The sequence below is a fragment of the Ranitomeya imitator genome, chromosome 5 (genome assembly GCF_032444005.1).
Source record: "Ranitomeya imitator isolate aRanImi1 chromosome 5, aRanImi1.pri, whole genome shotgun sequence".
Lineage (NCBI taxonomy): Eukaryota > Metazoa > Chordata > Amphibia > Anura > Dendrobatidae > Ranitomeya > Ranitomeya imitator.
Window position 1 is genome coordinate 652,891,286 of NC_091286.1, and position 72,089 is coordinate 652,963,374.

A 72,089-nucleotide genomic window follows, 5' to 3' on the forward strand; every position below is an offset into this window, starting at 1 on the left:
CCCCAACATATGCAGTATCAGCGTACTCGGGACAAATAGGACAAGAACTTTTGCGGTCCAATTTCTCCTTTTACCCTTGGGAAAATACAAAACTGGGGGCTAAAGAATAATTTTTGTGGGAAAAAAAGATTTTTTTATTTTCACGGCTCCGCGTTATAAACTGTAGTGAAACACTTGGGGGTTCAAAGTTCTCACAACACAACTAGATAAGTTCCCTGGGGGTCTAGTTTTTAATATGGGGTCACTTGGGGGGGTTTCAATGTTTAGGCACATCAGTGGCTCTCCAAACGCAACATGGCGTCCCATCTCAATTCCTATCAATTTTGCATTGAAAAGTCAAACGGCGCTCCTTCCTTTCTGAGCTCTCCCATGCGCCCAAACAGTGGTATACCCCCACATATGGGGTATCGGCGTACTCAGGACAAATTGTACAACAACTTTTGGGGTCCAATTTCTTCTCTTACCCTTAGGAAAATAAAAAATTGGGGGCAAAAATTATTTTTTGTGAAAAAATATGATTTTTTATTTTTACGGTTCTGCATTACAAACTTCTGTGAAGCACTTGGTGGGTCAAAGTGCTCACATGAAAACATGAATATTTGGTGATCGCCCTTTGCCAGTTCTTCTAGGTTCTTGTCCATTGTACACAGTTTCTGAAGGAGCTCAGCAGGGAGGTTTTTACAAACATCTTGTAGAACTAACCACAGATCTTGTGTGGATGTCACTTGTGGAAATACTTGTCTCCTCGTGTAATCCCACACAGACACAATGATGTGAGATCAGGACACTGCGGGGACCATAACTTCACTCCCAGGACTCCTTGCTCTTAGGGTACCGTCACACAGTGCAATTTTCATCGCTACAACGGTACGATCCGTGACGCTCCAGCATCGTAACAATATCGCTCCAGCGTCGTAGACTGCTGTCACACTTTGCAATCTACGACGCTGGAGCGATAATTTCATGACGTATGTGCGATGTAGAAGCCGTTGGTTACTATGCGCACATCGTATACGATATATGTTACACCATGCGATCATGCCGCCACAGCGGGACACTAGACGACGAAAGAAAGTTTCAAACGATCTGCTATGACGTACGATTCTCAGCGGGGTCCCTGATCGCAGGAGCGTGTCAGACACTGCGATATCGTAACTATATCGCTCGAACGTCACGAATCGTGCCGTCGTAGCGATGAAAATTGCACTGTGTGACGGTACCCAAGATGGTCCTTAATGACATTGATTGGATGTTTGGGATCATTTTTCAGCTTCAGAATAAATTATATAGTTACATTTACCACATGTAATTTAACATTTAGATAGTGAAAATAAATTATTACATTTTTACTTTCTATTTTATACCTTTTTGTGGATTTCTATTGGTTGTAATGAGGTATTGGTTGATATGTTACTCAAAATAATCAAGCAAGGGAAGAACACTTGAATATTTTAAGAAAAATACCGTAAGCTCGCAACCCACGTCAAGGGTCCTCATTGTCTTGCGAGACCCTAACTATCTGACAAATGGTCTAACTACCTAGTATAAACTGAAGAGGCCGCTGAGGTCTACACAATGAGTCAGATGTTCAAGCTGTTTGTGAATCTGAGAAGTCTTCATGGTTTTTCCTTGTAGACCAGAATGCTGTATCTCTGGGATGATCTGAAAAGGAACAGAGACTGGAGAAGAAGTGTTGTCTGCAGCTGGGATGAGCTAAAAATGCAGATCTGAGTATTCTAGGTGACCAGATGTCTGTGTCCCTTTGTGTTGCTCAGTGGTCCCATTCAGATCATTCAAGAGAAAGAGCAGAGTCTGAGAAATGAGTCTGTTAAGCAACTGGAATGGATTGAATTGGGTCACTTGGGTATATAGAAATTCTGGCTCCACTCATGGATCTGATGATCTTTTTCAGATAATCCCAGAGACAGCAGAGTCTGGTTTGCAACTGGGATGAACAGAAGAGGCCGACTTGAGTCTGATAGATGAACCAAGTGCTCCAGCTGTGGTTCTGTACAGATCATCCCTAGGACAAACCAAAATCCAGAAAAGGACTGTGGTCTGAGAGTGGACAGGCTGGTGATGAGACCGTATTATAGTGCTACATCAAACTATCTGAACTGGCAATGGACATCGGCATATATGTGCAATACTTCCCTGGGTGCAGATGAAGTTTCTGGAACAGGGTGGTGTACACTCCACGGGTCGTCCCGGAAGCTCTGATGGATCCATGTCTTTTGCTGTCAGTGACTCCCTGGTCTCTTTTCTCCACTTCTCCTTCAGGAGTGTCACGAGGAAGCTGTACATGATATAAGCAGACAGCATTTTCACAATAATCCAATTCACAAAAATATAAATATAAGGCAGTGTTATCCTCCCCAAATGAAGTTCCACACATTCCAGTAAGGATCTCTTGTTACTTCCTGCTTTATATATAATAACGAATCCATTACAAAAAAAATCCCAAAATAAAAAGGTTAAAAAATTGTAGATAAAACAGTAAATTAAGAAGAAGGAAAAACAGGAATAATGCAGATATAAAAAGTGTGTTCTAAAACTGGATTAAAAAAAAAACAATCCTTTTTAAAAATTTCCTTTACTATTCATTTTTTTTCTTGCATTTGAAATAGATGCATGAATATAATACTGATATGTTTCAAATGGATGATACTGGACAAGTAAACTCAGCCTAAAATGTAGGATGTGAAGAGTTAAGTGAAATAGTCATTAAACTTTACTGACTGGTTTCCATTAAATTACGAACAATAAAAATCAAGTCGTAATCCATAGCCATCTTGCATTCTACAACATTCTATAAAAATCACCCATTATATTAAAAATTACAAGTGTTCATGGAATACTCACTTTACAAAGCTTCTTTTGCTTCTCATAATTGTGGTCCCATCTGGAATTTCGGCCACCAGTATCAGGTTAGAATGATCGCCCGGCGATGTCATACCATGAGGACTTTTGAAATTTCCACTTTGGATCTAGGAGTCAGTGTGATGCTTTCTGCATGGATCAATATGATTGGACTGTAAACTTCTGCTCCAAGACTGAATGTGCTGCATTCCCAGATCTGTTTCATCAAAGATTGAAGCTATGGGCTGTCCTCCACAACTTCAATTACCAAATCTTCCTCCTGAACATCAATGTCGGTGCCACACTCCAAGACGTTTATTTTCCAGGGAAAATTGAGGTAATCGAAGACAGACAGAATTGGATGACGAGAAGCCGGACATAGTCCAAGAAGATTGCCAAACATTTTTATGGCTTCTCTTGAAAACATCTCCCAATGAGCGGGTGGAGGAGCCCGGTCTGGACTTTTCTTCCAGTTGATGTACACTTGGTACATTGTGTCGGTCTCTATTGCTTCCAGCCAGGGGAAATATCCAGTTGATATAACAAAAAGAAGAACCCCAAGTATCTATAGCAGGGCTCAAGGTTAAATATTCTCCTTCTTTCAATTCACATAACTCTGGAGCCATGTATGGAATAATGTGACATGGATGACACATTGGCTTGACCCAACCAGTGGGAACCTAAGTCACTCAGCTTGATTTGATAACAGTCCTTGTCCATCAGCAACACATTGTCCGGCTTCAGGTCCCTGTGCACCGAACCTTTAGCATGCAAATAGTCAAGGGCCCAGGATACCTGCAATGCGCATCTCTTGACTGCCTCCTCGGGAATTCCAACCTGCAGAAAACAAATCCGTATCATGAGATTTGCTTACGTAGTTCCTTAACTAAAGCAAAAATACTAAAATTTTTAACATTTTGCAGTTGTTCTGACTGCATGCTGCAGTAGGTAAAACTGATTCTGTGATGGTCATGTTGCATCAAAAAGTGTATAAAGCCTATTCCACCCTTTCAAAGGCTTAATGTATTCCCAAAGACCCCCATGCACATTAGTTAGCTAACTGGCTATTATTTATGGGGGTATATAGAAAGTATGGATGTATTGTAAGAGACCGACTCCAGATGTTCTATCTTACCTGACTTTGGATAATATCATCCAAGGTTCCCGCTGTTGCCAACTCCTGAGTCAGCACATAATGGTCCATCGTGCCAATAAAGATGGGATATGTGGTAATAATGTTCGGGTGGTCAGAGAGGGTGATTGACAATGACAGCTCCATTAGAAAAGTTTGCAGTTGAGTTCTGTCCTTCCTCACTAATTTCATGGCCAGTGGTTGTCCTAGAAAAATACACAAATAAATAAGAAAATTTATAATAACACGAGTTTAAGCCCAAGTTTATCACTATAAAAATTATGCCACGTGTGTTTGACTTATCCCCTTTTTACTTCAAATTTACATACAAATTTGATTAAACAAAACAATTACTTTAGATGAAAGTCCAGGAATCACAGACGGAGGTTGCCATGAACATTACAACAAAGTTAACCAAACCAGATAATTTTGGCAGGTCAGGCTGAATATCTAATGTGCTTCGCGTCCTTCCAACTCTCGGACAGATATCAGGGAACAGAAAGATAGAAATTAAATACAGGTTTTTTTTTAACCTAAATGTCACTATCTTGTTGAATACACACAAGATCTATCATTTTGCTGGCAGTCACCTCTGCAAACTCACCAGCACATGGAAACATTTGGCTCAGCTGTGGGGATAAAGATTGAGCGGTTGGAGTTAAATCTCACGATATTTTTTCCTCCTTGGAGATAGTTTTGACAGCCAACATCTAACATTAAACACAGGACCTCTCAAAATAATTTTGTGTTCTCTATGGAAGAGCCACTGTCTGATGGCTGCAAGATAATTCAATCTACAGTGAGAAAAAAAGGACTGAGAAATTGAACTCCAACTTCTTAAGGCCCCTTCACATTTAGCGACGCTGCAGCGATACCGACAACGATCCGAATCGCTGCAGCGTCGCTGTTTGGTCGCTGGAGAGCTGTCACACAGACCGCTCTCCAGCGACCAACGATGCCGGTAACCAGGGTAAACATCGGGTAACTAAGCGCAGGGCCGCGCTTAGTAACCCGATGTTTACCCTGGTTACCATGCTAAAAGTAAAAAACAAACAAACAGTACATACTTACCTACAGCCGTCTGTCCTCCAGCGCTGCGCTCTGCTTCTCTGCTCTCCTCCTGTACTGTCTGGGAGCCGGAAAGCAGAGCGGTGACGTCACCGCTCTGATTTCCGGCTCACAGCCAGTACAGGAGGAGTGCAGAGCGCAGCGCTGGAGGACAGACGGCTGTAGGTAAGTATCTAGTGTTTGTTTTTTTTTTACTTTTAGCATGGTAACCAGGGTAAACATCGGGTTACTAAGCGCAGCCCTGCGCTTAGTTACCCGATGTTTACCCTGGTTACCAGTGAAGACATCGCTGGATCGGTGTCACACACGCCGATCCAGCGATGTCAGCAGGGAGTCCAGCGACGAAATAAAGTTCTGGACTTTATTCAGCGACCAACGATCTCCCAGCAGGGGCCTGATCGTTGGTCGCTGTCACACATAACAATTTCATTAACTATATCGTTCTTACGTCACAAAAAGCAACGATATCGTTAACAATATCGTTATGTGTGAAGGTACCTTTAGTCCTTTTGTCTCTCAATGTCTTTTGTCAGATACACAATGGATGGTGCAGCCTATTGACTGGACAGTTTTATGACATAAGAGAGTAAAGTTGGCCATACACATGGATCTGTCTCCACCACTGGTAGATGGAGCTGAATTTGATGAAAGCTGATGACAATCAGATACTGATACAGAGAAGAAACAAAGCCCCACATACTAACAGCTATCCAGGTCACATTTGGCCAACACTTATTTCTCCTGAACTCTATTATCATTTGATCCCTATTTAACCCAACTATACACATTAGATATTGATTAAAATTTGGCAGGTTTGGATGATTTTGCTCCTATGTGTATGGGGAGTTTCCCAGCTGATGTTACTAAAATAATGTGGACCTACCAATGACCTACATATAAATATCTCATCTCCATTGCCAATTAGTCATTATTAAATTACTATACATGTATATAAATTACCACTTTTATGCCACTAATGTTCATAAGTGACCATCTTTGTTTTTGCCTTGTTCGCATACCTGTCAGTTTGGTCTGTGCCAGCAGAACTTTTCCATACGACCCTTGGCCCAGCTCCTTGATGACATTGTAGCATTCAGAAATCTCCTGAAGTTCCAAGATTTGGAAGGCGGCCATTGCTGCTTGGAAGTTGGTGATTCTTTGTGCTATCCAATAGAAGCTCAGTACGACTCTACAGGAAAATATAAGGAATACGATTAATATTACATCATGTGGTGATCACAATCCTCAGTTCTTTGGTCAGCTATAATAATTTAGAAACCAATCCTAAAACAGAAAGATGTGCCAGTCAGGGAAAGGATGCTTGACAACGCTTGTAAAAAAAATCTTAACTAGCACATTGGTTGTCAGCAACTTTTCCATGAAGCCATTATGATTACAGAAAAGGTCAAAATTAGGGTAAAGCGAAATAGTTCTATGATAATACAGAAGTGTTTGTATCTAGAGATTACTTTTTTATATTTTTGAGGATTAGGAAAAGCCAGAAAAATAGAAAATGTAACCAATATAATGTTACTACAAATGGGAACAATTGTATGATTATTTGGAAAGAAGACCCCCCAAACTCACAATAAGTAAGACCAATGGATATACTACTGAAGAGGGATCTTACCTGGGTCGGGTTTTTGGTGAAGTTGATAATTTGGGTTCTGCTCCAAAAAGTTGAGTGATGTCGCTTTCTTGTGGTTCAGAGAGGTCCTATCTCCACATAGAAGTTCTCAGGAATAAGTCCACAAGACTCATGAACTTCTGGCTTTTATAGGTAGGCAGCTACCTGGCATTAATGTCCATCCTCCTCATTTGCCAATTGGCTGTCAAAACCCTCCATTAAATTACAGATGAATGTGTCACCTAGAACAGGGACATTCAGGAGACTCAACTGTCATTGAATTAGCTGTGGATAGACTCACTTAAAAGTTGGTTGTGCCACAATGGTGTCAGGGTGGTGCCCACCTTAGTAGTGTTTGTGTTTCTATTAAATTGCTAATCTACTCAGTAATTAATTTATTTTGCCCACTATAGTCACATCTACCCTTCCCGACCTCCTGCTGCTTTCTCTAAAAGAGAAACTGGACCCTTGTTTTTATATAAATATTCATTTGTCATGTCAGAGGGGCATCTGTTTTTTTTATTCTTGGGCAAAAAATATTCAAGCTTACCCTACCCATTAAATAGTAAAAATGTACAAAACCTGGACAAAAAACATGGAGGACATCCGAGCACGGTTTAACTTTTCGGACCTTTTATCTTGCAAAACAGATCAAAAATTGAGATGTCACAACCATTTATTGTCCTGTTCCAGAGGAAAAAGGACACATGGACAGCCCCATAGCCTGAAATGGGCACTATCCATGAAAAAGACATATAATCGATGCTTAAAGGGAAGGTGCCGCAATTTTTTTTTTTAAATGATTGTTTATATAAACAATTATTTTTAATACAAAATAAAACCTTTTTAACTGTAATATTTTTATTTTTAATTGTTTTGCATTTTCAGGGAGAACGAAGCAGCACGGGCAGCGGATTGGTGAAGTAAGTATTCGGGGGTGGGGAATCTAATCCTATCCTGTGTGATACTGACTCTGAGGTGTGTATCTAATCCTTTTCTGTAATTAAGGAAAGAGAGTGCACATAGGGCGATAAAAGTGATAATTTGGATGACAATATGAGGTAGGTGCACTCACCTTTAAAGGTTGTGAAAGGTCACAACCCCCTGCAGGATATGAGAGGAAACAGTGGTCGCTGCAGACTCCCGTGGATACCAATGTCACAAAGAAGGAAGAAGCCGACCGGGTTTTTCAATGTATCCGCGCTGACCACACAATGATGGAAATGTTTTTAAAAGCTTTATTGTGCCGACACGTTTCGTGGCAATCTGCCACTTCCTCAGGGCCAAAAATTTACAGGATCTGTTTACAGCAGTGGTTTTATACAAAACCTTCATGGCATCACAATTACAAACCGACATCACTTCCTGTGGAAACACCCCCTCCAATGTCAGAATGTCATACCACAGTTACAATGACTTTATTACAAAATCTAAACTCTAATGAAACTCATTATCCACCTAAACAATCAGTCTTTAATTCAAAAGAAATATATATATACATATATAACCAATGATCACTTCGTAGTAAACATTTTTTTGAAAAAATACAGTTAGCTAGAATCAAACTCACAAGTTTTGGGTGAGCCACAACACTTAGTGTTTCCCATTACCATTATGCCATCTCTCCACTTGTTGGGAGTAGTTGAGATTTTATACAAAACCTTCATGACATCACAAGCAAACAAACATCAATTCCTGCGAAAACGCCCCCTCCAATGTCAAGAGGTCACACGACAGTCACAATATCTTTATATCAAGATATAACCTCTGATAAAACACATTAAACCTCTAAAGAGTCAATCTTTAATTTTAAACCGTGTGTAAAACCTATAATCAATATATATTAAGATTTTAGAAAAATAAAATGTCTGGACTCAAACCCATAGCTTTTAGGCAATAAAGAACACCAAAGACTTCCCATTACCAATATACTAAATCTCTATTTCTGGGAATGCACATGTGATTAGGAAATACGTGGGGCCACAAACCATAAAGAATGGGTTATCAAAAAAGATCTAGCAACTCATTAAGACCATATGGATGAATAGTATCTAATTTGTATATCCAATACACTTCTCTCTTATTTAGACACTGTATTCTATTTGGGGTATCCGCTGGTACATGATCTATCGGTGTAACTCGTATTGGGGCTTTATTCCCGTGTTTGTCAAAGCAATGTAAAGACAAGCCATGTTTCAGATACCCCTTAGAAATATTGTGTCTACGTGAGTTCATCTTTAAATGTAGAGGTTGTGTAGTGCGTCCCACATATTGTTTCCCACAGCAACAATCAATTAGATAAATCACAAAACTGGATTGGCATGTTAACTTAAAATTAATGTCATCTACTCTATCACTATCCTTATTTGAGTGAAAAGTATTCATGTTATCACTGATCCAAAGGCAACACAAGCATTTTTTATTTTTCCATTTGAAGGAACCTCTTAGAGGCTTCTGTGAGGTGCTGATTCCTGCATAAGGGGATTTTTTTTTATCTCCCCCATCCCTAATTCTACTGGTGGATAAAATATTTTTAAGGGATGGTGCCCTCTTTACGGTAACCACTGGTCTAGTTTCTGACAGACCGGGTCATTTAGTAGAATCTTCCAATGCTTCTGCATTGTCTGGATATACAAATTAGATACTATTCATCCAAATGGTCTTAATGAGTTGGTAGATCTTTTTTGATAAGCCATCCTTTATGGTTTCTTGCCCCTAGTGACCCAACGGATTTCCTAATCACACATCCATTCCCCAGTAATGGAGATTTAGTATATTGGTAATGGGAAGTCTTTGGTGTTCTGCCTTGCCTAAAACCTATGGGTTCGAATCCAGCCATTATGTTTTTATAAAATCTTAATATATATTGATTATAGGTTTTATACACGGTTTTAAATTTAAGATTGACTGTTTATGGGTTTAATGTGTTTTATCAGAGGTTATATCTCGATATCAAGATATTGTGACTGTCGCGTGACATCTTGACATTTGGAGGGGGCGTTTCCGCAGGAAGTGATGTTTGTTTGCTTGTGATGTCATGAAGGTTTTGTATAAAACCTCAATTATTCCCAAGAAGTGGCGAGATGATATGATGGTAATGGGAAACCCTAAGAGTTCTGACTCACCCAAAACTTCTGAGTTTGATTCCAGCTAACTCTACTTTTCCAAAAAATGTTTAATATGTAGTGACCTTTTTTTATACAGTATATATTTCTTTTGAATTAAAGACTGATTGTTTAGGTGGATAATGAGTTTCATTAGAGTTTAGATTTTGAAATAAAGTCATTGTAACTGTGGTATGACATTCTGACATTGGAGGGGGTGTTTCCACAGGAAGTGATGTCGGTTTGTTTGTAATTGTGATGCCATGACGGTTTTGTATAAAACCTCTGCTGTAAACAGATACTGTAAATTTTTGGCAATGAAGTGGCAGATTGCCACGAATCCCGTCGGCACAATAAAAGCTTTATAGAACATTTCCATCGTTGTGTGGTCAGCGCAGATACATTGAAAAACCTGGTCGTCTTCTTCCTTCTTTGAGATAGTATCACACAGGAAAGGATTAATGTCACAGAGCCGTGTATCTAATCCTATCCTGTGTGATACTGTCTCAGAGCCTTGTATCTAATCTTATCCTGTGTGATACTGTCTGCTGAGCTGTGTATCTAATCCTATCCTGTGTGATACTGACTCTGAGCCTTGTATCTAATCTTATCCTGTGTGATACTGTGTGCTGAGCCTTGTATCTAATCCTATCCTGTGTGATACTGTCTGCTGAGCCTTGTATCTAATCCTATCCTGTGTGATACTGTCTGCTGAGCCATATATCTAATCCTATCCTGTGTGATTCTTTATACTGAGCCATGTATCTAATCCTATCCTGTGTGATACTGTCTGCTGAGCCATATATCTAATCCTATCCTGTGTGATACTGTCTGCTGAGCCATATATCTAATCCTATCCTGTGATTCTTTATACTGAGCCATGTATCTAATCCTATCCTGTGTGATACTGTCTGCTGAGCAGTGTATCTAATCCTATCCTGTGTGATACTGTCTGTTGAGCAGTGTATCTAATCCTATCCTGTTTAATACTGACTGCTGAGCCTTGTATCTAATCCTCTCCTCCCTGAATTTTTCTCTCCCCATGGGTCCCTCTCCCTCCTATGCACTCCTATCCCCCCTGCACACACCGTTCAGTGCATGCGATAACAGGAGCTGCGGGGGTCATTCTGTCACGTCAGTCACCCCACACCTGTGACAGTCATCCGCTGTTACGCTGTTGCCGGTACTGTTTTTCACAGTGCTGCGGGATCATGTTGTCAACATGATTTCGTAGCTTAATGTGACCTGCGGTAAAAAAGCAGGCGCGGACCGATGAGATTACTGCTCCCATCAGACTATATCTGATGGTAGAGTAGCATCATTTGCCGGCCCCTGTGCTCAGTTTAAAAAAAATAAATAAATAAAAATTACATTACATACACATTCCCATAAAAAATTCTCACGGTGGCTTCAAACTCTGCAAGGACTTTGAAGAGTTGGGGAAGAAAGTAAAGGAACTGGATGCACAGGTAGTTTTTTCTTCTATCCTTCCAGTAGATGGGCATGGCTTCCTGGATTCCTGGACCACGGTGTGAATTACTGGTATGATGGACTCCTCGCCAGAGACGGACTACACCTCAACAAACCTGGGAAACACACATTCGCCAGAAGACTCGCTACACTCATCAGGAGGGCGTTAAACTAGAAGAAGAGGGGACGGGAAGAAAAACATTAGACTCGTACAAAGACGACCCAGGAAAACATACTCAGAAGGGAGGTAAGAACATTTCTAAAACAATCCACAGTGAGGAGATTGGAACAAAACAAAATCCTCTAAACTGCATGCTCGCAAACGCCAGAAGCCTGACAAACAAGATGGAAGAACTAGAAGCAGAAATATCTACAGGTAACTTTGACATAGTGGGAATAACCGAGACATGGTTAGATGAAAGCTATGACTGGGCAGTTAACTTACAGGGTTACAGTCTGTTTAGAAAGGATCGTAAAAATCGGAGAGGAGGAGGGGTTTGTCTCTATGTAAAGTCTTGTCTAAAGTCCACTTTAAGGGAGGATATTAGCGAAGGGAATGAAGATGTCGAGTCCATATGGGTTGAAATTCATGGAGGGAAAAATGGTAACAAAATTCTCATTGGGGTCTGTTACAAACCCCCAAATATAACAGAAAGCATGGAAAGTCTACTTCTAAAGCAGATAGATGAAGCTGCAACCCATAATGAGGTCCTGGTTATGGGGGACTTTAACTACCCGGATATTAACTGGGAAACAGAAACCTGTGAAACCCATAAAGGCAACAGGTTTCTGCTAATAACCAAGAAAAATTATCTTTCACAATTGGTGCAGAATCCAACCAGAGGAGCAGCACTTTTAGACCTAATACTATCTAATAGACCTGACAGAATAACAAATCTGCAGGTGGTTGGGCATCTAGGAAATAGCGACCACAATATTGTACAGTTTCACCTGTCTTTCACTAGGGGGACTTGTCAGGGAGTCACAAAAACACTGAACTTTAGGAAGGCAAAGTTTGACCAGCTTAGAGATGCCCTTAATCTGGTAGACTGGGACAATATCCTCAGAAATGAGAATACAGATAATAAATGGGAAATGTTTAAGAACATCCTAAATAGGCAGTGTAAGCGGTTTATACCTTGTGGGAATAAAAGGACTAGAAATAGGAAAAACCCAATGTGGCTAAACAAAGAAGACAGGCAATTAACAGTAAAAAGAAAGCATTTGCACTACTAAAGCAGGATGGCACCATTGAAGCTCTAAAAAACTATAGGGAGAAAAATACTTTATCTAAAAAACTAATTAAAGCTGCCAAAAAGGAAACAGAGAAGCACATTGCTAAGGAGAGTAAAACTAATCCCAAACTGTTCTTCAACTATATCAATAGTAAAAGAATAAAAACTGAAAATGTAGGCCCCTTAAAAAATAGTGAGGAAAGAATGGTTGTAGATGACGAGGAAAAAGCTAACATATTAAACACTTTCTTCTCCACGGTATTCACGGTGGAAAATGAAATGCTAGGTGAAATCCCAAGAAACAATGAAAACCCTATATTAAGGGTCACCAATCTAACCCAAGAAGAGGTGCGAAACCGGCTAAATAAGATTAAAATAGATAAATCTCCGGGTCCGGATGGCATACACCCACGAGTACTAAGGGAACTAAGTAATGTAATAGATAAACCATTATTTCTTATTTTTAGGGACTCTATAGCGACAGGGTCTGTTCCGCAGGACTGGCGCATAGCAAATGTGGTGCCAATATTCAAAAAGGGCTCTAAAAGTGAACCTGGAAATTATAGGCCAGTAAGTCTAACCTCTATTGTTGGTAAAATATTTGAAGGGTTTCTGAGGGATGTTATTCTGGATTATCTCAATGAGAATAACTGTTTAACTCCATATCAGCATGGGTTTATGAGAAATCGCTCCTGTCAAACCAATCTAATCAATTTTTATGAAGAGGTAAGCTATAGGCTGGACCACGGTGAGTCATTGGACGTGGTATATCTCGATTTTTCCAAAGCGTTTGATACCGTGCCGCACAAGAGGTTGGTACACAAAATGAGAATGCTTGGTCTGGGGGAAAATGTGTGTAAATGGGTTAGTAACTGGCTTAGTGATAGAAAGCAGAGGGTGGTTATAAATGGTATAGTCTCTAACTGGGTCGCTGTGACCAGTGGGGTACCGCAGGGGTCGGTATTGGGACCTGTTCTCTTCAACATATTCATTAATGATCTGGTAGAAGGTTTACACAGTAAAATATCGATATTTGCAGATGATACAAAACTATGTAAAGCAGTTAATACAAGAGAAGATAGTATTCTGCTACAGATGGATCTGGATAAGTTGGAAACTTGGGCTGAAAGGTGGCAGATGAGGTTTAACAATGATAAATGTAAGGTTATACACATGGGAAGAAGGAATCAATATCACCATTACACACTGAACGGGAAACCACTGGGTAAATCTGACAGGGAGAAGGACTTGGGGATCCTAGTTAATGATAAACTTACCTGGAGCAGCCAGTGCCAGGCAGCAGCTGCCAAGGCAAACAGGATCATGGGGTGCATTAAAAGAGGTCTGGATACACATGATGAGAGCATTATACTGCCTCTGTACAAATCCCTAGTTAGACCGCACATGGAGTACTGTGTCCAGTTTTGGGCACCGGTGCTCAGGAAGGATATAATGGAACTAGAGAGAGTACAAAGGAGGGCAACAAAATTAATAAAGGGGATGGGAGAACTACAATACCCAGATAGATTAGCGAAATTAGGATTATTTAGTCTAGAAAAAAGACGACTGAGGGGCGATCTAATAACCATGTATAAGTATATAAGGGGACAATACAAATATCTCGCTGAGGATCTGTTTATACCAAGGAAGGTGACGGGCACAAGGGGGCATTCTTTGCGTCTGGAGGAGAGAAGGTTTTTCCACCAACATAGAAGAGGATTCTTTACTGTTAGGGCAGTGAGAATCTGGAATTGCTTGCCTGAGGAGGTGGTGATGGCGAACTCAGTCGAGGGGTTCAAGAGAGGCCTGGATGTCTTCCTGGAGCAGAACAATATTGTATCATACAATTATTAGGTTCTGTAAAAGGACGTAGATCTGGGGATTTATTATGACGGAATATAGGCTGAACTGGATGGACAAATGTCTTTTTTCGGCCTTACTAACTATGTTACTATGTTACTATGTTACAGTGATACACTGCAGGGGGCAATCACCTCCTGTCAGTATATCGCCGGCTGTCTTTGAGACCAGTCATATCACTGATGTGACTGCTCTCAAAGTGATCAGGATTATCATGGGACGTTATGGATTTTCTTTTCGGCGGGCAGGTGAGGAATATTTGTGGTTTATTATTTTATTTTTGTTGCAGGACACGAGGGAGTTGGGGATGATGGTTTTATTAAGATTAATAAAGGACTTTATTCTGGCTGTGACTTTACTAATCCTATAGTTGAATTGTAAATGATGGATAGGTGTCTTATAGATCTCTTACTAAGTCGTGGGCTTGATGTCACCGGACAATACAAAGGTGACATCAACCCCACAAATATGAACCTTACTTGCCAGTTGCCACCACTACAGGGTAAGTGGGAGTCACCGGGCAAAATACCAGAAAAGGCAATGTGCAATTTCTGGGATGGTTGAGAGCTGATGTTTTTAGCCTGGGGGGGCAATATCCATGGCCCCTTCCTAGGCTACTAATATCAGCCTGCAGCTGTCTGCATAGCCTTTGCTGGTTATTAAGTATAGAGGGACCCCACATTTTTTTGGGGGGTGTCCCATTTTAATAGCCAGTAAAGGCTAAGTATACAGTTGTGTCAGCGTGTGAGTGTCAGCGTGTGAGCGTCAGCACACTCTCCCCATAGACTAGCACACTGCTTTCCTGAAATACTTTCCCCATGGTTGCTCTCCCTCCTATGCACTCCTCTCCCCTGCATGTCTCTCTCCCCATGGGTTGCTCTCCCTCCTATTCAGTCCTCTCTCCCCTGCATGTCTCTCTCCCCATGGGTTGCTCTCCCTCCTATTCACTCCTCTCTCCCCTGCATGTCTCTCCCCATGGGTTGCTCTCCCTCCTATGCACTCCTCTCCCCCCTGCATGTCTCTCTCCCCAAGGGTTGCTCTGCCTCCTATTCAGTCCTCTCTCCCCTGCATGTCTCTCTCCCCATGGTTGCTCTCCCTCCTATTCAGTCCTCTCCCCCCTGCATGTCTATCTCTGGACCAGCAGCCTTCTCTCTCCCAACCACCTGACTAACCTCCATTTTACATGAATCTGCTGTTGGGGAACAGTGAAGAGTCCGGACAATATTAATATCTACTATATAAAGCTGAATGTGTGTGTATGTCCGGGATTGGCATCTGCACCGTCGCAGCTACAGCCACAAAATTTTGCACAGTCACACGTCTGGACCCCGAGAGCGTCATAGGCTATATTGTGAGGCGAAATTTTAACCCCGCGTGTTCCAATTCACCAAACAATTTTGCCCCTATCTACATAATGGGGAAAAAAGTGAAAGGAAAAGTGTTGGAGGCGTCGCAGCTACAGAAACAAAATTTTGCATAGTCACACGTCTGGACCCTGAGAGCGTCATAGGCTATGTTGTGAAATTTTAACCCCGCGCTTTCGAATTCACCAAAAAATTTTGCCCCTATCTACATAATGGGAAAAAATGAAAGGAAAAGTGTAGGAGGCAAATTGACAGCTACCAGATGTGAACAAGGGGGACTTAAAGAATGAGAGCGATGGCGCCAAAGAGTATATACCGTACAGTTGCTAAGGTGGGGCCTTGACATGGGATATTCACCACACACGGGGATATGAACACACACAAAATGCGCCACACACTACCACGTGCTTGAACACATATTACCCTCAGCACACATTTCACCACAAATACACCAACCTCGCCACATAAAAGTCAAAACACAAAAGTCGCCACTCAAAACTCGCCACGCGCAGAACTCGCCACATGCAAAAACTAGGCTCTTGCAAAACTCGCCACAAGTGCAAAATTCTCCACATGAAAAACTCGCCACACGCAAAACTTGCACACGCGGAAAAATTGCAACACATGCAAAAGTTGCCTCACACAAAACTTGCACATACTCAAAAGGCACCACACAATACTCGCAACGCGCAAAACTCGCCATGCGCAAAACTTGCTGCACACAACTTGCTACACTAACCTGTCACATGTAACTCGACACACAAAAAGTTGCTACACGCATGTTGCTACACAAAACTCATCTCACAAAAGTTGCTACATGCATGTCGCCACACGCAACTCAACACACACAACTTGACAAACGAAACTCGCCCTAAAACACACACAAGTCTGGTATTATCCTTCAAAAGTAAAAATCTGATCAATAAGCAGACAAACTACAACAATTGCACCATATAGGAAATACGGCAGCTGTCAGTCACATGACCTGTCTATTATGTGTATGTGTGAGCTAATATATACTGTATACAGGGGAGATGACACACAGATATATACTATATACAGGAGAGATGACACACAGGTATATACTATATAGAGGAGGAGATGACATATAGGTACATATATATACAGGAGGAGATGACATACAGGTATATACTATATACAGGAGGAGATGACATACAGGTATATGCTATATATAGAAGATGACATGCAGGTATATACTATATGCAGGAGGAGATGACACTCAGATATATACTGTATACAGGGGAGATGACACACAGGTATATACTATATACAGGAGGAGATGACATACAGGTATATGCTATATATAGAAGATGACATGCAGGTATATACTATATGCAGGAGGAGATGACACTCAGATATATACTATATACAGGGGAGATGACACACAGGTATATACTATATACAGGAGGAGATGACATACAGGTATATACTATATATAGAAGGAGATGACATTCGGGTATATACTATATATAGGGGAGATGACACACAGCAGGTATATACTATATACAGGGGAGATGACATACAGGTATATACTATATACAGGAGATGACATACAGATGTATACTATATATAAGGGAGATTACAAACATGTATATACTGAGGTGATGAGGTGAAAATGAGAGGTGTGAGGTGAAAATGAAAAGGTGTGAGTGCAAAATGAGAGAAGTGAGGAAAAATAGTGGAGTGATCAGAAAATGGCAGATGTGAGGTTGAAATGACAAGTGTTAGGGGGTATGAGAGGAGTGAGGGAGAAAATGAGAGATATGAGAGGCGTGATGGGAAAATAAGAGAAGTGAGGTGCTATAACTAACCACAGATATTTACTATGCCCAGGCAACGCCGGGCTCTTCAGCTAGTAATTGTTATAAATAAGGCAGTAACTCCGGGGGTTCGTCAATTAATGTATAGAGGGAAACTCCTCTCATATCTCCGCTGCCAGCTCTGAATTTTCAGCAATATGGAGATGAGGTTTATGAAATCTTTATGTATTTTCATCTGTAAATTGTTGCAGATTTTCAACATAAAATCCACACAAGCTCCATCCACAGCTGTAATGTTCAGACATTTTCTTAAGATGCTCATGTCGGCTTTACCCCGATACTACAAGACATTTGATTTTCGGATTGCTGGCAGAATAAAGCCACACACAGATACATTTCCCTTTTCTCCTCTTTATCTCTGTGTTATGTCACATGGATCTCTGATTGTTCAGCTGACTACAATCTAACGTGTGGGGGCTTCACGGTATTTGACCTCGCCTCTACTACAGATGTCCCCTCATTTTGGTGTAATATATATATATTACGTGAACAATGCTTTCATGTTTGGTGTTTAATCACACTTTTTTTGCACATTTTTTTTCTATCAATCAGAAACTTGCCACATATGTAATCAATATTGAGTGATAGTCTCACCCTATGCACAGATACATCTGAGATCTCGTCCAAACAATTTGAGATCGAACCTAATACGATACATTTTTAAAGAAATTCACATGGACACAATTTTCACTTTCTTTATGAATAATTATTTTTTACCGACTTTATTTAACCCCTTAATCCCATATGACATACTATCCCGTCAAGGTGACCTGGGACTTAATTCCCAGTGATGGGATAGTACGTCATACGCGATCGGCCGCGTTCATGGGGGAGCGCGGCCGGGTGTCCGCTGACTATCGCAGCTGACATCCGACACTATGTGCCAGGAGCGGTCACGGACCGCTCCCGGCACATTAACCCCCGGCACATGATCGCAGTGTACCAGGGGCATAGGGAAGCATCACGCAGGGAGGGGGCTCCCTGCGAGCTTCCCTGAGACGATCGGTCACCTTGTACTGAGCGTCTCCTCCCTGAGGCCCCGGACCCAAAATGGCCGTGGGGCTACTTCTGGGTCCTGCAGGGAGTACTTCCGGGTCCAGAGCAGACTCTGGTAATCAAGCAGCAGGGCACGCTTTATTATACCGCCAAACAAAAAGTGGAATAACACGCGATCAAAAAGACGGATATAAATAACCATGATACCGCTGAAAGCGTCATCTTGTCCTGCAAAAAACAAGCCACCATACAGCGTCATCAGCAAAAAAAAATAAGTTACAGTCCTCAGAATAAAGGGATGCAATAATAATTTTCTCTATAAAATAGTTTTTATCGTATAAAAATCCCCAAAAGATTAAAAAAGATATATAAATGAGGTATCGCTGTAAATGTACTGACCTGAAGAATAAAATTGCTTTATCCATTTTACCAAACGTGGAACGGTATAAACGCCCCCCCCCCCCCCACCAAAGAAATTCATGAATAGCTGGTTTTTGGTCATTCTGCCTCACAAAAATCGGAATAAAAAGCGATCAAAAAATGTTACATGCCTGAAAATGTTACCAATAAAAACGTCAACTCGTCCCGCAAAAACAAGACCTCAGATGACTCTGTGGACCAAAAAATTAAAAAAAATTATAGGTCTCAAAATGTGGTAACGCAAAAAATATTTTTTGCAATAAAAAGCGTCTTTTAGTGTGTGACGGCTGCCAATCATAAAAATCTGCTAGAAAACCCGCTATAAATAGTAAATCAAACCCCCCCTTCATCACCCCCTTAGTTAGGGAAACATGAAAAAAAATTAAAAACCTGTATTTATTTCCATTTTCCCGTTAGGGTTAGGGTTGGGGTTAGGGCTGGGGCTAAAGTTAGGGTTACATTTACGGTTGGGATTAGGGTTTAGGTGTGTGTCAGGGTTAGGGGTGTGGTTAGGGGTGTGGTTAGGGTTATGGTTGGGATTAGGGTTAGGGGTGTGCTGGAGTTAGGGTTTTAGTTAGAATTGGGGGTTTCCACTGTTTAGGCACATCAGGGCTCTCCAAACGCGTCCAATCTCAATTCCAGCCAATTCTGCATTGAAAAAATAAGTGATCCTTCCCTTCCGAGCTCTCCCGTGCGCCCAAACAGGGGTTTACCCCAACATATGGGGTATCAGCGTACTCAGGACAAATTGGACAACAAGGTTTGGGGTCCAATTTCTCTTGTTACCCTTGGGAAAATAACAATTTGGGGGGCTAAAAAAACATTTTTTTGGGGAAAAAAAATTAATTTTTATTTTCACGACTCTGCGTTATACACTGTATTGAAAAACTTGGGGGTTCAAAGCTGTCAAAACACATCTAGATAAGTTTCTTAGGGGGTCTAGTTTCCAAAATGGTGTCACTTGTTGGGGGTTTCTACTGTTTAGATGCATCAGGGGCTCTGCAAATGCATCGTGACGCCTGCAGACCAATCCATCTAAGTTTGCATTCCAAATGGTGCTCCTTCCTTTCTGAGCTCTGCCATGCGCACAAATGGTGGTCCCCCCCACATATGGGGTATCAGTGTACTCAGGACAAATTGCCCAACAACTTTTGGAGTCCAATGTCTCCAGTTACCCTTGCAAAAATACAAAACTGGGGGCTAATAAATAATTTTTGTGGAAAAAAAATGATTTTTTATTTTCATGACTCTGCGTTAAAAACTGTAGTGAAACACTTGGGGGTTCAAAGTTCTCACAACACATCTAGATAAGTTCCTTGGGGGTCTGGTTTCCAAAATGGTGTCACTTCTGGGGGTTATCTACTGTTTAGATGCATCAGGGGTTTTGCAAATGCAATATGACGCCTGCAGACCAATCCAACTAAGTCTGCATTCCAAATGGCGCTCCTTCCCTTCCAAGCTCTGCCATGCGCACAAATGGTGGTTCCCCCCACATATGGGGTATCGGCAAACTCAGGACAAATTGGATAACTTTTGGGGTCGAATTTCTCCTGTTACCCTTGGGAAAATACAAAACTGGGGGCTAAAAAATTTGTGAAAAAAAATAAATTTTTATTTTCACGGCTCTGCATTATAAACTGTAGTGAAACACTTGGGGGTTCAAAGCTGTCAAAACACAGCTAGATAAGTTCCTTAGGGGGTCTCCTTTCCAAAATGGTGTCATTTGTGGGGGGTTTCAATGTTTAGGCACATCAGGGGCTCTCCAAATGCAACATGGCGTCCCATCTCAATTCTTGTCAATTTTGCATTGAAAAGTCAAATGGCGCTCCTTCCCTTCCGAGCTCTCCCATGCGCCCAAACAGTGGTTTACACCCACATATGGGGTATCAGCATACTCAGGACAAATTGTACAACAACTTTTGGGGTCCAATTTCTTCTCTTACCCTTTGGAAAATAAAACAAATTGGAGCTGATGTAAATTTTTTGTGAAAAAAAGTTAATGTTAATTTTTTTTAAAACATTCCAAAAATTCCTGTAAAACACTTAAATGGTTAATAAAGTTATTGAATGTGGTATTGAACACCTTGAAGTGTGCAGTTTTTAGAATGGTGTCACACTTGGCTATTTTTTTTATCATATAGACCCCTCAAAATTACTTCAAATGTGATGTGGTCCCTAAAAAAATATTGGTGTTGTAACAATGAGAAATTGCTGGTCAACTTTTAACCCTTATAACTCCCTAACAAAAAAAATTTTTGGTTCCAAAATTCTTCTGATGTAAAGTAGACATGTGGGAAATGTTACTTATTAAATAACAGAGATATGTCATGTAAAATAATTAAGGGCATAAAAATTCAAATTTGGAAAATTGCTAAATCTTCTAAATTTCTGCCAAATTTCAGTTTTTTTCACAAATAAATGCAAGTTTGATTGAAGAAATTTTACCACTATCATGAAACACAATATGTCTCGAGAAAAAAATGTCAGAATCGCCAAGATCCGTTGAAGCGTTCCAGAGTTATAACCTCATAAAGGAACAGTGGTCAGAATTGTAAAAATTGGCCGGGTCATTAACGTGCAAACCACCCTTGGGGCCTAAGGGATTAATGATAAAATGCGACGTGTTTTTTGTTGTTCATTTTTGATGGATGAACTTCATCCTCTACAGGCAGCACGGTGGCTCAGTGGTTAGCATTGCAGCGCTGGAGTCCTGGGTTCTAATCCCACCTTGGACAACATCTGCAAGGAGTTTGTATGTTCTCCCCGTGTTTGCGTGGGTTTCCTTCAGATTCTCCGGTTTCTTCCCACATTCCAAAGACATACTGATAGGGAATTTAGATTGTGAGCCCCAATTGGGACAGCGATAATGTGTGCAACCTGTAAAGCGCTGCGGAATATGTTAGCGCTTTATGAAAATAAAGATTATTATTACCACATATTTCCATTTTTCCTTGGCGCCCTTTTTGAATTTTTCATCTTTTCATCCGCATGCTATATGTTGTTTTGTATTTGTTTTTGTCCTGAAAGAGTCGAATGACTATGAAACACATGAACATTAACCAGCATTCCTTCCTTCCATCTTGGCTTGTCATTTATTCAGCAGCGCAGGATACTTCCATCTTCCTTGACATATTCCGCATAGGTGTCGCTTGGAAGCTGTGGCAGCTGGGATTTATGCATCATTTACCCTTTGATTCCTCTTTACTACTCAGGTAAGACCCTATTTTGCATTAGATTTTTTTCATTAAAAAAATGCAATTGATTTACTGACTAAGGGTACCGTCACACTATAACATTTCGATCGCTACGACGGTACGATTCGTGACGTTCCAGCGATATCCTTACGATATCGCTGTGTCTGACACGCAGCAGCGATCAGGGATCCTGCTGAGACTTGTACGTCGTAGCAGATCGTTTAGAACTTTCTTTCATCGCTGGATCTCCCGCTGTCATCGCTAGATCGGTGTGTGTGACACCGATCTAGCGATGCGATCCAGCGATGCGTTCGCTTGTAACCAGGGTAAACATCGGGTAACTAAGCGCAGGACCGCGCTTAGTTACCCGATGTTTACCCTGGTTACAAGCGTTAAACTAAAAAACAAAAAACAGCACATACTTACATTCTGGTGTCCGTCAGGTCCCTTGCAGTCTGCTTCCAGCACTGTGACTGCCGGCCGTAAAGTGAAAGCAGAGCACAGCGGCTGTGCTTTCACTTTCACTTTACGGCCGGCAGTCACTGAGTGCGGGAAGCAGACTGCAAGGGACCTGACGCACACCAGAATGTAAGTATGTGCTGTTTGTTTTTTTTTTAGTTTAACGCTTGTAACCAGGGTAAACATCAGGTAACTAAGCGCGGTCCTGCGCTTAGTTACCCGATGTTTACCCTGGTTACCCAGGGACCTTGGCATCTTGGTCGCTGGAGAGCGGTCTGTGTGACAGCTCCCAGCGACCACACTACGATTTACCTACGATCACGGCCAGGTCATATCGCTGGTCGTGATCGTAGGTAAATCGTATAGTGTGACGGTACCCTAAGGCGTCTCCTAGAAGATGGACATTCAAGTAGATCTTATTGATATTTAAGTAGTTAATAGACAAAGGAGCTGGTTGTGCCACATTGGTACCAGGGAGGCCCCACCTTGTTTGTGGTGTTGGTAAATTGCCAATGTAATCAGTTCTGAATTTATTCTGCCCCCTACAGTCACATCTCACCTTCCTGACCTCCTGCTGCTTTCACCAAAAGAGAAACTGGGCCCATGTTATTATATAAATATAAATTAGTCATTTGACCCAACATATCTTGTAGGATTGTCTTGTCCAAACTGACATTATTATTACATGAAAATAACAAAATTGTCTATTTATCCTATTGTGAAGGTGCTGGTACAACTAAGGGGAAAGGCCCCACACACATTAGATGAAAATGGGGCAGCGAACGATCGTTCAGTGATTGTCCAAAACACAACACAGAATATATCGGTCAATGTATTTTTTTTTCAGGACATTAGATCTAATTATCTGCCTAAAAAATCCAACTCGCTGGACCTGAGTTTTGAATAATTCTAAACGTTCATTGGTCGATATGAACAATTGCTCGTTTCGACCACTGACATTGGTCGCTCATTTTGGCTGAGGTCTGACATTTCATTCTAGACACATCTAATGTGTAGGGGCTTCAGAAGTCCACACAGATCAGAATTGGCAGATTTATACATTTTTCTGCAAATCTTAAAAAAATTCTGCTGGACAATTAGTAAATTAAATATGTGCCAAATTGTGCTGATAATGAAGGAGGCAAAGTAATATTTCACTTAAAATCTATACAAAATTTAGCAAGTAAAATATATATTTTAATTTGATTTGAGATTATTTCTTCCTCTTTTAAACTAATTAATTTGTTAGAATTGATCTAAAAATCCAGATTCTATCTCGGATTCTGCACAGAGGATATAGGGGGGCATCTGGTTGAGATTTATAAAATGTCTCCTTCTTATCTGCTGCAGTAATACACTGCGGACATTACCTGCAGAAACAAAATATTTCCAGGAAAGTCTCCTTCAGATAGGCAAGGTTTTTAACCCCTTAATCCCATATGATGTACTATCCCGTCGAGGTGACTTGGGACTTAATTCCCAGGAACGGGATAGTACATCATAGGCGATCGGCACTGCTCACGGGGGGAGTGCGGCCAATCACCGCCGGGTGTCAGCTGATTATTACAGCTGACATCCAGCACTATCTACCAGCAGAAGTCATGGACCGCTCCTGGCACATTAACCCCCCAGAACACTGCGATCAAACATCGTTCCAGCGGCATAGGGAAGCATCGTGCAGGGAGGGGGCTCCCTGTGCTTCCCTGAGACCCTCGGAACAATGCAATGTGATTGCGTTGTTCAGAGGATCTCCTATGTCCTCCTCCCTTCAGGTTCCGGATCCAAAATGGCTGTGGGGTGCCTTCCGGGTCCTGCAGGGAGGTGGCTTGCAAGCGCCTGCTCAGAGCAGACTCCGGCAAGCCTGGAGCACTGCCTGTCAGATTGCTGATCTGACACAGTGCTTTTCAAAGAGTCAGATCAGCTATCTGACTCTATACGGTGATGTAAAGTAAAAAAGTTTTTAAAAAATCCAATAAATAAATTTCTTAAAATAAAAGTACACACATTTAGTATCGCCACGTCCGAAACGAACCGACCGATAAAACTGTCCCATTAGTTAACCCCTTCAGTGAACACTGTAAAAAAAAAAAAAAATCACGAAGCAATAAACAGCGCTTTATTATCATACCGCCGAACAAAAAGTAGAATAACATGCGATCAAAAAGACGGATATATATTACCATGGGACCGTTGAAAACGTCATCTTGTTCCGCAAAAATTGATCTGCCACACAGTATCTTCAGCAAAAAAAGTTAGTCCTCAGAATAAAGCAATGCAAAAATAGTTTTTTATATAAAAGTTTATCATATAAAAGCGCCAAAACATAAAAAATGATATTTTGCTGTAACCGCACTGACCCGAAGAATAAAACTGCTTTATCAATTTTATCAAACGTGCAATAGTATAAACGCCCCCTCCAAACCCCCCCCCCAAAAAAAAGAAATTCATGAATAGCTGGTTTTTGGTCATTCTGCCTCACAAAAATCGAAATAAAAAGCGATCAAAAAAGTCACGTGCCCAAAAATGGTAGCAATAAAAACAAGACCTCACATGACCGTGGACCAAAATATGGAAAAATTATAGCTCTCAAAATGTTGAGACGCAAAAACTATTTTTTGCTATAAAAAGCGTCTTTTAGTGTGTGACCGCTGCCAATCCTAAAAATCCGTGAAAAACCTGCTATAAAAGTAAATCAAACCCCCTTTCATCACCCCCTTAGTTAGGGAAAAATAATAAAATAAAAAAATGTAGTTGTGGTTGGGGTTGGGGCTAAAGTTAGTGTTAGGGTTGGGGCTAAAGTTAGTGTTTGGGTTTGGATTACATTTACATTTGGGATTAGGGTTGGGATTAAGGTTAGGGGTGTGGTTAGTGTTATGGTTGGCATTAGGGTTAAGGGTGTGCTGGGTTTAGGGGTGTGGTTGGGATTAGGGTTAGGGGCATGTTCGGGTTAGGGGTGTGGTTAAGGTTAAGGTTGGTGTTGGGATTAGGAGTAGGGGTGTCTTTGTGCAAGGTTTTCAGTTAATTGGGGAGTTTTCACTGTTTAGGCACATCAGGTGCTCTCCATGGTGTCCAATCTCAATTCCAGCCAATTCTGTGTTGAAAAAGTAACAGTGCTCCTTCCCTTCCGAGCTCTCCCATGCGCCAAAACAGGGAGCGCCTAACAGTGCGCAAAAACATATGGGGTATCAGCGTACTCAGGACAAATTGCACAACAATTATTGGGATCCATTTTCTTCCGTTCACCTTGGGAAATAAAAAAAAATTGGTGTCAAAAAGATCATTTTTGTGAAAAAATGATTTTTTATTTTCACAGCTCTACATTATAACCTTCTGTAAAGCACTTGGTGGGTCAAAATGCTCACCACTAATCTAGATAGGTTCCTTAGGGGGGTCTACTTTCCAAAATGGTGTCACTTGTGGGGATTTTAATGTTTAGGCACATCAGGAGCTCTCCAAACGCGACATGGCATCCTATCTCAATTCCAGTCAATTTTGCACTGAAAAGTCAAACTGCGCTCCTTCCCTTCCGAGCTCTCCTGTGTGCCCAAACAGTGGTTTACCCCCACATATGGGGTATCAGCATACTCAGGAGAAACTGAACCCCAAATGTTGTTGTACAATTTGTTCTGTTACCCTTTGTAAAATAAAACAAATTGGAGCTGAAGTAATTTTTTTCTGAAAAAAAGTTAATGTCCATTTTTTTTAAACATTCCAAAAATTCCTGTGAAATAACTGAAGGGTTAATAAACTTCTTGAAAATGGTTTTGAGCACCTTGAGGGGTGCAGTTTTTAGAATGATGTCACACTTGGGTATTTTCTATTATATCGACCCCTCAAAGTGACTTCAAATGTGATGTAGTCCCTAAAAAGTAATAGTGTTGTAAAAATGAGAAATTGCTGGTCAAATTGTAACCCTTAACTCCCTAACAAAAAAAAAAATTTTGGTTCCAAAATTGTGCTGATGTAAAGTAGACATGTGGGAACAGTTACTTATTAAGTGTTTTGTGTGACATATCTGTTATTTAAGGTCATAAAAATTCAAAGTTGAAAAATTGAGAAAATTTCAAAATTGACCAAATTTCCATTTTGTTTCACAAATAAACGCAGGTAATATCAAATAAATTTTACCACTATCATGAAGTACAATATGTCACAAGAAAATCTCAGAATCATCAGGATCCTTTGAAGCGTTCCAGAGTTATAACCTCATAAAGTGACTGGTCAGAATTGTAAAAATTGGCCCGGTCATTAACGTGCAAACCACCCTTGGGGATTAAGGGGTTAATGTTTTTTTAATAAAAAATCTGGTAGGGTGTCCATCTGCTGGATTGGGTGTAGTGGAAGACCGATCGGTCCCTATTATACTATTTCTATTATACTATTATACTGTCTATAGTGTGGTGAAATCGATTACACTTTTGTGGTGTCTGTGACTAATTTTTGGAAATGTGAACAATAATAAAATTTAAAAAATGTATTTATTTCCGTTAGGGTTGGGCTATGTTTAGAGTCGTGGCTTTGGTTGGTATTATGGCTAGGGTTGGGATTAGGGTTACGGGTGTGTTAGGATTAGGTTTGTGGTTAGGGCTATGGTTAGGGTTGGGATTGGGGTTAGGGGTGGGTTGGGGTTGGAGTTAGAATTGGGGGTTCCACTGTTTAGGTATATCAGGGAGTCTCCAAATGTGACATGGTGCCACCATTGATTCCAGCCAATTTTACGTTAAAGTCAAACAGTGCTCCCTCCCTTCTGAGCTCTGCCATGCACCCAAACAGTACGCCAATACCCCGTATGAGGGGGAAAGCCACTCAGAAGAATTTCCAGATCAAATTTTGTGGTCCATTTTCTTCTGATACAATTGTGAAAATAAAAAAAAATTGGTTCCAAATTAAAAATTTCTATGAAAAAGTAAAATGTTCATTTTTTTTCCTTCCACATTGCTTTAGTGCCCATAAAGCACTTAAAGGGTTAATAAACTTCTTGAATCTGGTTTTGCGCATCTTGAGGGGTGCAGTTTAGAATGGTGTCACTTTTGGGTAATTTCTGTTACATTGACCCCCAAACTCACTTTCAATGTGAGGCGGTCCCTAGAAAAAAGTGGTTTTGCAAATTTTGTTGGAAAAATTAGAAATCGCTGGTCAACTTTTAACCCTTATAACGTCCTAACAAAAAAAAAAAATACTTTTCCAAAATTGTACTGACGTAAAGTTGACATGTGGGAAATGTTATTAACTATTGTGTGACACAATTCTCTGATTTAAGGGTACAAAAATTAAGTTAGAAAAATTTCAACATTTTCAAAAATTTAACCAAACTACCATTATTTTCATAAATGAACGCAAGTCATATCGAAGAAATGTTACCACTAACATGACGTACAATACAGTATGGCTTGAAAAAGCAGCCTCAGAATCAGGGGGATACGTTGAAGCATTCCAGAGGTATAACCTGATAAACTGACAGTGGTCAGAATTAGAGTTGAGCGACTTTTACTTTTTTAGGATCTAGTCGGGTTTCGTGAAACCCGACTTTGTCAAAAGTCGGGTCGGGTGAAATCGGCCGATAATTCCGAAAAGTCGGGGGCCGACCGAAACCCATTGCAAGTCAATGGGGAATCAAAGTTCTCAGTGAGTGGAGGACAGGAAAACACCTACAGTGTCCATTTTAATGCCAAAAACATCAATTCTTATTTCTTAAGCTTGTCAATCTTAATTTACTTTATAATAATAATTAGGCATTGAAAGCAGGGGGTCATTTGGCTAAAGTTGTGGGGGGGTAGGGCTGGCTCAAGACTTTCATGGGCCCAGGAAACGCGGAATACGTCACGGCGATGGAGCAGGGAGAGGTAAGTATTTCAACTTTGCAAGTGCTGTGATCCTGAGCAAGCAGGGGGGGCACACTCATTGGCACTGGCACAGGGCCCCTCATAGTACGGTGGTGTGTTTGACGGTGGGTGGAGCCTTCCACTGCCAGACACTTTTGCGTACTATGAGGGGCCCTGTGCCAGTGACATTGCCAACAAGTGTGCCCCCCACCTGATGAAGGAACCTGCACTTTCATCTGCACCTTCCTCCTTGTTCCCGTGTAAGGTTGTATAGTATGCGGGAAAGCGAACCTGACTTTCAGCAGGGTCAGATTCTAGCAGTGTAGAGTGCAAGGGGAATGTAGTGGTCTGGGTCAATGTACCAGCAGACGCATCTAGCAATGGCTGGGCAATGGGCAGGATGAGGAGGAAACACAGAAATAGGCCCAAATAATAAAGTAGGCTAAAAGCAGTTCAAAATTGGTAACAGGACTAAACAGGCGGCATAGCTAGGTACTGGGGTGGGCTCCTCTGCTGAGTAGCAGACAGTGGTAGTAGGCGCAAAGTATTAACTGGTCTAAATGGAGGCCAGGGCCCCTGTATATTTTAACTATCATCTATCATTTCAACAAATATGTATTGGCAGTGCCATTGAAGGATTTAATAGCACAGGCTACACAGTGGTGGAGCAGGGAGAGGTAAGTATTGCAAGTGGTAGAGCACTGTTCGATCTGGGGGGGGAACACTCTCTCATGGGTGGCGGTACTGGCACAGGGCCCCTCATATTACGATGGTGTCTGATGTTGATTGTGCACCACCACCGTCAGACACTTCATTGTACTATGAGGGACCCTGTGCCAGTGCCGTCACCCAAGAGTGGGCGCACCCACCTGTCCAGGCAAATGGCACTCACACGGGTGCTTGCGCCAGGTGGTGACCACGGCCCTGTGGGGGAAGTCAGCCCATTTAGGGAGGTATAAAAATGGCCTAAGGTGGACATTTAGCAGCTGCAAATGGCGGAATTGGAGAAGTCGGTAAGAGGAGGCCAAAAGCAAGACATTTTTCAGGCAAGGTATGTGTCAGCAGGAGAAGGTGGGGCAAAATAATTTGAAATCCAAGACTGGTTCATTTTAATGAAGGTTAGATCATCAACATTCTGGGTAGCCAGACATGTCCTTTTTTCTGTCAGTATTGAACTAGCAGCACTGAAGACCCTTTCTGATAGCACACTAGAAGCAGGGCAAGCGAGCGCCTGTAATGCATATTCTGCCAATTTAGGCCAGGTGTCTATTTTAGATGCCCAGTAATCAAAGGGGAATTACCTGTGAGGGAGAACATCGATAAGGGAGGAAAAGTAGTTCGTAACCATACTGGACAAATGCAGTCTCCTGTCACTTTGAATCGATGCAGCACTACCTGTCGTGTCAGCGGTCATTGCAAAATTACTCCACAACCTGGTCATAAAACCCCTTTGTCCAACGCCACTTCTGATTTGTGCACCTCTAACACCTCTGCCATGTTGCCCCCTATGGCTCGAATGAGAACCATCACCGCCGCTGTGTGCTGGGAATGCCTGAACCAAACGGTCTACAAGAGTTGCTTATTTGGTAGCCAATATTTGCTCAAGGTTCTTATGTGGCATGATATTTTGTAATTTTCCTTTTATATCGTGGATCCAGGAGGCAGGCCAACCAGTAATTGTCATCGGTCATCATTTTGATAATGCGGGGGTCCCATTTTAGGATATGCAAGGCATAATCCACCATGTGGGCCAATGTTCCAGGTGTCAATTCACTGCTTGTGCTGGGTTGAGGAGCACTTTCTTGCAAATCAACATCACTTGTGTCCCCCAAAAACCCTGTACCTGACCTTGCAACTTCACCAGTTTCTATGGCCCCCTGAGAAGCATCCTCCTCCCATAAATATTCATCCCCATCATTCGCCTCCTCCTCATCTTCGTTTGCCACCTCGTCCAGGAGAGTTCCCATAGCAGACAATGGCTGACTGCAGCCGAGGAGGAGGGAAGCCATCATGACAGACGCCAGCTCCTTAATGTGCGTCAAACTTGGCATCAGCAGACGCATTAGTGGGTTGCTCATGCTTATGATGGCGTCATCTGCACTTACCAGCCATGTGCATTCCTCAAAACACTGAAGGACTTGACAGAGGTCTTGGAGCTTCGACCAGTGCACACCAGACAACTCCATGTCTGCCATCCAACTGCCTGCCCGTGTATGTGTATCCTCCCGCAAATTAATTACAGCACGCCTCTGTTCGCACAGCCTCTGAACCATGTGCAGTGTGGAGTTCCACCTTGTTGCAATGTCGATTTATTAGGCAGTGCTGGGGAAGATTCAGCGATCGCTGATGGTTCAGCATACGGCTGGAGTGTACGGGCAACCGGCAGATGTGCAAGCAAAGACTTTGCACCTTCAGGAGCAGGGCTGGTAACTCTGGATAATTTTTGAGGAAGCACTGCACCACCAGTTTCAAGGTGTGAGCCAGGCAAGGTATGTGTTTACGTTCTGAAAGGGCTATGGCAGCCATAAAATTCCTTCCGTTATCACTGACTAGCTTGCCTGCCTCAAGATGTACACTGCCCAGCCATGACTTAGTTTGATGCTGCAAATACTCGGCCAGTACTTCCACGGTGTCTGTCGCCCAAACACTTAATTTGTAACACAGCCTGCTGATGCTTACCACTAGCTGTTCGATAATGGGACACCTCGTGTGCAACACTGGCAGCTGAGGATGGAGTGGTCGTGCAACTGCACTCTGTGGATGAGCTTTTGCTTCTGGAGGAGGAGGGGTGGCGAACGCCTACAGCCAACTGTTTCCTAGACCGTGGGCTAGGCAGAACTGTCCCACTATGGCTGTCCCCTGTGGACCCTGCATCCACCACATTAACCCAGTGTGCTGTGATGGACACATAATGTCCCTGGCCATGCCTATTGATCCATGCATCTGTTGTGAGGTGCACCTTTCTACTGACTGATTGCCTCAGTGCTTGGACAATGCGGTCATTGACATGCTGGTGGAGGGCTGGGATGGCTTTTCTCGCAAAGAGTCGACTGGGTAGGTCATAGCGTGGTACTGCGTAGGCCATCGGGGCTTTGAAAGCTTCGCTTTCAACCAACCAGTAGGGCATCATCTCTAACGAGATTAGTCTAGCAATGTGGGCAGTCAAACCCTGTGTACGCGGATGAGAGGATGAGTACTTTCTTTTCCTAATGAGTCTCTTGTAGGGTGAGCTGGACTGGAGATGTGCATATGGTGGAACTAGCAGTGGTGGTGGACATCGCAGACTGAGAGAGGGTTGGTGATGGTATTCTCGATGTTGGCCTACATGCATTGTTTCCTACCAATAACCTTGTGATTCCCTGACTGCTTTGGCCTTGCGACGATACCTCCACACTTGCTGCTGGTTGTGTCCTAACCGGTGGGCTTACAGTGAGGGAAGCAATGTAGCGTTGCTGATTACCTTCATTCTGAGCAGGTGCACCAACGGTACGGGACGTTTGGTAGTTAGTCCAGGCTTGCAAGTGCATGCTGGTTTAATGTCTAAGCATGCTTGTTGTATTTAAATTTTGAAGATTCTTCCCTCTGCTAAAGGTCTTTGAGCATTTCTTACAAATAACTTTTGACTGATCATTCGGATCTTTGTTAAATTGCCACACTGCACTCTTCCTACTATGGAATACCTTTTCAGGCATTGCACACTGGGCTACTTTCACCGAATGGCCACGCTGTCCTAAAACTGTTTTTGTTTTTGACAAATGTTTTTGGCTTGATACGGGCCTGCCAGATGACAGCTGTTGCGATGTAGATGGCTGCTGTGGATCATCCTCCTCCGCTTCTGTGCTACTGGCAGCGGCACCCTCTTCCCCTAATGGCTGCCAATCTGAGTCAACAACTGGGTCATCTATCACCTCCTCTTCAATGTCATGTGCACCTTCCTCTGTGTCACCGTGTAAGGTGCTATAGTGTTCGGGACGGGGCAACATGGTCTCATCAGGGTCAGATTCTGGCTCAGTACACAGAGAGGGCAATGCAGTGATCTGAGTCAACAGAACAGCATTATAATCCAGCTGTGGCTGTGCATCAGTGCACTCCATGTCCGATTCATCTTGTAATGGGCAGTTAACAATTTCCCGTTCTAACCCAGGCACGGTATGTGTAAAGAGCTCCATGGAGTAACCTGTAGTGTCGCCTGATGCATCCTTCACTTTTGGTTTGGGTGAAGGACACAAGGAAACGTCTTGTTCCTGACTGGGAGCATCCACTGACGACTCGCTGCTTTTATATTTGGAAATTTCTGAAGAGGAGGCGAAAGAGCTAGTGGCTGAGTCAGCAAGGAAAGCCAAAACTTTTTCCTGCTGCTCTGGTTTTAAAAGCCGTTTTCCTACTCCCAGATAAGGGAGCCTTTGAGACCTCGTGTAGCCAGATGATGACGCTGGCTCAACACCTCCAGCCTTAGATGCTATTGTGCTTTTGCCACTACCACCAGATGCACCACCACCACCATCATTACCAGTTCGCAACCACCGCCCACGGCCTCTTCCACCTGACTTCCTCATTTTTTGGAAATTCTAACTAAAATAACAACAGTTATATGGTACTGTAAAGAAGGTGTATATAAATGTGAGATTTTAAATCTCTCTTTTTTGGGGGGAGACTGAACAAAGAATCAGGCCCTGTGCAAAAACAACACAATGTAAGTGGCAGAATGTGGCTGGAAGATATATGAAAAAGTACAAGGACTGTAGTACAATTTCAATCTCCCTACAATGACCTCAGGACAAGTATGGCAGCAATAAAAAGGACTGCTGCACACTAAAGTGTGGACAAATAAACAAGATAACTGTGCAGAAAGGAGCAATAGGATTTTTGCTTTTAAAAAGCAGTTGGTTTGCACAGCGGCGTGCAAACAGCAATACAGTTATCAGGGAGCGTTATAAGGCAGCCTAATAAGCTACAGAGCTGATGCACAAAAATATAGCCACCACTGTCCCTGCAAACAAATGGTGGTGTTGGACAGTGGAAATCACTACAGCACAAGCAGTTTCGGGGCTTTATCTTCCCTCCCTAACTATATCCCTTGTTCTGATGAAGCTGCGGCAACCTCTCCCTATGCTACGATCGGCAGAAGTAAGATGGCGGTCGGCGTGCACGCCCCTTTTATAGTCCCTGTGATGCCGCAGAAAGTAAGCCAATCACTGTCATGCCCTTCTCTAAGATGGTGGGGACCAACACCTATGTCATCACGCTGCCCACACTCTGCGTCCTCCTTCATTGGCTGAAAAATGGTGCTGAAGATCGCCAACCTCATGGCCGATCCCACACTAGGATCGGGTTGGATTTGATGAAACCTGACTTTGCCGAAAGTCGGCGATTTTTGAATTTGTCTGATCCCTAGTCGGCATTACTTCGGATTCTGATAATCCGAGGGTCATGTTGCAGGTAGTGCAGCAAGAAGGCACTCATGTCTTGCGCATCCAGGAGGACGAAGTCCTTGTTGTCTTGGTGGTGGTGAGGTGAGAATCATGCTTCCTTCGTCTGCCCTCTCCCCCAAACCTCGCCCAACAGAAATTTGATCAAGGTCTCCCTCATCTGATGAGTCTTCCATGCCCAGCGCCAGTTTGTCCTCCACTTCTTCCTCGCCTCCTGCACCTTCCTCAACAGTTTGGCTGCTACCATGCGCCCTCGGTAATCCCTCTCCCCCAGCCTCCAATGCCAGCTGCCTTGGTGCTGCTAACCTTCTTGACCTTGGAGATATGATCCCTTCCGCATATGACTCCTGTTCCTCCTCCTCTTCTTCCTCCTCTTGTTCCACCACCTGACTCCGAACACAGTGTAAGGTGTGCTCCAGCATGTAAATCACCGGAATGGTCATGCTGATAATGGCATTGTCAGCACTAAACATCTTCATTGCTAATTCAAAACTGTGCAGAAGGGTGCATAGGTCCCTGATTTGAGACCATTCCTGCAGCGTGATTTGCCCCACTTTTTGATCTAGTTGGCCCAGGCTATACGTCATAACGTATTGCACCAGGGCTCGTCGTTGCTGCCACAGTCTCTGCAACATGTGCAGAGTTGAATTCCACCATATGGGCACATCCGCATTTCAGCCGGTGAATTGGCAGGCCCAACGACTTCTGTAGAGATGTAAGTCGATGAGAGAATGGCGGAAGTAAGCACACAGCAACAGTGCCCTCTGCAGAAACCCATCTAGTCCGGGATAGTGGGATAAAAATTGCTGGACAACCAAACGTTCAAAACATGAGCCATACAAGGCATGTGTGTGACATTGCCCCGGCGAAGGGCCGCACCCAGGTTTGCAGCATTGTCGCACACAGCCTTCCATGGCTGCAGGTTGAGTGGAGACAACCATTGATGGAACCCGGTCTCCAGAGCTGACAACTCCTCAGCTGTGTGACTCACATTTCTCAGACATTTCAATATAAACACTGCCTGATGCCGTTGAGCCCTGGTGACAGCATAGAGAGGAGGTGTGCAGGATTCCTTCTGCGCAGTTACAACGCGCGTGGCATTACCAGACAGGCTTTGGGTGCAGGTGGAGGACCGAGAGGAGGTTGAGGAGGCAGAAGCAGTGGAGGAACTTCTAGATACAGAGGATCGACGAGCAACTCGTGGGGATGGCAAGACTCAGACAGCAGCCCCTTCTCCTGATGTTGCCGTAGTTACCCAGTGCCCAGTCACCGACATGTAACGCCTCTGTCCATGTCTACTCGTCCAAGTGTCTGTGGTGAAATGCACCCTGTCACACACAGAGTTTCTCAAGGAAGCGGTGATGTTGTGTGCGACATGCTGGTGTAGCGCAGGCACAGCTTTCTTTGAGAAGTAGTGGCGACTGGGCATCTGGTACTGGGGCACTGCGACTGACATAAGACATAAGGTCTCGAAAATCCTGTGTCCACCAGGCGGAAAGGCAGCATTTCTGTAGCCAACAGCTTGCTGAAGGAGAAACTCAACCTCTTAGCTTTGTCATGGCTAGGAGGTACTGGTCTTTTAATTGTCCACATCTGAGGGCTGGCTGCCATGCTTAAACGGAGTTGAGTAGGGTGTCCCTGGCAAACTGCTGGTCTGTGAGGAAGGTACAGGTGGAGATGTTATGTTGCCTTGATCAAAATGTGGTGTCGATGTCGGAGAGCGCTTAGCAACAGCAGGTGTTTCCACTTGCAAATGTCCTGACGACCTGCCAATCACACTGGCTGTTGCGGGTAAAAAGGTGTAAGGTCTGTGTCCAAAACCATGTTCGACTGCTGTCCCCAGGGTCACAGAGGATGCGGATGCACTTGATGGGGCAGATGGTGGTTGACCTGGCCCACTAGGCCGCATTGTAGCACAGTGAGCATCCCACTGCAATTTATGCCTCATATCCATGTGACGGTTCATGCATGAAGTACTCAAGCTAGTGATTTTTTTTGGCCTCTACTGAGATTTTGCTGTCAAATCTTACAGACAATATGAGTTGGGTAATCCTTTACGATGTCAAAAAATGCCCAGGCTATGCAAGGCTTAGAGCCCGTGCGACCTGAAGAGCCACCACGACTTCTGGTCTGAGGCACAGTTTGGGTTGAGGATGCAGTTGTTGACGTGCTCCCAGTTCTCCGTCTCTGTCCAGGAAAGCACACCGTTACCTCGTCGTCAGACTCATTACTAGCATTCTCCTCCACCTCCTTTGCTGACCTCATGGACTGGCAGACTGGGGGTTGACAGTAAGTGGGGTCTACAACCTCGTCATCATCCTGTGTGTTTTCACACCCGCCGTCCTCAGAGCCAACCTCTCCCTGCCCCGACCGAAAAGTCAAGTTTTCGTTCCAATCAGGTATCTCCGTCTCATCATCATCTTTCTCATTGTCTACACCAACAGGAGTTACAGTTTGGGAACGAGGGTGTACATTATGCTCAAAACCATCTTCATCTGGGCCTGTATCTGACTCACAAAGATTCTGGGCATCAGTGCAGATCATTTCCTCATCTGGATTCACAGAAGCTCTGGATCAGACCTCTGAGTCTGTAGAGCTGTGTACTCATACTATAGCCTGGGAATCAACCATGTGTGTTACCCCATGCTCAGACGGGCGGCTGGAGACTTGGGAGCTGTAAGGAAGCAAGTGTGATTTGGGTGACAACTCTGAGGACTGGAGTAGTTGTGATGTTGAAGTTGACATGGATGAGAGCCCATTTGAGCGAGCACTTGATATCCGTTCAAGCACATGCTGTTTTTGTGCCTCATCTGGAATGTTTGGCGATGCTTGTAGCGATGGTTGTAAGAAAGGGATCATATCAGATTGTCCACGAAAAGAAGTAGACATCTTACTTTGGCTGGAAGATGGTCTTTCTTCTGCAGATTTTACTGTTGCTTTACCACCTACCCCACGGACACAACCTTTTTATCCCTTTCCAACACGCCTATTCCCCTTTCCACCAGCAGCAGGCCTTTTGCCACTCATTTTAGTGCTTAACTAATTGGCAACTCTGTATCTGTAGTTGTTGGCACAACAACCGATGGATGAAAACCGAGCAGAACTGAGTGGCGAAACTGTGGTACTAGGCCCAAAACTATTAGATGAGCATGCATATTAGTCTATAGATAATACGAAAGAACACATTCAATAATCTCATGAACACATAGGGACCCCTCACATGAATAATCAGAGAGATTACATGAATGTAAAGTTCAAAAACCTAAATAATTTGAAAAAAAACATAGTTAAAAAATCTCAACCATAATATATAAATAGGTCATTGAAGTTAAAAAATACCTCCGATCTACAAAACAGCAGGTCACATGTCATCATGTCAAAATACCTAAAATATCACCTATCATTGGCCAACCTAAATGGTAAGTTGCCTAAAAATGGCGTAATGTGGTAAAAAGGAAACATCTGATGAAAACAGTTGTGCGTAGAAGCGCTATATATGTGCCAAATGATAAACTGCTACTAAGACTGCATAATAAACAGTTGTGCGTAAAAGCGCTATATGTGCCAAATAATGAGCTGCTACTAAGACTGCAGTCTTAGTAGCAGCTCATTATTTGGCACATATATAGCGCTTTTTTTGCACAATTGTTATCATGCAGTCTTCGTAGCAGCTAATAATAATAATAATATAATAATAATTTTATTTATATAGCGCCAACATATTCCGCAGCGCTTTACAAATTATAGAGGGGACTTGTACAGACAATAGACATTACAGCATAACAGAAATACAGTTCAAAACAGATACCAGGAGGAGTGAGGGCCCTGCTCGCAAGCTTACAAACTATGGGGAAAAGGGGAGACACGAGAGGTGGATGGTAACAATTGCTTTAGTTAGTTTAGTTTAGTTTAGTGGGCACAGCTAATTGTTTGGCACATATATAGCGCTTTTTTTGCACAATTGTTATCATGCAGTCTTAGTAGCAGCTCATTATTTGGCACATATATAGCGCTTTTTTGCATAACTGTTTATTATGCAGTCTTAGTAGCAGTTTATCATTTGGCACATATACAGCGCTTCTACGCACAACTGTTTTCATCAGATGTTTCATTTTTACCACGACCACTGTGCCATTTTTAGGCTACTTACCATTTAGGTTGGCCAATAATAGGCAACGTTTTAGGCATTTTGACATGATCACATGTGACCTGCTGTTTTGTAGATCAGAGGTATTTTTTAACTTCAATGACCTATTTATATATTATGGTTGAGATTTTTTAACTGTGTGTTTTTCAATAAAATTATTTGTTTTTGAACTTCACATTCATGTGGTCTCTCTGATTATTAGTGTTGAGCACTCCGATACTGCAAGTGTCGGGTATTGGCCGATATTTGCGGTATTGGAATTCCGATACCGAGTTCCGATATTTACCGCCGATCGGATACCGGAATCAGAAGTTCCCAGAATTCAAACTGCACGAATTCAGCCAATGAGGAATGATTACAAGTGTGGGCACATCCTGTTAAGCATGGTGGGCACGTAACTACTGGCAAGGCTGTGACTGGCTGCTGAAATGATGTCATGAAGCACTATAAAAAAACGCTGCCGCCATTTTGGGCTCACTCTGCTGTGAATTCAGTTAGGGACAGGACGCTGTGTTCTGACTGAGGGCCAGTTGAGATAGCGATTTGCTTCATTGCGCTTTTCCCAGGCTAATTTAGCAACCGCTGCGTGAGAACCTTGCTTTTGCCTTGCAGCGCTGTTTTCACAGCGGTCTGCAAGGTCTCTGTGTGTGTGTGTGTGTGTGTGAGTACATCTCACTCTGTAGCCTGTGTGCAGCCACAGCTAGTTGTATTCAGCTCAGGGTGCGTTACTGACACATACCGTAAAATACATTGTCCTTATTTGCTAATAGTGCAGCCAGCTGCACATTTTTTCAAAAATTTCCTATTAGTGGCTTTCCACCCGTATCCAGCTAAATAGTGGAAAAATAATACATAGGATAACATAGAGGAGGTTTTTTGGGCCTTGCAGCGCTGTTTACAGCTGTCTGCATGGTCTCCGTGTGAGTGAAACTCGCTCTGTAGTCAGATCTGCCCCCCCCCCAAAAAAAAAAAAATAAAGTTCACCAAACACACCACTTTACAGTTGTGTAGGCCACATTAGCTCATATTAAAGTCTAGTCCACACTTTGGAAAATTAGTGTTTCTTATACCTGTTAGGAGCTGTTCAGGAATAAGCACACTAAGCCCTTAGTACTTTTCTGCTTATCTTTGTCAGTCAACCAAGATGAAGAGGGCAGGGAGAAGGGCACATGGGCGCGGAGCAGGGAGAGGACGTGGTGATTCTGTGCCTGCTGTGGGCACCGGTGACTCATCATCACCCAGTTTCAGCAGGGAACAGTCCTTCATGCGCAGCTTTGTAGGAGAGCGCCGTACACCGCTGCTGCGTGAAGATCAAATTGAAGCCGTTGTCGGATGGATGGCAGCTAACACATTGACTTCAATTAGTGCCACATCCTCTCAGGCACAGAGCACTGGAGAGCACCCATCTGTCTCTTCACCACCTGCCAAATTGGCCAGGCAGTCAGAGCCCAGGACAGGAGCCGTCTCTACTTCTGTTCTCTGAATCTCTTGGCTTGGAAACAGGGAGCCAGCCAAGCAGCATTGGAGAAAAGGAAGAAGAGGCAGTGTGCAGTGATGCCCAACAGCTTTGTCTCTCTGACTCTGAAGAGGCGGGTGGGTCAGTGCCTGCGGTGACCACAGCGCAGTACGCATCTGATGATGAAACTCAGGTGCCACTTTCTGGTGCGTACTGTGCTGCCGAGACTACCCAGGAGAAGCAGTTGGTGGCAGAGGGTAGTGGAGATGATGAGGTCCTTGACCCATCGTGGCGTGAAGAACAGTAAGGTGGTGGGAGCAGCTCTGAGGAAGAGATTCTCCGAACGGGCCAAAGAGGGAGAGGGAGGGGGAAGACTGCGGAGCCTGTAGCCTCCACTTTGGCACCCGTTAGGAGCATGTCTCTTCCAAAAGCCAAAAAGGGCGCTCCCAAGACTTGCAGTGCCTGGTCCTTTTTTGACACAGTTGCAGATGACATTTGCTTTGTCAAATGCAAGCTGTTTAATCAGAAAGTCAAAATAGGGAAAAGTGTCAGCAACCTCAATACCACAAATATGTGGAAACATGTGTGGACCAGGCACGCAGTGGAGTTACAAAAACACACTGAAGACCTAGGCCAACCAATAGCGGCAGCTACCACCTCTTCCTCCAGCTCACAAACAGCTGGTTCGGCTTCCTCCCAGGATCACCATGGAAGAACCTCTGGCACTGTTGTCCAGAGACCCATGTTCCCAGTCATCCTCACACTCCCAGTCCAGTCTACAGCCATCGGTAGTACAGGCATGAGAGAAAAGGCGGCCATTCTCGGCAAACCACAGGCTCTGAATGCTGGCTTTGCAAAATTACTGTCCCTTGAAATGCTCTCATTCAGGCTGGTGGAGACTGACAGCTTCCATGACTTGATGGCATTGGCAGTCCCACAGTACAATGTGTCCAGCCGCTTTTATTTCAGCAGGCAAGCCGTCCCTGCCCTGCACAAGCATGTGGAGGGACACATAAAACACGCGCTACTGAACGCCGTCAGTAGCAAGGTCCACCTCCCCACCGACGCGTGGACCAGTCAACATGGACAGGGGCGATACCTTTCCCTCACTGCCCATTGGGTTAATGTTGTTGAGCCAGGTACAGATCGTGCGAGTGGCACAGGACGTGTCCTGCCCACTCCAAGGATTGCAGGAATCCAGTCTGTACGCATTGACTCCTCCTCATACACAAGTTCATCAGAATCATTGCTGCAGGAGCCGTCACAGTCCACCTCCACATGGACCCGTGAAGGTTTACCTGATACGACCGACATGAGCACAGCCATGGCCAAACGTCAACAGGCCATCTTGAAATTAATTTCTTTGGGGAATCGAAGCCACACAGCGCAGGAGCTCTGGAATGCCATCAAGCAGGAGAGCGATGTGTGGTTTGTGCCAGCGAATCTCCAGCCAGGCATGGTAGTATGTGACAATGGCCGAGATCTGTTGGCAGCTTTGGCCCTTGGCATCCTCACTCAAATCCCATGTCTGGCACATGTGCTCAATTTGGTTGTGCAGAGTTTTCTGAGGGACTATCTGGATCTTGATGCACTGCTGCACAAGGTCCGCCTAGAGTGTGCTCACTTGCGGCGTTCCAGCATGGCAAGATCGCGCATTGCAGCTTTGCAGCGCCGATTCCACCTTCCGGAACATCGCATCATATGTGACCTACCTAACAGGTGGAATTCCAAGTTACATATGTTGGAGCAGTTGTGTGAGCAGCAGCAAGCAGTAATGGAGTACCAGCTGCATCAGGCGCAAAGAAGTCGCACTCCGCGCCGTTCAGACTTCACAACCACAGAGTGGGCCACTATGAAGGATGTCTGCCAGGTTTTGCGTCCCTTCGATTATTCCACGCGGATGGCGAGTGCAGATGATGCACTAGTCAGCATGACTGTCCCCCTTATCTGCCTGCTTCAACAAACACTGCAAGCGCTAAGGGATGATGCTGTGGAAGAGGTGGAGGATGAGGAGTCACCATTTCCATCAGCTTCTGGACAGTCAGCGCCACATGGTTCCTCACAAAGGCGTAGGCAGGGGACACTTTATGAGGAGTCAATGGAGGAGGAAGACATCTGTTCAGAGGAGGGAGTTACACAATTGTCCAGTAGTCAGTGTGTACAGCGAGGGTGGGGTGATGAAGAGCGGGCAGAGATCACGCCTCAAGCAGGGGACAGCGTATCTTTGCCACATTTCTTTGCCACATGGTTGATTATATGCTGCAGTGCCTGAGAAACGACCGCCACATCATGATTATTGGGTGTATACCCTCCTCGTTCCTCGCTACTGGGACAACGTACAAAACCTCATCACACCGTTGACCCGGGAGGGTAAAATGCAGGAGTACCAAGACACACTGATGAATTCCATCATCTTCTCCAGTCCAACTGAGAGTAGTGCTGCTAGTGCTTTACAAAGCAGCTCAGTGTGTCGAGGCAGTGGAGGAGGCTCTGCACAAAGAGGGAGCAGAAGCAGTGCCTCTGCCCAAGGCAAGACCAGTATGGCCCAACTGTGGCACAGTTTTGTTTGCCCGCCCCAAATGTCTACACAATCACCGGCGGCTCCAGTCAGCAGGACGGTTCCGTCAGATGGTGACAGACTACATGTCTTGCCCTCTTACTGTACTCCCAGACGGCTCTTCCCCTTTCAAGTTTTGGGTCTCTAAGCTGGATACATGGTCAGAGCCAAGCCAGTATGCATTGGAGGTGCTGGCTTTCCCTGTGGCTGGTGTATTATCGGAACGCGTCTTTAGTGCCGCAGGTGGTGTACTAACAGACCGTCGCATGCGACTATCCTCCGATAACGTTGACCGGCTTACTTTTCTGAAAATGAACCAGGCCTGGATCTCGCTGGAATTTGCACACTCCTCTTTCTGATTAAATAATTGGGTGTCATCCAGGTCTCCTGATGTGTTCATCTTTCTACCACCTGAACTGTAATTCCTGGGCTCCAACACCGCCAGTTGAGGCTCAGAAGCGCCGTCTGCACAGTCAAAACATACGACCCAGTGTTATTGGGTTTCAGTAACGTTAGCTGATCCCCAGCTGTGTAGCCGGCAATGTGCCTGGCGACCACCACGCTGACACAACTGAAATTTAAGGGAACCTGTACCCCCCCAGGCATTTGTTACTGAAAGAGCCACCTTGTGGAAAGGAAAAGGTAGCTCTTTTTTTAGTTTAGCTCCTTGCACACGCTGACCTTAACACTTATAAAATGTGTCCACTGATACCGTCACGGAGGTGGGACTTTCCTTCGTGGTAGGGCGCAGCACAGACGTTATTCCTACCCCCCTTGGTGGCGTGCGCCGCTTCCTCAGCGTTGTTGGAATCTGTCACCAAGCCGGCGCTGTTATGTTCAACCTTGGCCATGTGCTGTTTGCGCTGCCCGTCTTGTGACATCATTTGGTGTCAGGTGGACTTGGTCTGTGCGGTCGCGCTGCCCGTGATCCCACCTCGCTGTGTTGTCTAATGTAATCCCACTGCGGGCCTGGGATCCATGGGCATGCGCAGTGCATATCCTCGCCTCACACTCCCCTCCTTCCGGCTTCTCCAGAATGTGCAGAGTCAGCTGATCCCTAATAGCATGCCACGGCCGTGACGCCGCACAGTCTGAAGAAGCCGGAAGGAGGGGAGTGTGAGGCGAGGATATGCACTGCGCATGCCCATGGATCCCAGGCCCGCAGTGGGATTACATTAGACGACACAGCGAGGTGGGATCACGAGCAGCGCGACCACACAGGCATAGCTCGCCTGACACCAAGTGATGTCAGAAGACTGGCAGCGCTAACTGCAGATGACCGAGGTTGAGCATAACAGCGCTGGCTCGGTGACAGATTCCAACAACGCTGAGGATGCGGCGCACGCTGCCAAGGGGGGTAGGAATAACGTCGGTGCTGCACTCCACCTCGAAGGAAAGTCCCACCTCCGGGCCGATTTCACAGTATCAGGGGACACATTTTATAAGTGTTTAGTTCCGCATTTGCATGGAGCATAATTAAAAGAGCCACCTTTTCCTTTTGCAGCATTTGTGATGCACAATTTGGTTCTTTCAGCAACAAACGCCTGGGGGGGTTAAAGGTTCCCTTTCAACTTGCTCAAAGTAGGCTTCAGCCTACACTCTGCTCCTCCTGCAGACCCTGGGCTCTAACACCGCCAGTTGGTGCCCGGAAGTGCTAGCTGCACAGAGAAAAGCCAATGTGTCAGCGGGGTTCAGCAATGCCAGCTGTTCCCCTGCTGTGCAGCCGGCAACGTGTCCTGCAACCGCCACATAGACACAACAACTGAAATTAAAAGGAACCTGTCCCCCCCCCCCCCAGGCGTTTGTATGTATAACGGCCACCTTGTACAGCAGTAATGCTGCATTTGTACAAGGTGGCTCTTTAAGTTATTCTCCTTGCACACATCGGACTCAACACATATAAAATGTGCCCCCTGAGACCATTAAACCGTCCCTGAGGTGTGACTTTCCTTTGTAATGACACGCAGCAACCCCCTTGGTAGCGCTGTCCGTCTTCTGACATAATTGGTTGGCTGGCTGCGCCTCTGCGGCCGCCCTGCCCGACACAACGCCCCTCGGTATCTTATTTATTTGGACTGCGAGGGTGTGATTGATGGGCATGAGCAGTGCATCTCTTCGACTGTCACTCATCTCCTTCCGCCTTCTTCAGACTGTGCGGCTTCATGGCCATGCAATAAGGGATCAGCTGACGCCGCACAATCTGAAGCAGGTATAAGAACATGAGTGAGAGGCGAACATATTTACTGCGCAGAGCCATGAATCCCAGCCCCGCAGTGCGAATAAATAAAATGACACTGCGGGGCTGGGATTCATGTACATCGCTAACCGCACCGGCCGACATCAAACGATGTCAGAAGATGCGCAGCGCTAACAGCGCATGGCCAAGGGATAACACAACAGCGCAGACTACTGTACAGCAAAAAGCGACACTCAGGAGGCCGCGCCCAGCACCAAGGTGGTATTTTTGACAGCTGTGCTGCGTCTCCTTAAGAAGGAAACTCCCACCTCCAAGACAGTTTGACTGTATAAGGGGCTAACTTTTATACGTGTTTCATTCAGCGTGTGCAAGGAACAAAATTTAAAAGAGCAACCTTTGACTTGTGCAGCATTACTGCTGCACAAGGTGGCTCTTCTAGTTTGTAACACCTGCTCCTCCTGCAGACCCTGGGCTCTAACACCGCTAGTTGTTGCCCAGAAGTGCTGGCTGCACAGAGAAAAACACCTGCCAATGTGTCAGTGGGGTTCAGCAAAGCCAGCTGTTCCCCTGCTGTGTAGCCGGCAACATGTCCTGCAACCGCCACGCAGACACAAAGCTGCCTCCAGTGCAGGCTTCGGCCTACACTCTGCTCCCCCTGCTGACCCTTTGCTCCAACACCGCTAGTTGGGGCTCTAGGAAGACAATCTTGAATAGGTCCCCATCCTGGTTCCAGTACCGTCAGCTGGTTCCGGGAAGAGCCTTTGGCTTAGATGCCTCCTTCAGGGTATCTGAGTTTCACCAATGTCAGGTGGTCCTTGGTGGTGCTTTCTGGCACGGGTACCTCCTGCTTAGTAACCGGGTTCCAGTAATGTCAGCTGGTTCTCGGTAGTTCCATTGGCTCTTGTACCTTCTGCTCCCCATCCTGGTTCCAGTACCGTCAGCTGGTTCCGGGTAGAGCCTTTGGCTTAGGTGCCTCCTTCTGGGTATCCGAGTTTCACCAATGTCAGGTGGTCCTTGGTGGTGCTTTCTGGCATGGGTACCACCTGCTTAGTAACCGGGTTCCAGTAACGTCAGCTGGTCCTCGGTAGTTCCATTGGCTCTTGGACCTTCAGGTAACCATCCGAGTTCCAGTTCCATCAGCTGGTTCTCTGCATTTTCTCAGCCTTCTTGTACCTTCTGCTACATTTCCAAGTTCAAGACCCTAAAGACGACGACCCGGAAGACAACCCCTAAGATGACGACGACACCAGAGATGACAACCACTGAGATGACGACGACCCTGGAGACGATGACCCTGAAGACCACCCCGATGACGACGACGACGACATGGAAGACCGAGAAGCAGAAGAACAAAAGGCTGCAGAACAAAGAGCAGAAGAACATTAAGCATAACACTAAATATCAGAGCAAAAGATATTATCTGAATTATAAGCAGAAGAAGACTAAGCAGTGTATGGGGGTGAGTCTGTTCCTCCTCGTGGTGCCCCTGGATAAAGCCTGATGTTGCAGGCCAAACTGAACGCGGACAAATGTAACTCTTTTGCGACAGGCAGAACGGAAGGTGTAATCTTCCAACTTTTATAGATAACTACAGGAATGCCTGTCACAAATAAGAATATGATGAAGTAGAATATGAAGAAGAATAATAGTTGAATAAAAAGAATATGAAGAATGTAACAAAAAAAAATAGGTAGAATTTGAAGAAGAAGATGAATAAGGTGAAGAAGTTGATGTCGATGATGATGATGATGATGATGATGATGATGATGATGATGATGATGATGATGATTGATGAAGAAGAAGAAAGTGTGGGAGAAGTAAAAAAAAAAAAAAAAAAAAAAAGTGAAGGGCGTGGAAGTAGTGAAACATCAATATCTGACAAAATAAAAAAAATCTTAACATAGTCAATATCTTTGTAACTCCGAACGTCTTTAAAAAAAATAAAATGAAATTCCTGCTATTCTATTTGATTGGGCTAAACCTCTATGCCTTTAATGTCTCCGCCACCTCCGCAAATACATCCTGCATTATTCTTAGTTGTTTTCCTTCATGTAGAATGAACCTACAAGGAAAGAAAGGGTTTATTTTAATTCCGACATTTTGGTCCCATTGACTTGCATGGGTATCGGTATCGGCGATATCCGATATTTTTTGAATATCGGCCGATCCAATCCGATACCGATACTTTCCGATATCGGAAGGTATCGCTCAACACTAGTCCCTATATGTTCATAACTGGATTAGATGCAGTAAAAATTGAAATACACAGGCGGTATAGTTAGTTTCACAGGCAGGCTACTCTGCTGACGTGCAGACACTGCTCCGAGGCCCAAAACTATTAACTGGGTTAGATGTAGTGAAAATTGATACACAGGCGGTGTAGCTAGCTTCACAGGCGGGCTACTCAGATGACTATCAGACAATGCTACTAGCCCAAAAGGATTGGCTGAGCTAGATTACACCAAATGCTGTGACTAACACTTGCACAGCACTGGCACAGACCTGCCTGGCAAACAGTGCTATGAACTGCTGTAACCTACCCTGAAAAGAGCTGATATTACAACTAGTCCCGAATCCTCCCGACTCCCTAAACCTATCTCTCTGACAATTCGCTCCAAAAAAACACTATTAGTCTGTATAGCGCCCACAGCAGCAGCGATGCCGTCTAACACTAAGCTGCAGCAGTGAGGAAATGGCGATGGGGCAAATGGCTGATTCTTATAGGGCAAGGACATGTGACATACACAGCCAATGACACATGCCCTTGCTTGTGTGCATCACATGCACATTGCTGTGTGTGTGCGCACTGCTGATAGGCTGAGAGACTGCACCGCCCCACTGTAAAGGCGGGAAATAGAAAAAAAAATGGAGATCGGCGTTATTTCAGCACAGATCTATCCCTGCCTACTAGAGTTGAGCGACCTTGACCTTTTTAGAGTCGAGCCAGGTTTCGCGAAACCCGACTATCTCAAAAGTCGGGTCGAGTGAAATCGGCCGATTATGACGTAAAGTCGGGATCGACCGAAACACGAAACCCAATGCAAGTCAATGGGGCAGCATAGTCGGCAGTGAGTGGGGGCCAGGAAAACACCTAGAGTGCCCATTTTAATGTCAAAACCATCCATTTTTCTTAATGAAGCTTGTCAAGCGTAATTTACCTTATAAAAATTGGAAGGCATTTGAAATTGGGGGTCATTTGGCTAAAGTTGTGGTGGGTAGGGCTGGTTCAAGTAATTAGTGGGCCCAGGAAATCTGGACCACGTCACGGCAGTGGAGCAGGGAGAGGTAAGTATTTCAACTTTGCAAGTGCTGTGAACCTGAGCAAGCAGGGGGGGCCCACTCGTTGGCATTGGCACTGGCACAGGGCCCCTCAAAGTACAGCGGTGTGTTTGCACGGCGGGGGCGCCTCCCACCGGCAGCAACACTTTTGCGTACCATGAGAGGCCCTGTGCCAGTGACGTCGCCAACTAGTATTCCTCCCCCCACCTGATGAAGGAACCTGCACTTTCATCTGCACCTTCCTCTTTGTCCCCGTGTAAGGTGGTATGGTATGCGGGAAGAGCAACCTTACTTTCAGCAGGGTTACAATGTTGTTGTGTAGCGTGCACGGGGAATGTTGCGTTATGGGTCAAAGTACCAGCAGACTCATCTATCACTGGCTGGGCAATGGGCAGGATGAGGAGGAAACACAGATATAGGCCCAAAGAATAAAGTTGGCTAAATGCAGTTCAAAATTGGTAACACAGGAATAACCAGGGGGCATTGCAGTGGAGGACAACTGGAATGACAGGCTGACACAGAGAGTAGGCCCAAATCAGTAAGTAGTCGAAATGCAGTTCAAAATTGGCAACCGTAGTAAACAGGCGGCACAGCTTTGTTCAGTGGAGGAGAACAGCAAGGAGTGGCAGACACCGATAGTAGGCCCCAACCCAACTAGTAGGCCAAATGCAGTCTAACATTAACAACTACTTAACGAGCGCCTGAAAACGGAATTTCAGGACAGGAAACCAGGAGAACAGCAAGGAGCGGCAGACACTGTTAGTAGGCCCCAAACCAACTAGTACGCCAAATGCAGTTGTTCCATTTAACCACAATTTAACGAGAGCCTGAAGATAGAAGCTCAGGAAAGGCAACCTGGAGAACACCTTGGAGTGGAACACACCATCTCTCTCCACCCCATACCCATTTTGTAGGCCTAATGCAGTGTAGTTTTCTACAACTACTAAACGAGAGCATTAAGATCGAAGCTCTGGAAAGGCAACCTGGAGAACACCTTGGAGTGTAACACACCATCTCTCTCCACCCGATACCCATTTTGTAGGCCTAATGCAGCGTAGTTTTCTACAACTACTAAACGAGAGTCGGAAGACCGAAGCAATGGCAAGGAAACCTGGGGAACACCTTGGAGTGTAACACACCATCTCTCTCCACCCGATACCCATTTTGTAGGCCTAATGCAGTGTAGTTTTCTACAACTACTAAACGAGAGTCTGAAGACCGAAGCAATGGCAAGGAAACCTGGGGAACACCTTGGAGTGTAACACACCATCTCTCTCCACCCCATACCCAATTTGTAGGCCTAATGCAGCCTACTTTCCGACAACTACTAAACGAGAGCATGAAGATCGAAGCTCAGGAAAGGCAACCTGGGGAACACCTTGGAGTGTAACACACCCTCTCTCTACACCACGGAAGGGCTGATTCTTAGGAAGGAAGGCTGTCGGAAAGAAGCAGGGCGCGTCCGAGGGTGATTATATTCTTATTAGGTATATACTCACCCTCGGACGCGCCCTGCTTCTTTATTTGGAATGAATGTTTATTTGCAATGTGGTTTTGACTTACTCTATTTATTTGGTAAATAATGATTTTATTATTTTCATTGTTTTGCATCTTCTTGGCAATAATATAAAGAAGACGCGACAGGACAACACTCGGTGGATGCCATATCTGTGTTTTAAATTGAAAAAAACTTTCAGTTAACTACTTGCAGGAGAAAGTTATTGTAGCTGGTGGCCATTTTTAGTACTGTACCAGATTTTTGTTGTATGTGTTTGTTTTTAATGTTAAAATGTCTGCATTTGATATCTCTCCAGTATTTTCTTTTTTATAGGCAAAATACTTATTTTTATATTTTCTGATGTTGGTTCAAGGGGTACACGGGCAGCAGTAGACAGGTCAGTGGAGGCCTAGTGGAAGGAGGGACCGCAGACAGGCTTCGAAGGCCTAACATAATAAATTGGGCTGGCTGTAGGCAATTTAAAATTGGTTCCAGGGGAACACGGGCAGCAGTGGCCTGGTCTGTGTAGTAGTAGTGGAAAGAACGGGCCGCAGACAGGCTTCGAAGGCCTAACATAACAAAAATTGGGATGTAGGCAATTTACAATTGGTTCCAGGGGAACACGGACAGCAGTAGACAGGTCAGTGGAGGCCTAGTGGAAGGAGTGACCGCAGACAGGCTTCGAAGGCCTAACATAAGAAAAATGTCAATACAATGGTATTGACAGTGCCAGGCATTGAAGGATGTCAGCGCATAGACTAAACATTGGTGGAGCTGGGGGGGGAAGACTGTCTTGTGGCCGGCGGTACAGGCCCAGGGCCCCTCATATTACAACGTTGTGTCTGACGTTGGGTGCGCACCACCACCGCCAGACACTTTATTGTACTATGAGGGACCTAGTGGCAGTGCCGTCTACCAAAAGCGGGCACACCCACCTCCTCAGACAAACAGTACTCTCACGGGTGCTGGCGCCAAGTGGCGATACCACGGCCCCGTGTGGGGACTTTGGCCATTTAGGGAGGTGTTAACATGTCGGATGCTGGACAATTAGGTGCTGCAAATTACGAGATTGGAAAAGTCGTTCAGAATAGTCCACAGGCAAGACCTTTACATAGGAAAGCTAGGTGTCAGCCGGGCAAGGTGGGGCAAAAGATTTTGAAATCCAGTTGTGGTTCATTTTAATGAAGGTTAGATCATCTACATTTTGGGTAGCCAGACGAGTACTTTTTTCTGTTAGTATTGAACCTGCAGCACTGAATACTCTTTCTGATAGGACACTAGCTGCCGGGCAAGCAAGCTCCTGCAATGCATATTCTGCCAATTCTGGCCAGGTGTCTAATTTGGATGCCCAGTAATCAAATGGGAATGACGGTTGAGGGAGAACGTCGATAAGAGATGAAAAATAGTTAGTAACCATACTGGACAAATGTTGTCTCCTGTCACTTTGAATTGATGCTGCAGTACCTGTCCTGTCTGCGGTCATAGCAAAATCACTCCACAACCTGGTCAGAAAACCCCTCTGGCCAACGCCACTTCTGATTTCTGCCCCTCTAACACCTCTGGTCTGCTGGCCCCTGCAGCTCGTGTTAGAACGATCACAGGCGCTGTGTGCAGGGAATGCCAGAAGCAAACGGTCAACAAGAGTTGATTGTTTGGTTGCTAATATTAGTTCCAAGTTCTCATGTGGCATTATATTTTGCAATTTGCCTTTATAGCGAGGATCAAGGAGGCAGGCCAACCAGTAATCGTCATCGTTCATCATTTTTGTTATGCGTGTGTCCCTTTTGAGGATACGTAAGGCATAATCCGCCATGTGGCCCAAAGTTCCAGTTCTCAAATCTGTGGTTGTGCTTGGTTGAGGGGCAGTTTCAGGCAAATCCACGTCACTTGTGTCCCTCCAAAAACCAGAACCCGGCCTTGCCGCGCCAACAATTTCCACTGGCCCCGGAAAAGCTTCCTCATTAAAAATATAATCATCCCCATCATCCTCCTCGTCCTCCTCCTCCTGTTCGCCCGCTACCTCGTCCTGTACACTGCCCTGGCCAGACAATGGCTGACTGTCATCAAGGCTTTCCTCTTCCTCAGCTGCAGACGCCTGATCCTTTATGTGCGTCAAACTTTGCATCAGCAGACGCATTAGGGGGATGCTCATGCTTATTATGGCGTTGTCTGCACTAACCAGCCGTGTGCATTCCTCAAAACACTGAAGGACTTGACACATGTCTTGAATCTTCGACCACTGCACACCTTACAACTCCATGTCTGCCATCCTACTGCCTGCCCGTGTATGTGTATCCTCGCACAAAAACATAACAGCCCGCCTCTGTTCACACAGTTTCTGAAGCATGTGCAGTGTTGAGTTCCACCTTGTTGCAACGTCTATGATTAGGCGATGCTGGGGAAGGTTCAAAGAATGCTGATAGGTCTGCATACGGCTGGAGTGTACGGGCGAACGGCGGATATGTGAGCAAAGTCCACGAACTTTGAGGAGCAGGTCGGATAACCCCGGATAACTTTTCAGGAAGCACTGCACCACCAGGTTTAAGGTGTGAGCCAGGCAAGGAATGTGTTTCAGTTGGGAAAGGGAGATGGCAGCCATGAAATTCCTTCCGTTATCACTCACTACCTTGCCTGCCCCAAGATCTACAGTGCCCAGCCACGACTGCGTTTCTTTCTGCAAGAACTCGGACAGAACTTCAGCGGTGTGTCTGTTGTCGCCCAAACACTTCATAGCCAATACAGCCTGCTGACGTTTGCCAGTAGCTGCCCCATAATGGGAGACCTGGTGTGCAACAGTGGCAGCTGCGGATGGAGTGGTTGTGCGACTGCGGTCTGTGGACGAGGTCTCGCTTCTGCAGGAGGACGAGGAGGAGGAGGAGGGGGTGCGAACGGCTACAGCCAACTGTTTCCTAAACCGTGGGCTAGGCAGAACTGTCCCAAACTTGCTGTCCCCTGTGGACCCTGCATCCACCACATTTACCCAGTGTGCCGTGATGGACACGTAACGTCCCTGGCCATGCCTACTGGTCCATGCATCTGTTGTCAGGTGCACCTTTGTGCTCACAGATTGCCTGAGTGCATGGACGATGCGCTCTTTAACATGCTGGTGGAGGGCTGGGATGGCTTTTCTGGAAAAAAAGTGTCGACTGGGTAGCTCGTAGCGTGGTACAGCGTAGTCCATCAGGGCTTTGAAAGCTTCGCTTTCAACTAACCGGTAGGGCATCCGCTCTAACGAGATTAGTCTAGCTATGTGGGCGTTCAAACCCTGTGTACGCGGATGCGAGGCTAAGTACTTCCTTTTTCTAACCATAGTCTCATGTAGGGTGAGCTGGACTGGAGAGCTGGAGATCGTGGAACTAGCGGGGGTGCCGGTGGACATGGCAGACTGAGAGACGGTGGGAGATGGTATTGTTGCCGCCGGTGCCCTAGATGCAGTGTTTCCTACTACGAAACTGGTGATTCCCTGACCCTGACTGCTTTGGCCTGGCAAAGAAACCTGCACAGATACTGCAGGTGGTGCAGAAAATGGTGGCCCTACACTGCCGGAAGGGATGTTGCGTTGATGACTAGCTTCATTGGCCGAGGGTGCTACAACCTTAAGGGACGTTTGGTAGTTAGTCCAAGCTTGCAAATGCATGGTGGTTAAATGTCTATGCATGCAACTTGTATTGAGACTTTTCAGATTCTGCCCTCTGCTTAAGGTAGTTGAACATTTTTGACAGATGACTTTGCGCTGATCAATTGGATGTTGTTTAAAAAAATGCCAGACTGCACTCTTTCTAGCATCGGATACCTTTTCAGGCATTGCAGACTGAGCTTTAACCGTATGGCCACGCTGTCCTCCAACAGGTTTTGACTTTGCCACGCGTTTTGGGCAAGATACGGGCCCGGCAGATGGAACCTGTTGCGATGTTGATGCCTGCTGCGGCCCCTCCTCCTCCGCTTCAGAACTGCTGCCGCCTGCACCCTGTTCCCCCAATGGCTGCCAATCGGGGTCAAGAACTGGGTCATCTATTACCTCTTCTTGTAGCTCGTGTGCAACTTCGTCTGTGTCACCGTGTCGGTCGGTGGTATAGCGTTCGTGATGGGGCAACATAGTCTCATCAGGGTCTGATTCTTGATCAGCACCCTGCGAGGGCAATGTTGTGGTCTGAGTCAAAGGACCAGCATAGTAGTCTGGCTGTGGCTGTGCATCAGTGCACTCCATGTCAGATTCAACTTGTAATGGGCATGGACTGTTAACTGCTTCACTTTCTAAGCCAGGGACGGTATGTGTAAAGATCTCCATGGAGTAACCCGTTGTGTCGCCTGCTGCATTCTTCTCTGTTGTTGTTTTTGCTGAAGAGGACAAGGAAGCGACTTGTCCCTGACCGTGAACATCCACTAACGACGCGCTGCTTTTACTTTTACCAGTTTCACGAGAGGAGGCAAAAGAGCTAGAGGCTGAGTCAGCAAGATAAGCCAAAACTTGCTCTTGCTGCTCCGGCTTTAAAAGCGGTTTTCCTACTCCCAGAAAAGGGAGCGTTCGAGGCCTTGTGTAGCCAGACGACGAACCTGGCTCCACAGCTCCAGACTTAGGTGCAATATTTTTTTTCCCACGACCACCTGATGCTCCACCACTACCACTACCCTCATTACCAGCTGACAATGAACGCCCCCGGCCACGACCTCTTTCACCAGACTTCCTCATTGTTTTAAAAACGTTACCAAACTAACGGTATTTGTTGCTGTCACACAACTTACACGGTGAGCTATAACTTCAGTATGATTTAGCTACCCCTTTACAGGTGGGTGAGACCACAACGAAAATCAGGCACAATGTTACACACTCTGTTGTTGGTGGCAACAAATGAGAGAGATGCCACACACGCAGGACTGTCACTGAAGCGCAAATGTAAATATTAATCTCCCACTGATTTGTTTTTTGTTTTTTTTCAGGGAGACTTTAGAAAAAAAAATACAAAAAAATGAATTTTTCAGGAAGAATTTAGAAACAAAATAAAATAAAATGATTGTTTCAGGGAGAATTTAGAAAACAAATAAAACAAAAAATAGGCTTTCTAGGGCCCACTGAGTGAGAGAGGACGCACACAGGAGTCAGGAGTGGCACACAAGCCCAGAGGCCAATATTTATCTCCCACTGATTGATTTAGTGATTTTTTTTCAGGTAGATTTTGGAACCCAAATCAAGCAAAAAAATTAATAGGCTTTCTATGGCCCACAATTGGAGAGAGAGAGATGGCACACCCAGGAGTCAAGACTGGCACACAAGCAGAAAGGGCAATATTAATCTCCCACTGATTTGATTTTTTTTTTTTTTTCAGGGAGACTTTAGAAAACCAAAAAAAAAAAAATAGGCTTTGTAGGGCCCACTGAGTGAGAGAGGACGCACACAGGAGTCAGGAGTGGCACACAAGCCCAGAGGCCAATATTTATCTCCCACTGATTGATTTATTGATTTTTTTCAAGTAGAATTTAGAACCCAAATCAACCAAAAAAATAAATAGGCTTTCTATGGCCCACTATTTGTGAGAGAGATGGCACGCTCAGGACTGGCACACAAGCCCAGAGGCCAATATTAATCTCCCACTGATTGATTTATTGATTTTTTCAGGTAGAATTTAGAACCCAAATCAAGCAAAAAAATTAATAGGCTTTCTATGGCCCACTGAGTGAGTGATGGCACACACAGGAGTCAGGAGTGGCACACAAGCCCTGAGGCCAATATTTTTCTCCCACTGATTGATGTTGTGATTTTTTCAGGTAGATTTTGGAACCCAAATCAAGCAAAAAAATAAATAGGCTTTCTATGGCCCACTGAGTGAGGGATGGCACACACAGGAGTAAGGAGTGGCACACAAGCCCTGAGGCCAATATTTTTCTCCCACTGATTTGATGTAGTGATTTTTTTCAGGTAGATTTTAGAACCCAAATCAAGCAAAAAAATAAATAGGCTTTCTATGGCCCACTGAGCGAGAGATGACACAGACAGGGATGGCACTCTAGCAGAAATGCCAATCTTAATCTCCCACAAAAAAAAAAAAAAAAAAAAAAAAAAAAGGAACTGTCCTTCAATTACGATCTCCCTGCAGTAATCTCAGCCAGGTATGGCAGGCAGCAATAAGGAGTGGACTGATGCACAAATTAAATAAAAAGTGTGGACAAACAAACAAGATAGCTGTGCAGAAAGGAAGGAACAAGAGGATTTGTGCTTTGAAAAAAGCAGTTGGTTTGCACAGCGGCGTACACACAGCAATGCAGCTATCAGGGAGCCTTCTAGGGCAGCCCAATGAGCTACAGCGCTGAGGGGGAAAAAAAAAAATGTAGCTTCCACTGTCCCTGCACACCGAAGGTGGTGTTGGGCAGTGGAAATCGCTACAGCACAAGCGGTTTGGTGGTTAATGGACCCTGCCTAACGCTATCCCTGCTTCTGACGAAGCGGCAGCAACCTCTCCCTAAGCTCAGATCAGCAGCAGTAACATGGCGGTCGGCGGGAACGCCCCTTTATAGCCCCTGTGACGCCGCGGACAGCAAGCCAATCACTGCAATGCCCTTCTCTAAGATGGTGGGGACCAGGACCTATGTCATCACGCTGCCCACACTCTGCGTTTACCTTCATTGGCTGAGAAATGGCGCTTTTCGCGTCATTGAAACGCGACTTTGGCGCGAAAGTCGCGTACCGCATGGCCGACCCCGCACAGGGGTCGGATCGGGTTTCATGAAACCCGACTTTGCCAAAAGTCAGCGACTTTTAAAAATGAACGACCTGTTTCGCTCAACCCTACCGCCCACTATACACTGAAACAGTCTATTAACAATGAAACCGTTTTAATGTGCAAATCAAGATAGGCTTTTGGTGAACGGACAGTTATCGAACAGAAACTCAAACAGACGAATTTTAAGCAAATTGTTCGAGTTCGTCTAACGACTCGAACAAAGCCCAAAACAGCTCAAATTTGAAATTGGCGAACAGTTCGACTCGAACACCGCTCATCTCTACCCAGGACCTCAGCGCTACAAGGCATTTGCATTTTACAGGAAAAAAAATGTTGAACTATTTTTGCCTGTATAAATGACTAGTATATAAGGCAAAATTTAAAAAGATCAAAAAGGTTATAATTTAAGTTAACCAATTTTTTTTTTTTTTTAATTAAAAAAAATAGGCAATTTCAGTGTAATTTATGAAGGAAGCAAGAGCTGCCCAAAATTAGGACTCATATACAGCGTGTATTAGACATAAAGGAGGCGTCTTACACATTCTGTGCACATTGTCATTTATTTGTACTCCTAAACTCATAAAGGCTATCCCCGAGCACGTTCGCTCATTCCTAATCACAACACAAAAGGCAAAGAGACAATGTCCTATGTAAATTGTGCAATTGCACAGTAATCACAGACTATAATATTGTATTTAACTCTGCACTTATCTGACTCCTCACACTTCAATGCAGCCCAGGCGTCACTCAGAAAGCCCGGCTTGGAGTCTCTGAACATTGTTGTGCACTACATGATGTGTTGCAGCCACTGATGAAATGTTTGTCATTAACACATTCTCATCTAGTGTGAATGGGGCCTTTCCCCTTAGTTGTATTAGCAGCTTCACAATAGGACACATGTGCAATTCTGCTATTTCCATGTAATAATAATGTCATTTGGCACAAGACTATTCTACAAGATATGTTAAGTGAATTTTCTGCCATAAACACTGGACACAAGAACCTGCATGACAAATGTATATTTCTATAAAAACAAGGGTCCAGATTCTCTTTTGGTGAAAGCAGCAGGAGGTCGGGAAGGTGAGATGTGACTGTAAAGGATAAAATAACTTCAGAACTGATCACAGTTACAAGCAAAACAAACAATAAGGTGGGCGCCTCCCTGATACTATTGTGGAACAACCAGCTCCTTGGCCAGTCTGTTGGCATCTAATTAAATGACAACAGAGTGGACTTGAATGTCCATCTTCTAGGTGACACATTCATCAGTAATTCAATGGAAGTCCTTCACATCCAAATGAAAAAGGAGTAGTAATGTATCCAATGGTGTTATTTATTATGTGTTTGGGGTCTTCTCAGTAAATGACCATTAAGCAATGATTCCACTTTCTAGTAACATTACACCAGGCATAGATTCTACATTTATTATTTGTCTTAAACAGCAAAATATAAAGATATTTATATACAAACACTTCTCTATAATTATTATAGAACTATTTAGAATTCTTAGTTTTGACCTTATCTTTGATCACAATTCCGTGGAGGGGTTAATTTGAAAAATGTGAGGTACTTCAGGGGTGAGGCTTAACAGGGAACCCAATTTCAAAATGTAATATAGAATCATTCATTGTCTGCAGACCATTTACACAATACAAGGGACAAATAGCGATTTTTATGGCTGACAGACTATAATTTATATCTCATATTTAAGGGTAGTCATGAAAACTAATATACCTAAATTAAAATGATAGGTTTTTGATTTCATTTTTTTAGGTATCCTTAATTTGGCATATACCCTAATATAAACTAAACAGACTCCATTATAGATAAAGTAATATCTGATGGTTTTTGCTTCCGGCATGCAACAAATACAGCTTGCAACAAAACCGATGGTGGTTCTAGTGCTGGTGACGTATTCCTGTGATGATGTTGACTGTTGATGTAATCATGTAGTTATGATGATTCTAGTGATGAATTCATCATCATAACCATCATTGCATTATAAGTACAAATCTAAATTCATCAAAAGTACATAATAGACCACCAGAACCATCAATAGTACATGAATCATCATCAGTATATAAATATATCACCAGGACCATCATCAGTACTTGAATACAGCACTAGGAATATCATCAGAAAATAAATAAAACACCAGTACATGAATACATCACTAAAGAAAATCATCAGCAGAGGAATACATCACCAGAACCATCATAAGTAGTTGAGTACAAGAGCCAAGCTTAGTACAATTGTAATTGCAAATTAACATTATATTCCATTGTATTGCATAAACTTACAACTCAAAGTATGTCCTTAACAATGTTAAGGAGATACTGGGAGTTATTAGCCAACAGACCATACAGGTACAACAATACTGAGAAGTAGGGTTGAGCGACTTTTACTTTTTTAAGGTCGAGTCGGGTTTCGCGAAACCCAACTTTCTCAGAAGTCGAGTGAAATCGGCCGATTATCGCGAAAAGTCGGGGTCGGGGATCGACCGAAACACGAAACCCAATGCAAGTCAATGGGAAATATGATATATATATATATATATATATCATATTTACTTCAGCGCGATAATGCAGAAAAGCCGGTAATTCAATTGCTGGCTTTTCATTTCTCCTTCCTAAACCCGACATGATATGAGACATGGTTTACATACAGTAAACCATGTCATATTCCCAATTTTTTTTTGCATATTACACACTACTAATGTTAGTAGTGTATATGTGCAAAATTTCGGTGCTGTAGCTATTAAATTAAAGGGCTAAATCGCGGAAAAAATTGGAGTGGGCTCCCGCGTAATTTTCTCTGCCAGAGTGGTAAAGCCAGTGACTGAGGGGAGATATTAATAGCCTAGAGAGGGTCCGCGGCTATTGGCCCCCCTGGCTAAAAACATCTGCTCCCAGCCACCCCAGAAAAGGCACATCTGGAAGATTCGCCTATTCTGGCACTTGGTCACTCTTTCCCACTCCCGTGTAGCGGTGGGATATGGGGTAATGAAGGGTTAATGTCACCTTGCTATTGTAAGGTGACATTAAGCCAGATTAATAATGGAGAGGCCAAAAAAATGAAGGACCGCATCCAATCCAGGTGAAAATAACTTCTTTTATTGTGCAAAGTTTCAACCATCAAAGGTCTTTTTCAACCTTTGATGGTTGAAACGTTGCACTTGGCACAATAAAATAAGTTTTTTTTCACCTGTATTGGATGCTGTTTTTCATCATTTTTTGGGGTTTTACTGGGACGAGCACAGCTGCATTAGCAGAGCTCCTGCCTGTAAAATAATAAAAAAAGCGGAAAAAAACAGCATGGGCTCCCGTGCAATTTTCTGCACCAGAGGGGGAAAGCCGACAGCTGGGGGCCAATATTTGTAGCCTGCTATGAATATCAGCCAGCAGCTGTCTGCGTAGCCTTTACTGGCTATTAAAATAGGGGAACCCCCGCAAAAAAATGACATGGGGTCCCCCTATATTTTATAGCCAGAAAGGCTATACAGACAGCTGCGGGCTGATATTCATAGCCTAGAGAGGGGCCATGGATATTGCCCCCCCACGGCTACAAATACCAGTCCGCAGCTGCCCCAGAAATGGCGCATCTGTAAGATGTGCCAATTCCGGCACTTAGCCCCTCTCTTCCCTCTCCCGTGTAGCGGTGGGATATGGGGTAATAAGGGGTTAATGTCACCTTGCTATTGTAAGGTGACATTAAGCCGGGTTAATAACAGAGAGGTGTCAATAAGACGGCTATCCATTATTAATCCAATAATAAGAAAGGGTTAATAAAACACGCACGCATTCGTAAAAAAGTATTTTAATATTCTTCATTTAACCATACTTGCCATACTTCAGCGCTTGCAAAAAAATGTAAAATAATAAACCGTATAGTACCTGTCTGCCGTAGTCCAATTAATAACGAGTGCCCCATGACGATCTCCCCTATAGAACAGTGACATTGGGTGATGTCACTGCCCTATACGACCCTCAGTGACACACTGACAGGAGACAATGGCTTCTGCAGTGCATCACTGAGGTTACTAAAGTTCAAAGTCTTACTTTATAGCAATTGCTGCGTGGGAAAATTTCTCATGCAGCAATGCCATAAGTGAGGCTAGGGACTTTTTTTTTTTTTTTTTACAGCGGCGGAGGAATCCAATCCTCCCGTCATTGTGTTTCTGGGGCCCCTGGAGGGCAGTTGCAACAGCTGTTGCTGCCTTTCTCCATGGGAGATCGTCGTGGGACACTCGTGGATTTCTGCAGACAGGAAGTATATTGGTTGTTTGTTTTTTTTCACCTTTTTTACAGATGACACTGGCTTCGGGGATCAAAATGACAAGTAATAGTGAGTATGAACTCTATGTTTAATGTACTGTATGCCATGAATGTACTGTATGGAGTATTTTATTTATTTGTTTTTTTCATTCAACACATTAGCCGGATGATGGGACTACTACAGTCCCATCATTGGCTAATGTGTCAATCACTGTCAGTGTAGTAGGCATTGTCCAATGGGACTTGTAGTCCCATCGGACGATACCTGCACTGAGATACTCCGCACAGAGACCCCCCAGACGCCCCGTAGAGATCCCACCCGCCACACAGAGACCCGGCCCGCTGCAGAGTCACGCCGCACAGACCCTTGCATGCCCCGCAGAGACCCCCGCACACCTCGCAGACACCCTGCCCACGTCACAGACACCCCGCCTGCCGCAGAGACACGCAGCAGAGACAGGCCGCACAGAGACCCCGCACGCCACATAGAGCCCCAGCACACATGCAGAGAGCCCCACACACACCTAGAGTCCGCCACGCACCGCCCACACTTCCTTATACTGCATAGTTGCACTATAGGAACTTCTGATTCCGATTTCAGATATTGCAAAAATATCGAAACTCTGTATCGGAATTCCGATACAGCGAATATCGACTGATCCCCGATATTTGCAGTATCGGAATGCTCAACACTACTGATAAGACATTTTCACAAATAACCATTTTCACCCAGCCACCTAATAGGTGACATTTTCTCTCAATAGTTATTTTTCTTTTCATCTTGTCCAGATTTTTCTATGCGTGAAAATTTAAGACCATTGAAATTAAGCTTTAAATAAAAAAATGATTTTGTCTTGTAATCTTTCTTTATAGTGTTAATTTAGTTGTTAAAAAAATCACAATTATTCTTCATCAGTTACATCCGTGCTAATGACAAACACCTAATTTTGTATCAACATTTAAGTAAAAATGAGTTTTATATATATAAAAATAAAATTGATTTGTATCAAGATTCTGAGACATTCAGAAAAAAAAGAGAAAAAAGGATCCATAGGCTGGATACAAATAAAATTTGGTTTTTATTGTATTCCATTAAAAGGAAAACAGTGTTGTGCAGACAGATTTAAAAAAGTCCCGCATTCTAATGTGTAGCCCTTAGTCATAGAATATGGGCTACAGCCAGAAATGCATTAGATGTTGGACTCTTTTTAATCTGTCTGGACAACTTTTTTCTTTAAATGGAATAAAATAATAAGCTAATTTTAATGGTATCCAGCTTATGGATCCTTTTCTCTTTACACATATACACACGCATATAATATATATTTTTTTCCTTTATTCTGAGACTTTAACATTTATGTCAACAGATTGATCGATCTATGTGAAGGTTTGATTTTTTTGTGTCAAGTTGGAGATTTTAATGATACCTTTTCTGGACTTACAGGACATAGTGATATCTGTTAATTGCACTTCAGGTTCCAATTTTTTTTCTCATTCCAGTGTTTACAATTTTGGGTTATTGAATTAATTATACATTTTTGTATTTCGTACTTATTCAGATGTAGTAAAACCAGATAGGTTAATTTTATTTTATTTTTTGTGGGGGGAAATTTGGTGATTAATATAGAATTTTAATACATCTTGTATAATCCCTGCAGTTGGAAGCCTTATGATGACCTCTGACGCAGCAGAAATGCCAGCAGAAGATGTTGGTGATGCCAGATTCTGTGTTTTGCCCTTCAGAAAAATGGACGTTAAAAACCCTTTTGACCTTTCCTGCTTTTACTTCTGTAAAGAGCTTGGTGATGGAGCATTTGGACACGTAAGTGTTGATTTATCCTCCTCAGTGTACCCCAATGTATCCTGCATCAGATACAAGAGGGACATACATATTCAGTACAAGATGTTCATATATCATGATAACTGGCATAATCTAGTTTACTTCATCCTTTGGACTCACTCAGTGGTCCTCCACAGCCACCCACACAGACAGACATACACTAGACTTCATCTTCACCCGCCTCTGTTCCTTATCTAATCTCACAACCTCCTCTTCCCCCTATCTGACCACCAGCTACTCACCTTCTTATCCTTGTCCTCCTCACCTGCCCCCCATGTCCAGCCATTACCACATCCTCGCAGAAGCCTCGCACATCTAGACATTCACAGACTCTCAGACTCTCTCCTCCCTCTGTCCTCCATATCTTCACTCCACGACACTGACAGCGCCACCACTTTCTCTAACTCCACCCTTACATCAGCCATAGACTCAGTCGCCCCTCTAATGCATGGCACAGTGCAACGAACCAATAGGCAACCTTGGCATAACAATCTCACAAAAAAACTTCGACAAGCATCCAGGGTTGTGGAGCAGCGTTGGAAGAAAACATGCCTGCCAGATGACTTCACTGCTTTCAAACAAGCTACATTTGACTTCATATTAGCCCTCACCTCCGCTAAACAGACCTATTTCACTAACCTTGTATCTTCACTATCCTACAACCCATAACAAGTATTCATTTACCTCTCTCCTCCCCCCACCTCCAACTCCCCTCATCTCTTCCGAGGACTTTGCCATTTACTTCAAAAACAAGATTGACCAAACAAGGCAAACCCTAACTGTTTCACGACCCCAACCACTCCATATACCAGACCTTTGCCCTTCCCTAATAACCTCCCTCTCCAACATCACTGAAGGAGAGCTTACTCGCCTCTTTTCCAAATTGCACCTCAACACTTGTGCATTTGACCCAATCCCCTCCCACTTGCTCCCCAACCTCACTAACATGCTCATTCCAGCCCTAACCCATCTCTTCAACCTATCGCTATCTTCTGGTACCTTCCCCTCTGCCTTCAAACATGCCATCACACCCATCCTCAAAAAAACTAACCTCGACCCAACTGCTATGCCCAGCTACCGCCCCATATCACTGCTCCTGTTTGCTTCAAAACTCCTTGAGCAGCATGTCCATGCTCAAATTTCCTCCCACCTCTCATCTAACTATCTCTCCTTGACAACCTCCAATCTGGCTTCCGCCCCCACCACTCCACCGAAACCGCCTTGACAAAAATTACTAATGACTTACTCACAGCCAAAGCTAGCAGACAGTTCTCCATCCTCCTCCTTGACCTGTCCTCTGCTTTCGACACAGTCGATCACTGCCTACTGCTACAGATTCTTTCTTCCCTTGGCATCAAAGACCTTGCCCTGTCCTGGATTGCCTCATACCTTTCCGACCACACATTTAGCGTTTCCCACTTCCACACCACCTCCTAATCCCGCCCTCTCTCTGTTGGAGTCCCTCAAGGCTCTGTCCTAGGGCCCCTACTTTTTTCCATCTATACTCTTGGCCTAGGACAACTCAAAGTCCCATGGCTTCCAGTACCACCTTAATGCGGACGACACTCAGATCTACCTCTTTGGCACAGATGTCACCTCTCAGCTGTCCAGAATCCTGAAGTGTCTGTCAGCCATATCCTCCTCCTTCACCTCTCGCTTCTTAAAACTCAATGTAGACAAAACCGAACTCATCATCTTTCCCCCATCTCACGTATACCCCCTACCTGACCTATCTATTATGGTAAACGGCATCACGCTCTCTCCCGCACCTGAAATCCGCTGCCTCGGGGTAACTCTTGACTCTGCCCTGTCCTTCAAATTGCACATCCAAACTCTTGCCACCTCCTGTCACCTGCAACTCAAAAATATTGCCAGAATCCGTTCCTTCCTCAGCCTACAATCTACCAAAACTCTTGTGCATGCCCTCATCACCCACCTCGACTACTGCAACACCCTCCTCTGTGGCCTCCCCGCTAACTTTCTTGCACCACTACAGTCTGTCCTCAACTCTGCTGCCCGGCTAATCCACCTCTCCTCACTACTCCCCTGCTTCTCCCCTCTGCAAATCCCTCCACTGGCTCCCAATTCCCCAACAAATCCAGTTCAAACTAACACTGATCTACAAAGCCATCCACAACCTGTCCCCTCCCTATATCTTTGAACTAATCTCCCAATATCTTCTCACGTAATCTCCGATCCTCCCATGACCTCCTACTCTCCTCCACACTTATTCGTTTCTCACATAACCATCTCCAAGATTTCTCCCGAATATCGCCCATCCTCTGGAATTCCATGCCTCAACACGTCCGACTATCCACCACCCTCAGATCCTTCAGACGGAACCTGAAAACCCATCTCTTTAAGAAAGCCTATAGCCTGCAATAACCAATCTGCCACCTCTCCATCGCCAGAGCCGCCGCCTCGCGATCACCGCCACCTCGCCTCTACCTTCTGCCTCTTCCCAACTATCCGATAGAATGTAAGTCCGCAAGGACAGGGTCCTCTCTCCTCTGTACCAGTCTGTCACTGTAAACTTGTTTACTGTAAACTATATCTATAACTCTGTATGTAACCCCTTTCTCCTGTACAGCACCATGGAATTAATGGTGCTATATAAATAAATGTTGTTGTTGTTATTGTTATTATTATTATTATTATTATTATTATGATCCATTACACAGATTCATATAAGAGATGGCAGAGTTTGTTCTGATCTGTTATTTTCCCTCCAGGTCATCTTGGCATCAGATCCTGACAGTGAGGAACAGCTGGCTGTAAAAATAATGGAAAATAATCACTGTAAAAAGGAAAAAGTCTTCACAGAATTAGGAATCCTGAAAATGGCCACCCGGTGCCGTTATTTAATGTCTCTGCGGGCGTTTACGGAGACACCAAACTATTATTTAATTGCTATGGATTATATGGCCAGAGGAGACCTTTTTGACTACATGGTACAATCGAAGCCTTTTGATATTGAGACAACAAGGTAAATGTCTTATACTTAATTCTGACAATCCTCTGCCCGTACATTGAAGTCCTAGTGTATGGAACCACTGATCCATCCTCTACTTTCTACTCCACAGACTCTTTGCAGCAGAGATGGTGTGCGGCCTACAATTCCTGCATGAACATAGCATCATTCATTGGTAATCAGCTCATTTTCATAAATCTGTCCCCTCTGTTGTCTCCTTACATTGGCGTTCTAATGGTGTCTTACTGACTGGTCATGAATAGGAATGTTTGAGATTATACCTGAAAAATTCTGCTGTTATGTTGTAATTCATGTCTATGTTCTGCTGTGATACGGTAATTTTCCTCAGGATCAAAAAAGTGTATCAAAATTTTCAAGAATTATTCTCACAATCAGTGTCTGCTCCTTCCTCTTGCAGTGACCTGAAGCCAGAGAACATTCTACTTGATGACACCGGACACATAAAAATCACAGACTTTGGCTTATCAGCCATTAATGTGCCTGAGGGTGTCATATTAAAGAACTATACTGGCTCCAAAGGTACCTTCACACATAATGATTTCTTTAACTATATCGTTGCTTTTTGTGATGTAGCAACGATATCGTTAATGAAATCGTTATGCGTGACAGCGACCAACGATCAGGCCCCTGCTGGGAGGTCGTTGGGGAATGATCAGGACCTTTATTTGGTCGCTGATCACCCGCTGTCATCGCTGAATCGGCGTGTGTGACGCCAATCCAGCGATGTGTTCACTGGTAACCAGGGTAAACATCGGGTTACTAAGCGCAGGGTCGCGCTTAATAACCTGATGTTTACCCTGGTTACCATTGTAAAAGTTAAAAAAACAAACAGTGCATACTTACATTCCGGTGTCTCTGTCCCCCGGTGTCAGCTTCCCTGCACTGTGTAAGCACCGGCCGTAAAGCAGAGCGGTGACGTCACCGCTGTGCTCTGCTTTACGGCCGGCGCTGACACAGTGCAGGGATGCTGACGCCGGGGGACAGAGACACCGGAATGTAAGTATGTACTGTTTGTTTGTTTTTTTACTTTTACAACGGTAACCAGGGTAAACATCAAATTACTAAGCGCGGCCCTGCGCTTAGTAACCCGATGTTTACCCTGGTTACCCGGGGACTTCGGCATCGTTAGTCGCTGGAAAGCTGTCTGTGTGACAGCTCTCCAGCGACCACACAACGACCTAAACAGCGACGCTGCAGCGATCGGCATCGTTGTCTAGATCGCTGCAGCGTCGATAAATGTGACAGTACCCTAAGGGATACATCTCGCCCGAGGTAAGGAACATCCCTGTATGATTAATGCCGATAGTAGGACTGAGGAGTAATCTGATCCCAATATAGCCTGCTCCTATCTAATCACAGACCGCTCCTCGCTGAGTGTGTGTAAAGCCCCTCAATGTTATAATCAGCTCATCTTAACATAGTAACATAGTTAGTAAGGCTGAAAAAAGACATTTGTCCATCCAGTTCAGCCTATATTCCATCATAATAAATCCCCAGATTTACGTCCTTCTACAGAACCTAATAATTGTATGATACAATATTGTTCTGCTCCAAGAAGACATCCAGGCCTCTCTTGAACCCCTCTACTGAGTTCGCCATCACCACCTCCTCAGGCAAGCAATTCCAGATTCTCACTGCCCTAACAGTAAAGAATCCTCTTCTATGTTGGTGGAAAAACCTTTTCTCCTCCAGACGCAAAGAATGCCCCCTTGTGCCCGTCACCTTCCTTGGTATAAACAAATCCTCAGCGAGATATTTGTATTGTCCCCTTATAAAGTTTAGAGGGACGGCCGGGTATACATGGTTATTAGATCGCCCCTCAGTCGTCTTTTTTCTAGACTAAATAATCCTAATTTCGCTAATCTATCTAGGTATTGTAGTTCTCCCATCCCCTTTATTAATTTTGTTGCCCTCCTTTGTACTCTCTCTAGTTAAATTATATCCTTCCTGAGCACCGGTGCCCAAAACTGGACACAGTACTCCATGTGCGGTCTAACTAGGGATTTGTACAGAGGCAGTATAATGCTCTCATCATGTGTATCCAGACCTCTTTTAATGCATCCCATGATTCTGTTTGCCTTGGCAGCTGCTGCCTGGCACTGGCTGCTCCAGGTAAGTTTATCATTAACTAGGATCCCCAAGTCCTTCTCCCTGTCAGATTTACCCAGTGGTTTCCCGTTCAGTGTGTAATGGTGATATTGATTCCTTCTTCCCATATGTATAACCTTACATTTATCATTGTTAAACCTCATCTGCCACCTTTCAGCCCAAGATTCCAACCTATCCAGATCCATCTGGATCTCCAGATCTTCTATCTTATGTTCCTACAGATAATGGATGGTCAGGGGTACAACCATCTAGCAGACTCCTTTTCCTTTGGCGTTATCCTATACAGAATGACTGTTGGTTATGAGCCATTCTATAGCCAAGGATCATTGGAGGAGTACAGCAAGTCTCTGGATGAGGACGTTCCCAATTTCTCACCCAAAATGTGCTTTGATCCTGTTGACATCATCGAAGGGGTGAGTAGGATTAGATGAAGATGGATGATGTAGGATTTGAAGGAGAGATAAAAGATAACATGTGGACAGTGAATAGATATTGTGTAATAACAGGTTAGTAATAACTAGTGTTGAGCGATACCATCAGATATTTGAAAGTAATGGTATCGGCCGATATCCAAAAAATATCGGATATCAACGATACTGATAACCGATACCAATGCAAATACACAATACAAACATCGGAATGTATCCTGGATGGTTCCCAGGGTCTGAAGAAGAGGAAACTCTCCTTCAGGCCCTGGGATCCATATTAATGTAAAAAATAAAGACTAAAAATAAAAAATCTGGATATACTCACCCTCTGACAAACCCTGGCTGTCACCGCAGCGAGCGTCTCCCTCCGTTCATAAGAATGCAGAGAGTGAAGGACCTTCGATGTTGTCAGTCAGGTGACCGGTCACCTGACCGCTCACGTGACCGCGACGTCATCGAAGGTCCTTCACTCTCTGCATTCTCAGGAACGGAGGGAGACGCTCGCAGCGGTGACAGCCAGGGTTCGTCGGAGGGGTGAGTATATCCATATTTTTTATTTTTATTCTTTATTTTTTACATTAATATGGATCCCAGGGCCTGAAGGAGAGTTTCCTCTCCTCCAGACCCTGGGAACCACACTCACCGCACACGCCGAAGAGGACTGGGAACTTCCGATTCCGATATCACAAAAGTATCGGAACTCTGTATCTGAATTCCGATAAAGCAAATATCGGCCGATACCCGATACTTGCAGTATCGGAATGCTCAACACTAGTAATAATACATAATATAATGACTAATGGTCTCATTCCTTTTTCTAGCTTCTGTGCAAAACTCCTTTTTTACGGTTTGCCATAACATCGTTCTTCAGATCCCACCCTTTCTTCGACTCTATAGACTGGAGTGATGTTGTGTCCGGCAGATCCGACCCACCATTCAGATGGGACTTCTGTAAGTACAATATGTAGGGACATCCATGGTGTGATCACTACCCAGTAACACACTGGCCACTATACACCTTATCGTTATATCCCCCCACTATACTGTATATACATGAGCAGCTGATTCTCACACATGTATATTTCTCTTCTTACAGGAGTATTAGACTGATCAGCCCCATGCAAGTACCATCCAAGAATGAAGCTTCACCCAATGATATGAAGATAATCTGAGATCGGGTCCTCTGGGTTAGTTTTTTCTTTCTCTGGATCTAAATAGCAAGTTATAAAAAGCTGAAATTGAAGGATTTATTTCAGCCATACTTGCCATGTCACTATCTGGTTGGCTCATCTACAACTTGATGGTAAGGAGAAGACAACCTGATATGGACAGAAAGCAGGCAGTAGCTGTTCCTTCATTTACCTGGACATGGACAAAAAGAAGGAAGCAGCTGCTCCTTCACCTGCCTGGACATGGACACAGAGAACTAACAACAGATTTTCTGATCTTGTTGCTTGTGCAAATCTAAGATGTTTGGATAAACCTTCCTACCGAACTTCTTAAAAAAACTGTGCGCAAGTGAGATATACCTAGATGAGCTGATGAAAACAAAGGGGGGGTCACTAAATATAGATGTAATTAAGATTTGTTTTGTTTAATCATTTTGTATTTCATTAATTAAAAAAAACTATTCACGTTTATTTTTTTAAATTATTCTTTAGAAGTTTTTCTCCACACGTGCCTAACACTTTTCCACAGTACTGTATATTTATCCCCTTTATTATACAATCAGGAATTCACCAGGGGTGTCTCGTTTCCCCATTATCACTTGCAAAATTGCTGGAACCTTTTCTAATAATGATTAGGCAGGATAACGATATCAGGTTATAAATATGGAAGTGAAAATGAAAAGACAGGATTTTAAACTGATATTATATATTACTTCAGGAGACTAATGGTGCTATAGTGAGGGCCTGTAGGAGAAGGGAAGAATATGTGGCCAGATCTGGACCTAACAATCAAATGGGCTAAACCAGTCTGTATCCCAACACATACACGTGACAGACAAGTTGTGGCTGAGGAACATTATATAAAATATCTGGAATCAATGTTTAACACCACATTGAGGATTTTATTACTTTAAAGTTTTTGTCCTGGTAGATAAAGCGAGAATAAAAAAGCAATTTGATGAGAAAAAAAAACAAACTTTCAATGTTGGGTAGAATTGCGTCAATAGTGATCTGCCGTCTCCCCATTATTCTATACACACTATCATATTCAGGGCAATGGACACCAGAAATGTCTCCTATATCTTCAGTGGATTATTTATAGAGTTAGTATGGAGGAGAACACAGCTGAGAATGAAAATTTAATTCTTACAATGTCCAGTAGATTTCTGTGGTGGTTACTTTTTGGTTACTTTATAGCCCCCCACCTGAAGCACCTGCCACGTTGGGATGGGCAATGTATCGACAGTTAGAATTTCACAGTTACCAAATATTGGAGATTAAAACTTTTTGACAATATAGTGGAAAAAATGCTCGATTTTTACAGATGGTTTGTGTCTGGCATATGATGAGACAATTTTTATGGAATAAAACAGAAGTTAGAATTTTCTCCTTTCTGGGGCAGTGTCAGTCTTACGGAATTCAATAAACTTCACATTTAGGGAAATAAGGGGATACTCACTATGGATCAAAATGGTATTCAATATTTTCGAAAATTAGAAATAGAATATGGCCTGCCGGGCAAAGAATTCATCTATATCCGGTCAAACACAAGGTGGAAGGCGGAGCGAAAATGGACGTCTACCAAGTTGTGATATCCAGACGATACTGAATTTTGTAGATAACTCTGTTTATAATAAGGGACAATCCGTGAGGATTTTTTACAGCGATTTACAGGAAGCCAACAAGGAACATTCAGAGGCCATTAAACAATAGGAGAACATTTGTCCCATGGTGACTATAGATGGTTACAAATATGTAAGTCATTCCCTAAACTGATCATCTGTCTGGCACAGCACAGCTCCCATCATCATATAACACAACCCCAATTCCAAAAAAGTGCGACTTATTGCAACATTTTGGAATTGGGGTTGTACATCCTTTACATTTTTACACAAGAAACTGGACAAGTTTTAGTCTAATAAAGATACAAGTTTTCTCCGAAAATGATCAATCAAAATGTAGATTATTAAATAACGAGATTTAAAAGCTAATGGAAATTTTTTTACAGCTGCATGTTATTGGAAAATGATCTTGTCTATCCCATTGTCTATCTTTCTAAATAGGCACATATCTAAAAAAATATATATGAGAAAATACTCTTCTCAACTTTGACATTGCATCATCAAGATGGGAAGTTCTTGCCATTATGGAAATCACAGGGTTTGAAAATGACTATGTAAGATCTGAAACGTTGCTTCATCTCACATGTTTTGAAAGAAATAAACTACTTTTATTTTGTTTTCTAATGCTGCTAAATTTCACCTTTTTACAAATAGATCGACAGATAGAAATTAATAGATAAAATCATGTGATACTCTAGTGACTCCTTGACGCGATGTTTCTGTTCTGCTTAGGGTCTTTAAAAAGATAGGCCAAATACATAGAATATTTTTTATGTGCCCATAATCAGGATAGAGCAGTGCTTTGCTCGCAGTGTATTTTTACTCTTTCCAAAACGCTGAGTTCTAATCACACAGATAAATCTTTGTGTTCTGTGATTATTGTGGATTTACTGCATCTAATAACATTCTTTTGGAAATTGCCTTAGCGTAGACTAGCATTTTCACAGCAGGAATTGACATGTTGCTTGTAAATCCGCACTGCTGGTGAGTCAATGTGGCACCCCAGGAGTTCGGGTACAACAGTGGTGCTGCCTTCCTCTCGGGGTGGGTAATGCCATGCCTTTAGACAATGTAAAACACAGCATTTTTGACATAGCCTAGGTGAGCTACGTCCATAATTCTGCTCTTCCTGATCATGGTCATTTAGCCTTAAGTTTCCCACTTTATTCAGCTCTATTGTTGAGTCTTTGTTTGTTTCTCTGTTATTAGAGATGCAGGGTGAGGGGTCTAGGACTTGCACCCTGTTATTAGCACCAAAAATAGCACTATTTGCTCATGGCGCCGCCCTGGCGGACTCTGCTGTAGATGCAGTACTGTCGTGCCTTGTGCTGGATGGCACAATCTGGTGCTAGTTAGCTCCAATCACCCACACTCAGTCAACAATGTTATGGAAGGGGATCAATTAGCAGCTTTCATCTGATTGCATGCACATAGCCATGATTTTTGATTTACACTAGCGCATAGCTGAGCGGCCATGCAAACTTTTTATAGCTGCGTCCTTCCAGGACCTTCCCCGTGGTCCAATCAGGACCGCTTCAGGACCTGAGCATATGACCCCCGACCTCCAATGAGAGGTTATTCCACGGGCATGGTCAGTTGACAAAAAGCAGGACTTAGTCCCTGGATCGTCTGCTCCCCGCTGATTAATGCTAGTAATAATACTTGAACCTGGGACGGCAGCAGTAACCAAATGCTCAACATCAGCTTAAGCAAGACGCTGGGACCGACGTCTGTGCTGAGCAGGCTCCTCTGCGGCTGGGACAAATATAGACCAACAATGGAACCATCAGTAGCAAGTAGCTACATGGACTAAAAACCCTGTGGTAAGGTCTATAGCTAGTGTTGAGCATTCCGATACCGCAAGTATCGGGTATCGGCCGATATTTGCGGTATCGGAATTCCGATACCGAATTCCGATACTTCCC

General features: G+C 43.9%; 1 long non-coding RNA gene and 1 pseudogene across 1 annotated transcript; one reads left to right on the forward strand and one right to left on the reverse strand.

Annotated features, from left to right (window-relative positions):
* Positions 1-1,539: 1,539 nt before the first annotated feature.
* On the reverse strand, positions 1,540-36,424 carry LOC138637903 (serine/threonine-protein kinase SBK1-like; annotated as a pseudogene).
* A 30,755-nt stretch (positions 36,425-67,179) lies between these two features.
* On the forward strand, positions 67,180-68,553 carry LOC138680958 (uncharacterized). The gene is made up of 3 exons (XR_011321857.1): positions 67,180-67,358; positions 68,195-68,324; positions 68,470-68,553. It is a non-coding gene; the product is annotated as an uncharacterized lncRNA (long non-coding RNA).
* The last annotated feature ends 3,536 nt before the right edge of the window (positions 68,554-72,089 follow it).